The 60,948-nt window shown below is 51.7% G+C and overlaps 5 protein-coding genes across 5 annotated transcripts; 3 read left to right on the plus strand and 2 right to left on the minus strand.

Moving 5' to 3' along the window:
* Positions 1 to 12,847: 12,847 nt before the first annotated feature.
* LOC100899616 (insulin-like growth factor-binding protein complex acid labile subunit) lies at positions 12,848 to 16,170 on the plus strand. Its single transcript, XM_018640312.1, has 3 exons — positions 12,848 to 13,153; positions 13,734 to 14,072; positions 14,177 to 16,170. Exons 1-3 carry the CDS (start codon positions 13,121 to 13,123, stop codon positions 15,584 to 15,586), a joined length of 1,782 nt encoding a protein of 593 aa, XP_018495828.1. The 5' UTR covers positions 12,848 to 13,120; the 3' UTR covers positions 15,587 to 16,170.
* A 13,469-nt stretch (positions 16,171 to 29,639) lies between these two features.
* On the plus strand, positions 29,640 to 40,152 carry LOC100899760 (alpha-(1,6)-fucosyltransferase). The gene is made up of 11 exons (XM_018640313.1): positions 29,640 to 29,692; positions 30,027 to 30,145; positions 34,508 to 34,664; positions 35,454 to 35,557; positions 35,870 to 36,364; positions 36,944 to 37,124; positions 37,248 to 37,421; positions 37,569 to 37,722; positions 37,931 to 38,097; positions 39,620 to 39,838; positions 39,951 to 40,152. The coding sequence occupies exons 1-10, from the start codon at positions 29,640 to 29,642 to the stop codon at positions 39,834 to 39,836; spliced, it is 1,821 nt and encodes a 606-aa protein (XP_018495829.1). The 3' UTR covers positions 39,837 to 39,838; positions 39,951 to 40,152.
* Positions 40,153 to 41,892: 1,740 nt separating this feature from the next.
* LOC100899892 (G patch domain and ankyrin repeat-containing protein 1 homolog) lies at positions 41,893 to 43,244 on the plus strand. Its single transcript, XM_003745327.2, has 2 exons — positions 41,893 to 42,912; positions 43,013 to 43,244. Exons 1-2 carry the CDS (start codon positions 42,093 to 42,095, stop codon positions 43,177 to 43,179), a joined length of 987 nt encoding a protein of 328 aa, XP_003745375.1. The 5' UTR covers positions 41,893 to 42,092; the 3' UTR covers positions 43,180 to 43,244.
* Positions 43,245 to 44,993: 1,749 nt separating this feature from the next.
* Positions 44,994 to 47,748, minus strand: LOC100900034 (RISC-loading complex subunit tarbp2). Its single transcript, XM_029112050.1, has 6 exons — positions 47,692 to 47,748; positions 46,469 to 46,719; positions 46,203 to 46,328; positions 45,848 to 46,013; positions 45,512 to 45,725; positions 44,994 to 45,403 (listed from the first exon to the last, which is right to left on the minus strand). The coding sequence occupies exons 2-6, from the start codon at positions 46,702 to 46,704 to the stop codon at positions 44,994 to 44,996; spliced, it is 1,152 nt and encodes a 383-aa protein (XP_028967883.1). The 5' UTR covers positions 46,705 to 46,719; positions 47,692 to 47,748.
* Positions 47,749 to 50,081: 2,333 nt separating this feature from the next.
* pns (DENN domain containing pinstripe) lies at positions 50,082 to 59,094 on the minus strand. Its single transcript, XM_029112042.1, has 21 exons — positions 58,962 to 59,094; positions 57,225 to 57,334; positions 56,779 to 57,072; positions 56,454 to 56,561; positions 56,050 to 56,212; positions 55,810 to 55,935; positions 55,532 to 55,722; positions 55,309 to 55,448; positions 54,955 to 55,213; positions 54,680 to 54,864; positions 54,448 to 54,561; positions 53,539 to 54,287; positions 53,264 to 53,419; positions 52,970 to 53,005; positions 52,496 to 52,711; positions 51,879 to 52,089; positions 51,312 to 51,769; positions 51,073 to 51,188; positions 50,834 to 50,997; positions 50,446 to 50,650; positions 50,082 to 50,288 (listed from the first exon to the last, which is right to left on the minus strand). The coding sequence occupies exons 1-21, from the start codon at positions 59,092 to 59,094 to the stop codon at positions 50,082 to 50,084; spliced, it is 4,341 nt and encodes a 1,446-aa protein (XP_028967875.1).
* Between the last annotated feature and the right edge of the window lie 1,854 nt (positions 59,095 to 60,948).

Below are 60,948 nucleotides of genomic sequence, written 5' to 3' on the forward strand. Positions count from 1 at the left end.
TGTCTGAGCGGTGAACGCCACAACATGAGAATGACATAGATGTGAGCGTCTACAATCTCACCTACCGACCACTTCTCTCATCGAGCGGAGTAGTCGGCGAGATGCATTCCGTGCAGTAGGAAGATTGGGACGTCAAAAACGTGCTTTCCGTCGACAGCCTACAGGTGAAGTCGTTATGCACTCCCTTGGATCATCTCCTCACTTCTGACGGCGGTTTGTCATCGTAATTAGTCATCGTCAGCGTCAGACTCAACAATTATGCTATTTCCATCGCATGATCGTTACAGCTGTATAATGGCTCGACGCAACGTCAAAAGCGCGGTCACCTCCACTAAGAGTGTTTTGAATGAGTCATGGGAGATCATCCCCGAACCTGTCCATCAATTCAAGCCCGGGATCGTCCTAACGCCCGCCGCTCCCGAAGGTTGAGAATCGTCACGTCCGAAGTGGTTACCGACTCGGATCCCGGCGAGAACCTGCCTCTCGAATGAATGTTTTTCATGAGCTGATTGAGGGCTTTGAGGTGGTCTTGGCACCTCGTTTGAGTGTCATTCTTAACACAGCAGAGACACAGATGTCGGACGAAAATGACGTCAATCTTTTTCGGGTCGGTTTTTTTTGTTGCTGCTGGACGCCGGACGCTACTGAGCGAAGAGTGTCGCGCGTGTGGTCTGAGAAGTCTGTCTAGCCTCCGGTAGGTTTTTTGATCTCTGTGAAAATAGAGAGGAAAGTAAAAAACGATCGAAAACGAGACCCGAGTCACACCGGTAGCTTGATATCGGAACGACACATTTCTGCCGCGCTACTGTCTGAACGGAACGGGAACACACCGCCAGTGTCCAGCGCGTTCTCCATTTCCAATATCGTCGTCCTGACGGAGAGGCTACATCGAGCAGGAGCTAGATGGATCAAGGGATGAGATTGCTAAGGACGAGCCCTGATGAAACGTTATGGAGCAACCGGAGGGAACTCGGTCGATCCCAAGCCCCAACAAGCGAACGGAGAACGGGAAAATTCCGAACAACACACTGGGAGATCGTAGATCATTTGCCTCAGGATTGGATCTCTGAGGTCGGGACTCGGATCCGGGAGCCATCCGACCGTCGCACCGGAGAGAGTCCTGAGGACCAATCGTTCCCTGTCTCGGTCCACGACTCGTGGACCCTTCCTGCCCTGAGTCAGACAGTCCGGATGATACGCGAGATCAAGGACAATTCTGCTTCCGTTCGACGCGTTCGGCCACGACATGCAAAATGTACATTCGCTGCTTCACATGCAGGCATCCGAGAAAGAACATTTTTCTGAGTCGGAGTACAAGGGAATCGATTTCCCTCTTCACAGAGGAGTATAACTTTCTTCCCTCGGCCTAGATGTGGAGAATTTTTTATTGTTTCAAAGCAATGATGAGCTCACGGGGGCGCTATCGATTGTTGGCCCGGGCGAATTCATATCAGATCAAGCGTCAAGAAGTTTTTCAGCTGTCGACACTGAAGCGAAAATGAGGAGAGACTTTCGAAGATTTCGATTACGCTTACAAAAGTGCGTGGTCGAAGTCTAAATCCGCAGTTCCTCCGGTGCTCGTTAATCTTCGCGTTTATTCCTATCGTGCGCGTCGGATCGCTCAATGAAGATATTTGGTCTTGGCTTCGTTGCTCCGACGAGGAATTTCGGCTCCATGAAAACCATTCCTCTGACAGAAGCTAACGAGCATCACAATCTCTGTGGTCATAAATTGCCCGATCAGCGCAAGGTCGTAAGGTGAGACAGAAATGAAGTTCTCACTTCGACAAGAGCTTCGAGGGTTCCGTCGACATCAGCGGCGGATTTCTCGCGGAAGAGCAGCGGCGGCAGCAGCGCCCGATATCGGCTCTGGCTCAGGGAGATGACGCCGACTGAGACCGTACGATCGAAGGAGAAGCGTCCGGTAATTTTTCTCATAGTGATCGAGGTAGAAACCAGGATGAATGTCTGGTGCACAATGAGCTCACCTCGCCGTACGTCGACTGTCTCCACCAGAACGTGGCAGAAAAAAGTGTTCAGAATGACCCGCTGAGGTGTCGTTGTAACGTGGCACGACTTCAAACGTTTAAGATTAACAGATGCGTTCACCGTCGGGGGCAGTTGAAGCACTTTGTCAAGAGCTGTCACCAGAATTCGGATGCTTTCCGCTAAGCTCTGGTTTTCCTTTTCGCATTTTTCTAGATCCCACCGACAATGTCGGGCAGTTGGACTTCTGGAAAATATTCTCCGTCGCTGACGTTTATCACATTCCTCTGTTCGTTTTGCTTGGTTCCGTCGTTCTCATTTTTCCTGCTCCTTATCTGAAACAGTCGCATACGCCGCACAGATAAGTGACGGGGAGGAATTGCTGACCGGGATAGCCTAATAATGCCGTTTCGGGAAAATTATCGCCGTACATCATTCAGGGACTGATTCCGGAGGCTGTTGGCATCTACGATTCTGGTAGCGCTCCTGTGCCGGGTTTCCCTTCATCGTGCCGAAAATACTGATTTCCCGGTCGCCCGGCCGTTGTCCGGCTCCGAGGAGACTGTCGTGGGGTTGTAGGACTCCTCTGGTCACTCATCTCGGGAAGGATGTTGAAACATCCTTCCATCCAGATAACGCCACCCTCCTAAGACACGATGCATGGGAGAAGGGCCAGGAATGCAGAACGGAATTTCTGATGTCCCCAACTTCCCTGGACGAGATGATACGAATTCACTTGGAAAACTTTTCCCATTGGCATTCAGCGGACAAACTTGTGGAATTCCTCCCTTCGAGAAGCTACTGTGTCCCGAAGAGTCCCGACTCGCCGGTGGAACACGATAAGCATCGGTCGACGCACACCGGGGCCGCAAAGTTTGTTCCTCAGCTCCGAGAGGCGATTCTCTAGACGCTGCCTGAGGGAGTTTTTGGGATCTCGCGGAGAAATCCGATCACGGCGGAGCCTGAAGCACCGGAGTCCTCCTGCCCGCCTTCGAGGAAGATCTTCATACTGAAAACAAAAGGAGCAAAAAAATATTGGTACAGTATTATGCCCACGGTATCCCTATCAAGGGGGACGGGGATGTTCGCCGGAGGTTGGCAGGGGATCAACCTGTTCCGGTAGGTGTTCCCGACCATGCACCGTCGAGGTCGTCGAGTGAAAGCAGACGCTGGAAGGCGTTGTCAGTCAGAATATGCGTCCATCGCAGACGAGCTCAACTCGTCTCACGGAGGGATTGACTCGAGCCGCAACGCTGTCAAGCTTCCTGAGGGTGCGGCAAGCATCGACGTTCGAGCTTTCCAACAGAAGATGGTCTGCCAGCCAAGCCTCGCGATATTTCCTGCGTAGTTCGGTGGCGACTGACGATCTCATGAGTTCTAAGCCGCCGACCGGTCTTCCGAGCAGATCTGGCCGATTTCGGGCGGGATCGGAGCCTAAACAGAATGGTTCGATTCTACACCGACAACTTCTATGGGGACGACGGAACTGGCTCCGATCGGGAGCGGCTCCGAGAGAGTGGTCGCGAGAGCGGACGGCGGAACTGCGACGCGGAATCAACGAGGGCGGACCGACGATACGAGCGGCGATTGCGGCTCGTAGAGTATGCGGCTTCCCGACAAACGAAACCGATAACTGTTTGCTATCATTGAGGCGCAGAGTCCGTCCGAGCCAGCGAATGACACCCCATCCAAGCAAACGATCTGGCTACCTATGGAACGAGCGGCATGGTCGCGACAGAGGGAACAGAACCGGCCCGGGGAACGGTGTCGGGTATCGTCATTCTCAGAAGTTGCCGCCGTTGGAATTCCAGCTTTATGGCTTCTTTTCCCTTTTAGCCCGAGAGAGATTCCCCTCTCGAAACCGGGGACTTGCCGAGATTCGGAGCTTTCCCGACTCAGTCAGAGCTGTCAGTTGCCGATAAGGACTCTCACTAATTCCGTCATCAACTCATCTCAATTCCGCAGTGCTCGACCCTGAGCGAGGCTCTGCGTAATTCGACACGGGATTTTGTCTCAATCGGAGCAGATTTTTCAGGCCTACTCGCTCTCGACTGAAGGTGACAACCCAATCTCCCGGTCAGATGTGATACCCCCATGCATGTCTTTTTCATCGTTCTTATCTCAAGAACGATCAGTAACCGATATAGAAGGAGAGATTAGAGAACGAGACGCCAACCAGAAGCATCAGTCGCCTTTCACTTAGCCATCCGCGTCTAGCAGTCTCGATGACACCGCGGCGCCGACAACGTCGAGCAAGCGACGCTAATCCAACAGTGTTAGACGAGGAGAGTTCAAGATCACACCGCAGATGAGTCTTTGCTCGGGGAAAGAAGACACGCGGAGGGTCCCCATGCTTTCGAGAGCCCCGGGGCATCTCGAAAATCGCAGTTTGGAACCTCCGGAGGAAGCCGCGATATTCCTCCTTGTGCTCGGACGCGGATCCGAGGAGGAATGCCGCGGACCATAAAACTATTGGAGGGAGAAGAATCGATGATTGAGCTGTCACTGGGAATGCCCGTTCGTTTGCTCCTCGATGAAAGGATGAATGAACGGTCGCATGACGGCCTGGCTGGCGATCGTCAGAGAAGCCGAAAGCACCGAGGCAGACATGGCACAGAGATATTTCGTACGCGAATCGACAGTGTGTTGAATCCAATTGGACGGAGACGGGCCCGTGGAGCGAGCGACATATAGAACCGTCGTCCATGAGATAAATCTCGCAGCCCACCCTGAAAAGGCGTCGAAATCTGGCGAACATTTTTCATTCGATGTCTCTGTTCGCTTATCGATTTTTTTCCCTTCGGTTTCTTCTTCAGGCGAGCGATAGCTGGCGGACGACCGGCGCGAAATTTCTGCTCGAGTGAATTTTGCCTTTTGAGGTAGCTGCTTGTCCTGTCTTCATTATTGGTTTGTCTGTGTGTCTTCTTCGCCGCCATGTGATATCGTCTAGTGCATTCGCTCTTGCTCTGATCGGAGTATGAAATATAATGCGCTCCGTCTCGGAGGGAGGACGAGTATCGAACTCTGCCAGATCGTTGCCATTTCCTCACCCGTAGGCTCCGTCAGCTTCTTCTTCTTCCCGCTCCGATCAGATTCGGATGACGCTCCGTTGAAAGAAGGGGTGGGAGGGGGCTGCTTGTCAGGAGTCGACTTCTCGGGCTACGGAGAGCTCCTCGAAGGATCGGCCCCGAGCAGGACGAGTAGAGAGTAGAAAACCGAAACACTAGGAAACCGTCGTAGTCTCCGGAGGTGCGGGAGGCTCCTCTGCTCGACTTTGCCGTGGGGAGAATCGCTGACGTTACTGGCAGACCGATGACAGGGACACGGGACGCATTCCTTGCTCGACAAACCGTGATATTGCTTCCAGTATCATCAACTAATCGGTATCAAGCGAGCCGGTTGACCAGACGGCCTAGCCTTCGAATATTCTCGAAGCTCAGGAAGTTCTTCCTTCTGATCCTGAGACAGAAAAAGAAAATCACAAAGCAAGATTCCTCGCACTCGCCCCGTACGCTGGGAGACCACGAGACTTTAGGCTCCCGGTCGGCCTTGGAATCATTTTTGCCCCGATCAGAATCCAATCAAGGACCATCTGTGGCCGAGTCGGGTTGGGAATCTCAAATTCAGAACATCCCCCTGAATATTCGCAGGACTTCCGTCCTGCGCGGATTCGTGAGCCTTTCCGTCGATCTCGGAGCTTCGCAATCCGGAATGCGGGTCGAGGATGCGTCGGACGCTCCATGTTTTGCGGAGGACGTGTCCAGGGTTCGGAGGGCCTTGACACGCTAACGGCCTCGTCCTAGATAGGAATTATTGTGTGAGTCATCACGTCTGTCCCGGGTTCTCCAGGCTATGCTTGATCGCCTCTACCTCCCTCCAACACCCGCTCTCGATGAGGTTATCGATTCTACATCATGCTCTTCGGGCAGCGCATAGGGCGCTCGGGACGCACCTGCCGGACCAGTTACCCAACCTTTTATCGAGAGAAATCGGACAACGACTGAGGACTGAATACGACGGTCTCGAAGGATCTCCGAAGAGACGAAGTAATCAGCCGAATGGATGATGGGTCGGGCGAGCTAGCGGCCGACGAACGGACGGATGGTGTGGTTTCGTTTCGCGGCGGTGATCGAAGTTTGATGTGTCGCGTGTATCGGACTCATTACGAGAAAACTAAGCAGAACAGGTTGTCAGATGTCTATGAGGTTCCAGATCCGAACGCGGTACTACCACTCCCTATCTCCTGGTGTGGTGGTATGCGGATGAGTCCTGCTGCGATATCAAGCTCAGCCGAAACAACGAACAGAAAACAAGAACGGAGCGGACGGAGAATCACAGCGTAGATTGAGTCGTAACGAAATCTCGATCGTCTCGACTCACTCGCGTCGAATCGAACGAGGACCGTGAAAGAATTCACGCATAGCGGGCTCTTCACGAGGACAACAGACCGCTCTCCTAAATTGAGCAGTCGGTATCGACGATCGATTGGAACAACGTTGAGCACCGGGGGAGGAAATAAACGGAGAAAATACGGGAGGATCCGGCCCTTCCTTGCCATTGGGATCGATTCCGATGGCGACGTCGCGACGTAGATTCGGTATCCGCTGAGCTTCGATTCGATTTATGGAAACCTTCTGATTTCCTCTAAGAGTGCGATGCCAAGTGGTTGACTGGGAGCTGCAGCTCCCAATGACAGGGCAACTGACTGAGGCAAGAAATGAGCAGGATGAAGTCGAAGTGGCCTCCGTGCTGTGCGTGGTGATGAAAAGACGGCGAACACACAGAAGAAAAAAACAAGACCATCAGGGAAGAATATAAAGCACAGAAGTCTATGATGGAGAGCAATGCGAAGACGAGGCAGAAGAAGTGATGAAAGCTTGTGGAGTGAGTGAGGTGAGGCTCTTCAGGAAATTTTAATTCGATTCGACGTTTTCTGCCAGCGTCATTTCGTTTCTCGTTTTCTCTCTCTCTTCGGTGTGTACCTGTTTGTCTGGCACTCGTCTTCGGCTGGAGGCTCCTCCGTCCCCCATGAGCCAACGGGCGTCGACAGCGAAGATCAACTGCACTTCGCCAGCTCCCTCCGAAGGCTCCGTCACCTCAGAGTTCAATGTGAGAATTTCAGATCGATTCCTGCCCGGGCGGCCGAGTGCTTGCCCGATCCCGACTCAATCGTGGTCCAGGCACCGCCTGACAGAACGCGTGTTGTTCGGACACGTTTTTCTCTGACGTCCTTTTTTATGAGTTTCCGATGTGCTTGTAACTCATACTCAGCTTCATATGATCATTCACTCTTGCTCTTCCGCCGAGTGGTCGGCTCTGAGGAGCTCTCATTCGGTGGCGCCTAGCGAACTAGGTAGTCGCTTCATCTATCGCTCGTTTCCCGCTCGTTTCTCGTTCGTTCGTTCGCTCGTTTGGTCGGTCGGTCGGCCGGTCGGCCGGTCGTTTGTTGGCAGCGGATAGCAAGCATAATAATGGCGAGTGCTACCAGCTACCGTATGTCGTTGGCTGGAGCAGCTGGCCGAGACTCTCTCTCTGAGCAGAAGGACAGATTGACGTTCACTTCTACCAGCCTGGTAGCATAAGCAGCAACCGGAACCGAGTCGTTTGCCGAAAACTCGCATGTTCAAAGCGATCCACTGCGTGAGGAGGATAGCGCGGAGGGCGGCGCGGTCGGATTGGGTTTCGCATTGCTTATTCTGACTCGGAGAAATTCGAGGAGTATTTTTCTCTGGCCGGCCGGAGAGCTTCCTAAAAGCCCCCCGCGAAAAGTTCGTAGAGAGATGAGTGGTCTGAGTGATCGGTCACTGAAAGTTCCCCGACTTGCATCCGAGTACCCGCATTGGGATCGATTCCATATCAGACCACCACCGTTGCCTGACGCGGGAAAAATACGTTCGCGTGTGCTTCTCCCGCAAGGGGCAGTGCAGTCGCTTCCTTTCCTTCCACCAATTTTTCAGGACGCGGTTCGCCCTCATTTCAGAGATCGGTTCTGGGACTCGAGCTCACTTTGGCGAAAATTTTGATGCCTCGGGCCTACTCGTTTCCACGCCTCTCCTCCCCATCCTACCTCGGTTCGGAAGCCCGCAAAGCCGTAGGGCTCTGAGATAAGAGCGAGTTCCTCCACCGGGGAACTCGCGGACGTCTAATATTAAAATGAAACATCTGCTGGAACATGTGCCGAGGGACAGCGGACAGGTTGCTCGACCGCTTATTCCAACACTGCGCGCCTGCAATCTATTATTCAAGAAGCCTGTCTTTGTCCTGGGGCACGCTGGAAATGAGCTTCCAGACGACGACACTCCAGCCTCGAGGTGCGAGTTCTTGATCCGGCAGCGCGAGAGCGCATCGAGATGCATGACTCAAGGGCATACTCAGTTTTGGGTTTCAGCAGCGGCGCGTAAAACATGGGCTTTGAAATCCGAATCCTTCCCCGGTTCCTCGAGTCATCGAGATTTCCAATTAGTCTCATATTTCAAGGTAATGGAAGGGACAAAGCATTCCCTTCCGACAAAGACGTCACACGTCCCGGGATGCATCTAGAGAACCTCCTGAGAAAAAGAGCGTCTGCTTATCGATGAAGTCTTCTTTCGAACGAAGAATCCGCCATCAAACAGCTGACGGCCTGTCCCTGACTTTTCCTCGACAGCTCCGATTCGCAATGCTTTCTTCCAAGGAAGGAGATTCGATTTTTCCCTCGCTTGCGCTGCCGCTCCAACCGATCAAGAGATCGGTGTTCGAGTTCCAATGGGACCCATGTCAGGACATCAATTCGGAGCACATTGAATCTGTCGTTTCGCGTCTGATTTCGACCTACTATCGAAGATTCAGCACTCGAGTGGGAAAAGGGGAATATCGATCGAATGCTGGAAGAGCCTCTCCAAGACTGATGCCTCCCGTTATCGACAGGTAGGCTGAGGTTGCTCCAATTGTTGAAGCTTACATATATTGGAAGAACTTCCCAGGATCAGTCAGCTAATCCATATTGAGCAAAAAGGGCGTCGTGTGTTCACTGTCTCGTCAAGTCTCGGAAGCGTCATCGAGGCGATCTTTAAATCGGCGGTTGTCATCGAAAACTTTCGGAGTAGAGAGAGCTGGATGATGAGCCGCCTATCTCATACATAGGTTTCGGTTTCACGTCTCCGATTTTTTTTGAACTCTTGGAGGAGCAGACGAGGAAGTGTATCGCGATGTAGACGCATATCTAGCCCTCAGCCCCGAATGTTCGGACGGACTTTATAGGCGCCTCCTGAAAGTCCTGAGGTCTCAATGTCCCAATGATCGATTTCCCTCGACCGACTTCTCTGAAGAGAGAACTCAGATTCTACAAACGTTAGGTACATTCATTGCACATGTATTCAGAAAGACTTCTCGGGGATAGACTCGTCTATATCGCAACCACGTTCTGTTCTTGCATAGGGTCAAGGGGGTTGTTACGTCATCGCACCCGCCTCGAGACGAGGAACCTTATCCATGAGTTCCCTTCGGCAGCAGAGGCTTTCCGCTCTGAGGGTTGAGCCATAGCTTCGAAAGACATGGAACAAGAGTGGATTAGCTGAACTATCGGAAGCCGATCGACTGCTATTGAAACTTCCGCGGGAAGCTCGCTCGCAGCGAGAGTTCCGCGGCTACAGCATGTGTTCCGCCGAAAGTTCAGCCAGCGTCTCATGCATCAGAGATCGATAACGAGGCTGAGCGGTGGCTCGGCAGGTTTGCTCAGCACAGAGAGAGGTTTGCTCCGAAGATGAATGAAGTTTGAAGCAACTCCGAAAGCCACTCACTCCGTACGGTCAAAGGCGGGACTCTCATGAAGTTTCTGGAAAAGGAGTCCTGCCCCTAATCAATTTATCTTTTCATCTATCATCGCTCGCGCGTTCACCATGCAGCGTCGTAGAGAAAGCAGCTAACAAAATAAGAGTAGGAAGACCGACGACCGAGGGATGCAGTGACCGCGGGAGACTTTCTGCGAACCGTCTAGCAGCGGGGGCGTCGAAATGAACCTGTGTCTGAGAGTGGGGCTCATAATTTGTGTTTCGCGATCGAAGACACACCAGAGAACGGACGCATCGACCTCATGAGCGGCATGCCCGACGACGACGGCCCAGCGTCGGCCACAAGTCGAACGACAACAGACAAAATGGGGAGTCAGACAACTCATTTAGCCTCGCGAGAGGAGGGACCGAGGCAAAAACAATTGCGTCGTCGCGCCACGGGACGAGAAAAAACGGACTCCGACATGACGGGGTGGGGGGGGGGTGGGCAGAGAAGGCTTTCAGCCATTCGGATCGTTTATAACGACGACGATGACGACAACTGCGTCAAAATGAATGGAGCTGTAAAAGGGAAAAAGAGGGACGGCGACGTCACCCCAGATATGTGCAGCGCCCGAGAGGGGACCGAGTCCTCTGTTCTGTATCCTGGGACCAGCTTATGTCTGGACACGGCTCTCAACCGGTTGTGAGTTCAGACAGAGACATCGATGCGGGACGATTTCGTGACTGAATTGAAGCGCCATAAATAGTACGGCTCCTTCGAGAGGTCAGAAAATATATTTCGACCTTTTCATCGGTATGGAAGCAGCGTTTTCCGCATCGGCGGCAACTGAAAGCGATCGAGCAACCCTTCAAGTGAGTTATTGAACGATACGAACTCCTCATGCTGCGTATATCTTCCGAGCGCACGTCGACACCTGGACAAATCGATGCACCCGTTGAAGCAGATGCGAAGAAGCAGAGGAAGACAAACGCGAACATCAGGAGCCCGTCTGGGAAGTTTCCCGATATCAATTATTTAGCTTTTGGCAAAACAATAATTCTCAACTCCGTTGATTCGATTGCCGATCATTTGATCCGGAGAGATCTTGTCCGGGAGAGATCGATCACTGTCGCATCGTGACGCAGCTATCGAAATTTCAATGTCAACGATTTTCATCATGATCACGCAGACGGAACAAATATTCGAATGGATGCGCCCAAGAAATCCCGCGAGAGCCACAAAGAACTCGTACCGATGAATTTTTCGCAGAGGCTACAGCCCGCAGTTAGTGTTTCCCCGCGGTATTCCCGCGAGAGCCCGAGAATCGGAACTTTTGATCCGTGTTCGAAGCTCCGCGGTTTCGAATCTCCAACATGAAATCTCCGGTACGTCGACCACGAATAGAGCGAGATTGTGCTCCTTGCTTCAAAGTTCCGTAATGACGTTCGCCGTCGCGACGAGACCGATTCATTTGAGAAAATCGGATTCTCATGCGGATCGTATACCGGCCCAACGATGATGCTCCAATGCATACCAAACGCGGTATCGAATGATGGGTTAGGAGCAGAATTAGCGGTACCGCTTTATTTACATATATTTGCATGGTCTACCGCGTATGCCGTATCCATCGTAGTCACTCCGAGGCTCGATGGTTCAACGCATGAATCGCGAGAGTCGATCGCAGAGCCCCATACATGCATGCTCGGATACAAGCGAGCACTCCAGCACACTCTTGGAGACGCGGGAAAAACTCGGGAAAATTGAAAGAGCCCACACTCCATCACGGAGGGAACTATCGGCTGATCTATCATCGACAGGCTTCTTTGGCTCGAGCCCACACGAGCCCGCGAGCTGTGCTCGAATATGAACGAATGAACAAATAAACTGGACTGAGAACTCGATGAGTTGTAGGAGGCAGAAAGATCATTTTTCTCCTGGACTTCAAGCCGAATGAAACACGAGAACCTTGAGCCACACAGAAGCTTCTGTTATTCGAGATGGTATGGCAACCCGACGGGACTTCAGCCAGGGGGAAAAAGAAGTCGATCGCAGACGGATGAAGAAGTAGAGAATTCTCATTCGGGAATCGAAAACAACTTCCGCAGGTGGATGTTGCCAAACGGAAGAGCGGAACGTTCTCTACGTACCTCGTTGTAAGTGCAGAGGGCAAAGAGGAGAAAGACACTCTGCAGACTTGCAGCCAGACGAGGAGAGGAAGAAACGCCCAGAGACAAAGCCCGGACGTGACCTGCACCTGAATTGAGGCTTCGCCCGTTCGGTTTGTTTTTCAGATGGCCGTGATCAAGCCTCAGTTAGAGACAGAACTGTCAACTAACCAACAAATCAACTAAGAGAGATGAGGCCATCAAGGTTTAGCAGGAAACTGACCAATTCGTAAGTAATCGGATTTCCGTTCTGATGACCAGAGGCTTCCCATGTCCTCTTTTTTAAAAATCATGAGTATTTCCGTCCAAAGCTGCGGCCGAGAAATCGTATAAATAATGAACGCCTAATCTCGATCGGTCAGCGACATGTTTCTCAAACGGTTTTCCCTCTTTCCATAATTGAGTTAGCCGATGGAGCGCTCGGTCTCCGGCTCCGTCTATTAGTTTCCAAGACCAAAAGCTCAAATCTCTGAGGAGGTCTCGGAATAGATCGCTCCACGAACTCAGGATCCGATAACGCGATTCCCCGCGGAACTCGAATGACCGAAACCAGATGAAGATGTAGTCTTCTCTTGTCTCTTTTCCTCTTAATGCAGACCCGGGTCGTTCAGGGAATAATCCCATTTTCCAGGCATTGGAACTAGTCGGGAGCGATTCTCTCCCTGCGCGGCCGGGCGTTCGGGAAGGGATTCGCCGATCGGGAATCACCGATATCGCTTGACGACCGCCGGCCGAACGGAACGATGGACAGACGTCCTTCCCTCCGGACAAGTGAATGGGGAACCGCGAAAGGAGTGACTGGAACTAGGTGCTCAGAGCTCGGGGTTGTCGGGTGCAACGTCCGTCGGGGGTTCTCCGGCGAGTGGTTCGCTTCAATCGAGAGTCTCTCACCCACACGGAAAGGGTCGATCGTCCAAAAAGAGAGAACGCGCCAACGGCCTCTCAGTTCAAAGTCAACGACAGGCCGCGCGTGTGGCGTGTTCTGTGGATCATGTCGAATAGTTTATCCGAAAGTGTTTCTCAATCAACGAAAATTTTCGCCGCGTCTGCACTTTGTTCACTCCGTCCCTCGAAGTCCTCGGATTTAAGTTCTTGTGTCATGGGACTCCGCATTCCACACACTCCGGATAATTTCTGAGCAGGAGATCGTTTCAAGTCGGGCGAAAAATTCCGCTCGATGAAGTAGCCGAAACGATTTAGCATCTCAAGGAATAATCATGTTCGCTCTCAGCTTCTGTGTCCTACTTACGGTGAGTTTCCGTTGGGTTTCCGAGATGCACCGATCGGATGAATTCACTCTCATTCGAAAGAGAGAAGACTTCGACTTGCACAGCTTCGATCAAGTGATGGAACTATCTCCCATATCGTTCCCGGATGACTGGTCTGAAGTTTCGAAAAGACCGATCTATCAGACAGATTCCACCTACGACGGGTCTAGTCATCGTTCGATTCTTATCAATCGCATTGTACCGATGGAGCATCACTCCAGGTTTTCTTCTCACCTACGTTCCGCTTGGGCTCGGATTCTCTGTCGATGAAATAATTCCACATAGGACGTTAGAGGCGTTGGTACAGTCGCTTCGTTAGCGACATGCAGATAACGAACTGTCGACGACGACATTATGCGAAGCTCCACCTCGGAGTCCGCCTAGCCGTGACCATCTGCCACTTCGTCACGCGCCGTCGTCGACTGCCACTGCTTCAAAATGATATGCATGAGCTGTTGATGATGACGAGGGAAGATTTCCCGACCCGCTCAGTTAGTTAGTCAGTAAATCTCAGCCGTCCCGTGAATCTGCAAAACTGATTTTGGTATTTTCCTCTTTTCAGTCGATTTGGGCGGTACCTGCGGCTCGGTGGTCGGCATTCTGTCCCGCGAGGTGTCAATGCAACGATGCCGAGCTCACGGTGAACTGCGCTGACGCGGGTTTCGAAGTCGTGCCGCTGACGTTGAACCCCATGGTGAAACAAATTACGATACCCAGGAACATCATCGCCAACGTCGACTCTGCGTTCGGTGTTTATGCGCATCTCGAAGCCCTCGATGTCAGCTTCAATCTCGTCAGTAAACTCGGTTCTAGGGGCCTCGAGCTCAGGGAGCTCCGCCGGCTCGACTTGAGCCACAATTCGATCACGATCGTCGAACGCGACGCGTTCGAGGGACTTGAGGTGATTATTCTGCCGCGTAGCAATATTCCGAAGAAAGTCAGGGACGTCTCGGGAACATTTCCCCGGGGACATAATTCGGTACTAAGTTTCGTCTTTATTCGCAGAGCCTGACGCATCTGACGCTGAAGAGGAACAGCATTTCGGAGCTTCCGTCCAATGTGTTCACTCCGTTGCACAATCTCAAAGTGCTCGATCTCAGCCAGAACAAGATCTCAACCATCGGCGCGGGCTCGTTCCACGGATTGACCAGTCTTGAGCGATTGGTTCTCCGGTCGAACTCGTTGCGCCACGTGCCAAGTGATTCTTTCGTCTACCTACCGAACCTCAGATCGCTCGACCTCGGCTCGAATGTCCTCTCCATGGTGGACGAGGCCGCGTTCGATCATCTGAAGCATTTGGAAGAGCTGTCCATGGATCAATGTGCTTTATCGGTTGTGCATTTGGAAGCGTTCTCCGGCGTTGCCGGACTGAAGAAGCTCTACCTCCAGAACAACAATCTGCTGGTGTTCCCGAGAGCGATCGCTTCGTTGAGCGAGCTCGACGAGCTGAACATCGGTGGCAATCTGATTCCGAAAATCTCAGTCAACGACCTCAGACACCTGAAGAAGCTCAAGAAACTACACCTGACCCGATCCGAGAACCTGGAAAGGATCGAGGAAGATGTTTTCCGGCACACCCCCGAGCTCGAGGAGCTCTGGATGGAGTTTAATATGCAGCTAGAGCACTTGCCGGCGTCTCTGCTCAACCACCTGCGACAGTTACGGAAAGTTAGCCTCCGGGGCAACAAACTAAAGTACATACATCCGGCCCTGCTGCCGATCGAGCAGCTCGAGTCGTTCGACGTTTCGGGAAATCCTCTCGTTTGCAACTGTTCGCTGTCGTGGCTCTGGCAGCACATGGCGAACAGACCCCACCAATACCACAACAGCTCCGCCGTCCGATGCAATGGGCCTTCGCATCTCGAGAGTGATTTCCTCAAGAGCCTGAGCGATGGCCAGCTCGAGTGTCGAGGCGAATCGGGCCGCGGGATATTGGCTGTCATGTTGACATCGGTGTTCGTATTCTGTCTGGTCGGTATGATCCTGTTCCTAGCTTGGCGTCGACGTATCACCGACGCAAGGGTCGGAACGATCATTAAGGACCTCGACTCGTCTCCGGTCAACTATGCCTCGTACGATAACCACAAGTACCCGTATATCATTCAACCGTACACGACGTTGGGACGGCCGATATCGGGCCAGGCGTTCGCCCCCAACGCCATGCTCGATCCGTCGTCGTATACGACGCTCAGTCCCAACGCTCTGCAAAGTTACTTAATGAGCTTGAATAGTGTCGCTCGGCCCATAGTGGAACCGACGAGCAACCGAGCGTACCAGACGCTCTCCTGTAATTCTCGACCCAACTCGGGCACGTCGTCATCGACGTCGACGACGACGGACCCCGGCTACGAAACTATTGACAGACAGCACCAACAGCAGCAGCAGCAGGCGTATCAAAGTCTCATTTACGTCTGAAAGGGATCGCGCCTATACTTAGTTAGTTAGTTAGTTAGTGGGTCAGACGTCCCGGTGGACTGGAACTTTCGCCCGACGGCGCCGCCGGAAGGCGCTAACGGCTTATCGGGTCTCTCGCGGGCCTACCCGGAGAACCCTGACGTTGAACTGTAATTTTGTACATACGCATGTAAAGTTTTTCCGGATCTACGAAAGATGCGGGAAGAGAGCGTCGAGAAGCATCGAAACTAAAGTATTGAAGGAGAAGGGTGCGTAGGGCCGCGGAAAATTCCGAAAATGTCGCTGAGCCGCGGTATTATATGAAATTCAGATGTGAGAGTCGGGTTTGATGCTCGACGGGCTTGTCGGCATATTCGGAACGCCAAAGCGCCCAGAATGTTGAAAAACCGATCATCTCGTCGATGTTCAGATTCGCGTCGTGGATTTAAGTTGTCTTCGTCATGGACCCGCGCAGTCCTGATGATTGAGTTTTGGTACTCGGAAATACCCAGTGATGATCTCTGTGATTTTGGCTGACGACGAATTCTGTCGAGAGACGAGCACTTTTAGACGCGCTGATAATATAATGTTATTGCAGAGGCTACAAGATGCTAAGAATAAACTGTTACTCCAGTATGAAGCTGTGGCAGCGAGTACTTCTTGGGTATTTCATGGTTTCTCAAGGGCCCATCTTGTATGATATTACGCTGTTCCACTCGAACTTCTCATCCCTCATCTTCGGTTCCGTGGGTTTCGGCGGAAAAACGGCGAACCATTCAGAGAGCGCCTTCTCGGGGAACGGCGTCAACGGCCTTGGCCAGCGACGGCGATTCAGCTGACGAGAACGCCGCCGAGGGGGCTTACCTTCTTCTTCTCGCTCCCATTGCCGAATATTGCTAAACATAGCTTGATGAAGGTATCATCAGCATGACAACCGCGAGAGAAGGGGCCACTTTTCCCAGACTTAACATGTGCTCTCGGAGATCGGCTCGCTGAGTGAACTAGCCGGCAGAACAGACCGAGCGAGCTGGTGAACGAGAGAGAGAGAGATAGATAGATATGTATGTAGATAGAAAAGGAGCGCTATATAGATAGACAGAGGCCACGGCGATGTTGACATGGATGCCTCTCGTTTACGCTGACTGACTGACATTTCCCCTCGAAAAAGCACTAAACGCTCCTCGGTCGGGACGCTGACAGGACAGGCCATCAGTGGTTCCTGCCGGCGTCGTCGTCGCTTCTGCCTACGAGAAGGATGTTCAACACTACTACGCTTCGATACATCGCTTTTCTATTCCGTCGCAGACTAAATTAGATTTAGGCGCGAGAGGACTTGGTCGTGGGAACAAATATTAGAATAGTAGTTTTTGTTCTTTCTCGGAAGATCAACGCTTCGCCGATGTTCGGCTGGAGGAACTTCCCCGGAACTATCCTGGTATGCGGAGCTCTATATGAAAGAGGAGGGGCTCGATAAGCTCGTCTGATGAGATTCGTCGCTCTTGCCCGCAGAATTTCTCTTCAACAAAAAGGAGTGCTTCTTTGAGTGTCTCCAGGATTTTGATGGAAGTTCGGCGTGTTTAATATTCGCGCTGCCGGCCGGGTTCGTGGGATATTTTAGCCGACTCCTCAGCCCGGTCAAAGTTTTCAAATCTGAATAGATAGAACAAAGAAACCTAGTCGGTGGTTGATACTCTCTGACTCGTCGCCGTCTTCTTTCCCGAGCTTGAAATTCGATCTCGCTCTCTTCCTTTCGGAATCCCCATCGTAGAACACCTTCCCAGAGTCAACTGAACGACCCGAGTCTTTCGGATCGTTCTCGGAGATCCCAGTAGCCGTTCGACTGTTTTTTCAACGAAAAGAGCCGAAGTCAATTAGAGACACCTAGTCACAAATCCGCGCAGGTTCCGAGACTCGGGGAAGCGGAGCGTCACGGGGGACGGTGTGACCACGGATCCTATTAGCCTCCGGTGTCACCAGCGGCGAACACAATCCCACTTTCCACGGTTAGAGGCCGTCCTTCCTTTCTCCGCATTGTGTATGTCTTCTTGACGTCTACCTGATTCCGATAGAGCAAAGGCTCATTACCGAGATCACGAATCGAAGTGGAAGGATCCTGTGGTTGAGAATGTTTCATATGAAGTACGAATTTCCCACGTCAGAGGAGATCTGTGAGCCGGTCGTTCCGAGCGACGAATTTTCGAAGCGATCCTGTTCCATTGTGGAGAGGAGTCGCAAGCCGGTCCTTGGCGGTTACCGTCCTTTTGACCGAAAACCATCTGACCGAATCCGATCGACCGAAACCGATTGACCGAATCCGATTGACCGAATCCGATTGACCGAATCCGATTGGCCGAAGCCGTTTGACCGAAGCCGATTGACCGAATCAAGCTCCTCCCTCAGCTGAAACAGATCGCGGAACTGACTCGCTCACATTATTAGTTTATTCATGTGCAACCCGGAGATTATGCCTAGATTCCGGTCGTTCTCGAGGATAGAGGCGAGCTTCTTAAGTTATACCACAATAGAGAGAAGTTGACGCGAACATGTAAGTATCGGACTTGACACCTATCATTTGCGATCTTCGCACCGCAACTATACTAATTTTTGAGATTGAAACCAACGTTTTGTACGTATTCGATGAGGGGTATCTGGTTCGATTCGTACTGATTTACCAGATTCATGAGCGTTTGATTGACTCTGACGTATTTTTTTTTCGGCGTCCTTAGGCTTCCGACCCGTGCTGAGGAGTAGCATCTGTGTCTTGAAACTTTTTTCAAGCTTTTGAAGATGACTGATCATCTCGAAGACGTTCACGTGCGAACGACCGAGGCCTCGATTCAGAGCTTGGTGCCACCCTTCGAGGTGGTTTGTCGTGCGAGCTCCGAAATTGCGGTAATGGTTCCAGAGTCTACGCGGGAATACTGCTCCATTCTCAAGCCAAGTGCTGATGAAATACGTTTTGAACCTCTCAAGAGCCGAGTGAGCTGGATGGTCTGTGGAGGGCGACTCTGCCTCAATTTCCAGCCATGCATTGTCGATCTGCGACAGAGGAACATGAGCGAGGGCACCGACGCATCTGACGAACTTTTTTACAATGGGTTCATCGTAATACTGTCGAATTCCCAAGTCTTGCACTTTGCGCCAAAGGCATTGAGCGAAATGAAATGCGCACCCTTTAACTCTGCCATGGGGAAGTCCTTCGATCGATTTCAGCATGGAGACTTCGAAGTCCAGTTGAAGCGCTGCGGATTGAAAGTCACGCCGATTGATTGAGCGTAGCCCACAAGCAAGGCGAACATTCGGTTATATGTTTCCCGTCGTTTGTCCGGTAGGAGAAAATAAGCCATGGGGATCATTTCTCCCCTATAGAACGCATGCAGCGTATAGAGCTGGAGAAAGAGCTTGGGAACGACACGGAAAGTGCCGTCCATGAAAACTGTCGGCGCCGAACAGAGCTCCATCACGAGCTGGACCGTAGTGAAGCCGAGAATTCGACTTTCCTCCCCATCATTGATGACGAGAAAATCTTGTCCGTCGACCGTTTTTGTCCACGATTCTCCTAGTGTTATTTCTGCTCGAGACGCTGGCAGCGGCGGACGCACGCTCGCCCGTGCACGGTAAAGCGTGGTCGACACGCTCGAGAATGAAGGCAACGAGGCACCGACCTCCTCTTCAGGGTGGGATTCCATCAGAATAGATGCCGCAGAAGTCGTCACCTCCGTGTACACCTGCTTTCCGCTTCTCAGCGGTTCAGCGATCACGCGCTGCTTCATCTCCTCGATCGCGGTTTTCTTGATGATCTCACCGGTCTCCGGCTCATGGCAATGGAACCCGGAAGTTCGTTGGACTATTGGCTCGGGTCCCTTCGGAAGATAGTGAGCACAAACGTCAGCGATAGAAAAATCTGACTCAACACCAGTGATACCGGCGGTATAGCTCAGCGAATTCACTGTTTCGAACTGCCTACCTTGGATACTATCGCCCTCCCTGAACAACCGTGCTCCTTTTTCTGGATTCATCGACAATACAAGGAATCGACACTTTTTTTTCGACGGAATATAGGTAGTTATTGATGCTATACAAATTTTTCCCTCGCGACGACGGTACTAGTTGAACTTCCATGATAACTTCAGGAGTAGATAGCGTTCGATTGTCGTCAGGGAAAAGAGTTTTCCTTCCTCAATGTTATTGTTCGTAATTCTTGGTGTGTATGTGCCTTCGGATACTGTTCGCGTGCGCCTGTTCGCGACAAAGATGTGGGACGTGCAATATCAGAGTCCGATTGGATGACAGACACGGGGTCTCCAGGAGGAGAGGCTAGGTCAAGACAGCTCCGACATGAATTTGAGAATCCGTACGCGCCGAACTTCCATCGCGATGGGTGGAGCCCACCGGATTCGGTCAATCGGCTTCGGTCAAACGGCTTCGGCCAATCGGATTCGGTCAATCGGATTCGGTCAATCGGATTCGGTCAATCGGATTCGGTCGATCGGATTCGGTCAAATGGTTTTCGGTCAAAAGGGAAGTCACCTCCTTGGCTTGATTTGGGTTTTAGGCATACAGCGCGACTTCAGGTGTTCGTTCATGATAGAAATGTGATTTCCCCCGCGTAGCTCGAAGTAAATACCCCACACCGAGCATCATAGGCCACGGTTCATTTAGCAGCAGCAGCCGGCGGTAGGGGGTGGTGGTGGCGGTAGGAGAAGCTCTATCGGGCATGGCGATTCTTTCGGACAGGTTCATTCTCCGAGTCTGCGCCGCTTCTTTCCACCATCTCCCCCGTCTCATGGTCGCTCGTCTAACAGTTCCACCATACGACAACGGTGGTGGCGGCGCGCCACATCCTGATGAATCTCTATCTCGACCAGGCGGGCGGGCGGACGGGCGGTTCCCCGTCTCTGACTCATTTCTCTCGTTGTTTCGGCTGCTCAAGGAAACAGACAGCTAGTAGATCGTTCGGTCGGTCGGTCGGTCAGTCAGTCAGTCGAGCTTCCCCGCTGCGGAGGCGCTACAGGAGTGGCTGGATGGACTGCTTGCTGAACAGTTCAGGCACCTGTGCTGTAAGGTGCGCTCGAGGGAACTCGGTGGTTTCTATTTTGTTCGCGATCTGAGTAAGCTAGCGAATGAGCGAGCGACCGACCGACGATCGCTCAGACGGCCGCTGAGTAACTCGATGATCCGATGCCTCGAACACCAAGGGCGCAACTTCACTTAGCTACTATGGAATATGATTCGGCAGCCCTTCGAGAGCCGAGTCGAGCTCGTCTGGTCCTCGAGGGGCTATAAAACACGATATGAGTGTTGTGTACTCAGGGCTCTGCTCAGTGGAGGAGCGAGAACGAGCCAGGGGGAGATCATGGGTTTCGGCAGCAGCTGGAAAACTAAGCAGCCCTAATTGTTCAGACTCGCGGAATAAGCAGCTTGGGAATTACCATAAATATAACCCCCATCGGGTAAATACCATAATGAACCTGGGAAAAGCCAGAAGAAATGAGCTGGCGAAATCGCCTGGGAAGTTCGAGAGTCGAGAGGGAGACGGGACGGGGAACGCAGGCTTGCGAGCACGCAAACCTCTTGCCCACACGCGAGCGCTGCTATGATAAATAAATAAGAAGCCTCAATAAGATACCGTTTTTGCGGACTCTCGGCCTGAATCGGCGATCTCAACGGAAATTCGAATATCTTGAACTGAAAACCTCGGTCCGAGTATCGTCGCGGAGTTCTGAAGCTCTATCAGGATCGACCACCACAAACAACGACAATAATCGGGTGTTCCCGAGAAGCGATTCTGCCTCAGCGAAATCCCGCGAGACTTCTACAGGGAGGAACGCAGCCAGCTACGGTATCGAATGACTGACCAGCGGCGTGTTCTATCCAATGTAAACAAGGGGCTTGGAAAAAGACTCGGATGATCGTCGCGTAAACGACCCGTTCTGATGGAGCCGTATTCAAACAGTCATCGGAGTTCAGAGAAAGTCGTTCGCCGTAGTTGATCTCCTTGCCGAGCATGACGCTCTTTCGGTTTTTTTCCGTCAACGGGGACGTCATCAATTTATTTATGAACATCGAGAACTGGCGCTCTGAAACTTGAAAAGATCGCATCAATTCACAACTGGAATGATCGCATCAATTCACAGCTGAAACGTCCCAGCACTCGTAGCATAAGGCAGCGATCGTCAGAAGTCTGGAATTCGGAAAGTTTCAGATTACCATTTCTAGCGATTTCGCCTGTGCCATACCGCATTCGGTCTGATGGTAGGGCCAGCCCTGAATTCTCTGGCGAACAGGCCAATTTTGACAGGTTGGAACAGGGAAGGGCCAGGGACTTCCTGATATACGGGCATGCCGGTGATACTCGGGACTCTGGGAGCTGGTTCGGTCCATCCTAAAACGAAAACTCGACTTCGTCGTATCCATTCTCCATAAAACACCGTCTTGAGCTATGGGCTGCCAGTTTGCCGAAGGCGTTTTTCGTCGTCCGGTCGCGGTGGGGTTTGCTCAACAGAAGCATCTGCTCGCTTGCGCGAGTCTGTGCCGCGAGGAGAGAACCGTCAGTAAATGAGAAAGAACGAGCTTGTCGGAGGATCTTTACAGCTCCGAGCCACCTCACTACTGTAGTTGGATAAGTTCTCGTCAGCAGCAGCAGCTGATAGCCGAGCCTGATACAGACGGGGAAGCGCGTCACTGAGCGATGGCAACCCCAGAAGCTGCCCTCAGTCTGAGCAGCAGCGACACCGTTTTACGACGGATCCAATGGGCCATTCCGTGTGTGTCTAACGATCTCAGTGAGAAGATAAGTGATCTTACGATAGGAGAAAGTTCTCATTTAAATTTGTCGCCATCAGCCATCGGCTCCCGCGACGCTCGAGTCATGGACAGCGTCCGGTTCGGAGGTCCGATGTGCTTCCCTGAAGTGGCTGAGGGCTCCAACCCAGGTACGGCCGAAGCGTAAGGTTGAACGTTCCGCGATTCCGCTGATGCCCGGGGTGGCCGGCGGAGTCACATCGCTGCCCATATCCGGGACTTCGCTCCATTCAAAATTCGAGATCGAATTCCGCTTGTTTTGTTCCAGACCAACGGAGTTTCCGAATTCCTCCGAGCACGGTACGGGCCCTGCTCCCAAGCTATCAATTCCATGATGATGACCGTCGCTGCTTCCGCATGAGAAGCAGCAAACTGCTTGGGATAGAAACGGTGCTGACGTGCGCCAACGTGCTTTCATCCTTCCAGGACAAGCAGCACGGTTTAGACTTGCCATGGCTGGCCCTGATCACTAAGACTTAGATGATGTTTGCTGTTCCAAACCGAGCGAGAAGTCTGCGCTCAGCAACTGTATTGATGAGAGGAAAGTGAGGGACAACGATTAAGAAACGAACTTCTCCAAGAAGTTCACTTTGATTCGGTTGCTCGACGTCTTAGAGCGTCTGAGAAGCTTTTTCTGGCGGCCAAACTTTTCAGGAGAGATAGCATATTGAGGCTTGAATGAGCGCGAAAATGTCGGGGAGCCGCGGATGGTCCAGAAAGCATTCCGGGATCTGTGGAGAAAATCAATTCACCGTATATGCGGACGGACAAAGACTCGGAACATTCAAAATGATATTCTATCGTAAATCGACGCGCCCTGGAGAGAATCTCCCGCTCCCGCCCGATTCCACGGTTTAGCGACCTCAATATGGAGGTGTATATGTTTTTGCTCAAGCTTGATCATGATTTTGTCTAGTAAAGCCCTAGGAGTTTTGCGTGCGGCAAGGATAGTTGATAGCAAAGTTAGGGGGATGAGAAATAAGTATATTTCTATTTTCTGGAGCCCCGAGAGTGATTTAGACATACATATCCGGTCTTATTCCAAGAATATAATATTTCCGTAAAAACCAGCGGAACTCCGAACGAGATTGGAGTTCTTTACGAAAAAATATTAGGTCGTGGAGTACGAGCTCCTCAGGGTTTTCCAAGTCGTTGGAGAGCGCTTCCTTGCCGAAACGCTTTTCGTTCAGCTCAGATGGAAACTTGACGCTTCATGTGATAATCGGAAAACGAGCGAAATATGGAATTCCCCGTCCAAATTTACTCAGTGCGCCCGGACGGACATCCTCTGTGGATATGCCGCGGGCGGAGGATCAGGACATAGAATGGAGGAGAAAGGAATTTTCCAGCCGAGCGCGGAAACAAGACGCTCCTGATGGTCGTCTATTGTCGCTGTCGACGTGGTCATGGAGGGGAAAAGCCGGGACGCAGGCAGCGAGGATCATGATGGGAGATAGAGGTTTGCGACGAAACTTTCATTTCGTTTCGAACAAAAGTTCCCGACGGGCCGTTCCCTCCATTCGTTTTTTCCTTTCCGGAGATGGGCGAGCACGTCGGACAACGCAATCGGGGAAATCTCATTGTTGAAAATGAATTCTCGTCAGAACGCATCCTCGAACGAGTTAAGACTTAAGACCCGGCTGGTCCTAGGGCGTCTCGACAAGTTGGGTCTCATGCCCCTCGTCCCGCGCGTCGAATCTTCTCCAACAGGAAAGCTTCCATGAGATATAGGCATGTTGAATTTCACAAACTGAACCGGGGAAACCCTTCGTGAGTCGTACCCATAGGGAATGCTGGGGAATACTGCGGATGCTATTCACGGATACGGTATATATAAAACGAGCAGGAAAAGTCTACCAGCTCTGACGATATTTTGGCTGATACCGAGATCATCTCATTCCCTATTCGGGACTGCTCAGAGTCTGCGGAAGTTGAAAACTGAGTACTCATTTACTTGCATACAGCCAAAGTTCCTCCAGGAGAAGATTGGGGTATACGCGGGATTCCAGGAAAGAGCCCCTCGATGCTATCGTTGGGTACATTCAGGCGGCAAGGAACACGGGGCGCATACCTCGGGAAACCCTAGAAAACGCAAGACAACGCCAATGGAGAAGGCGAGCCGTTCTTCGGGCCTGCCAGGTAGCTGATGAACAAGCTCGGTCCTCTCTTCTGGGCTTGTCTCCAGATACTGCCCGAATTCGAGACGCAGCCTCCTCAGTGAATTGTCAGAGCCGAAGGGAACTCTACAGTTCCAAAAAATCCCCTCGAACCGAGCGAAGAGGGAATGAACTCCCCTCCTGAATGTCATTCTTCGCCGACCGATTTTCCGATTCATTCCTTTGATTCATCTCCATCAGCTCCAGTCGACGATTTGAGAGAAGATCCTTGCGCAACCAAATCGAGTCAACGAGGTCTCTCGAAGAACTGGGGCGGGGCAGATATCAAGCGTCAAGAGTGACAGAAAGGAGAGAATTAACATTTTCTCCGCTTTTCAGCGCCCGAACGTGTACGGCATCCTAATACTTTCTCCGAGACTTTGATGTGTGGCATCGCTCGAGTCAAAGGAAGCCCGAGGTGAAAAGCGCTGCTTGCCGGAATCGATTGAAGGAGGAACTGCTTGGTCGCAGAAGAGTTCATCTGGGTGAAGGAGCGCAGTCCCAGGCGTCTGAACCATTCCCTCCCATCATGCCGAAGATGTGGCTGGAATAAAGTTGGGGAGCCGACGGGAACACAGAGGGCAGGGAGCGAAAACTTGACGGAAGCTGGTGGGTGAACCGGGCCGCAGATGAAAGCGGAGAAACTGAACGAGCGAAACAGGATTGAGACCATGGAGGGTGAAATAGTTTTGGCAAGCATTCAAGAGGAACAAAGATTGGAAGGCCTGCGTCGCTGTCGTCGTGAGTGTTTTCGAGTTCGATGTGGAACCCATCCGCTTCTCTCTCATGCCGGGGAGCGAGGAAATAATGCTCCTGAAGAAGCCGTGAGCTTGAAGCACTCCGGAGACGGCTACTTAGGGAACGATGATTTGGGGAAAACAATTCGTAGCTCGTTAACAAACACTCCCGAAGATTTTGAGGCGAAGCTCTAATGGAATCGAGCGCTTCCCGGGATCGAAATTCGGGAGCTTTTCTTCCTCTCGCTGTCGTCTCGATGTTCTCCGAGCGGCGGGTGGAAAGCTCGAAATTGTGACGACGATGGCGCCGCTCCCCGCATTGCGGGATTTCGGAAGAGGTTCGGCCTCTCCGAATTACCGAAGTACCTCCGTAACTCGAGAGGTTCTCTTTTGCCCGTCCCTGTCTTTTTGAGCGAAGTGCTCCGCTGTTTATTCAGACGACTCTCCCGCATATGCTGCTCCCATCCTCTTCTCGATTCGGCTCTATTCATCTGGAGAGTCCCTCGAATAACAAGGACCTTCTGCTGAAAAAACCCGCAGCTGGACTGGGAATGAATTTCAGAGAATACTCACATAGTAAGTGACCGAAAAATGAGAGACAAGGAAGGATCGTCCCTCCGTTCCTGGAGCAAATCGGAGTGACCTCGCCGTCAGCCCTCCTCTGCAACGCCAGAAACTTCTTCCTAATATTGTCTCTCCTCGTTCCCAATCTCCTCCTCGTGGATTACAAGTCATCCGTCGTTAATCAGCGCGATGGACGCAGCGTTCATCTGAACTGATTATGATAATGTTCTCATTCAGGACTCTTCCCAAGTCACACACCGCAGAGCTTTCGCGTATTTCTCCTCGTCCCTTCAGGTGAGTAAACTCACCTCTTTCGAGGGGGTTCCCCCCAGGCCTGTGCAACTGCTACCCCATTCATCCGCCAAATTGTGCAAGTCAAAACAAATTATGCTGGAGAACACAAATGATCTCACCGCATGCAGAGACATTACGCAGTCGCAGCTGGTTCTGCGAGAACGGGCTGCTGTCTGCGAATGCAGCCCCAAATCATGGCATGCCTACCTCGTGATCCGCAATATTAGGGTGAGATAGCACGCGTATGTACTCATATGTCTTCAGGAACGCGTGTGTGCATCCCCGGGAGACACATGCGCAGCAAACTTCGGTGTCTGGTTTCTGACTCAGAGAGTGGAACCTCGATTGCAGGCAGCTGACTTCTAGACGTCCCGCAGGGCCGAGTAAGACGGGGCAAACGCGACGCCGAGTCAGACTTCACACTTGGAATACACAAGACGCAATATCCTGTAGTGGAGGTTGTTCCGCTGTCTGTCGAGTCCTCTCCTCTCGGACGTGGCCTGAATTCGATTGGTTCCGCGCCCTCAGTCCAGCTGCTTAGGACCGCACATGGAACAAACCGAAGATATTACATCTCCGATTTGGCTTCTGATTGTTGTGATCGTCCTCATTTCGTTTGCGTAGAATATACCTCGACCCAATTTATTGATTCCGTCCCGGCGAGCTCAATCAGTGACGTATGGACATAAGAATCGATAAATCCTATGGGAGGAGTATTCCGCAATCTACGCCACCGGACATCGATCCGTTCGACAATGGAATAAAATGTGTGAACATTATCTAGGACGAGAATCTCGGGGATCGAGTAAGTTCTCATCGGAACGGAGCACTAGGTCCCGGACAGTCCGGTGAGCGACTTGGCCGGAAAATTTTGAATCTATCTGGAATCGTGAAGCAATCGTCCATTCGGAGCTTCTCCGGAGCGTCACGCAGCGGAGCCGTCCTGGAAGCCGAATCGACGTAGCAGCCGCGAGTGAAGATCCATCAAAATCGCAAAACTATGTGGAGTAGGAGCTCCTTATCCTCGGTGGCGCTTCCCAATTCAATCGGTTCATTCTGCGCCGGATACACGCAGATCACTGTGAATCTCTCGACGTTCTGCTCGAATCTTAATTTGCACAAGCTATTTTTGTTTTCACCCTCGAGCGCGAAGAAAAACGACTCGCTATGAAAGGCAAAACCGAGAGCGATTTCCGTCAGACAGATTTTCATCCTTGTCGATCAGGACGTCCTGGTCTCTGAAATTCTAGAAGCGTCCAGCAGACCCGCTAATCTCCCCATAGTTTCGTGTTACCTCGGAGCTTTCAGGAAGGTGATGACTTGAGGGATGTTTGAGCATAAAAATTTAGCTCGGTCAATGAAGTTTTTATGCCTTCGGAGTCCCTCACCCGAACGGTGAGAGTGTTTTTCCCGGTTTGCGTCTGAGAGGTAGAGAGTCGCGAACTAATGACTCGCACGATCGAGCGCTTCCGGAAATTACGGCTACCCAACATTCCGCCGGCACGGACTGAGGTCTGGTCCACGCTAAGGAGCTCAGAGTCTGATGTCAGAAGTTGTCGACAGCCGAACGTCATTCGAGATCCGTCCAATCTCCGTGGAAGCTGTCAATCAAGGATTTTCAGAGCGGCCGGGATGTCCCATGATATCGAATTTAATTCGATCCAGGCGGATGGTTACCCCCCCTGTCAGGAATCTAATTGGGGGATGAATCAGCGGGTGGAGGATCAGTCTGCGTCTGGAAAGTGGAGGAGCGTCCGAGCCTTGACATAGTTTTGGTTCCGGAGCTTATGGCAACATCCACTAGATTATCGACTCTGATTTTTTCAGTGCGCCGCGATTCGACTTCATCGCGGATTATGAGATCGTAGCATACGAGAGCGGCTCCGCCGCGAAAGCGACGGCGGCGTGAAACTTGATAAGGACATGGCCCTCCATTCACATAGCATACAGTGCAGAAGCCGCGCAAATCCGGCGGAATAATTCAATTTCAGAAGAGGCTCCCGGATCGGGCTTCATCCTCCACAATCGATCCATTGAGTCCTTCCTGCTGTGAGCCGATGTCGTTGAAGTCCGATGGAGTCGAAATCTGACTCGATGCGGGAAAATTGTGCGGAACGCGAAAGTCTCGACCAAAGATCCGAAAGCTCTCATTCCATTAGAGGGAAAAATGCTTCGGAAGCATCGAGGATCATGATTCCATAGAGTTGGGAGGATCGGCTATAGCGAGGCATCGGCATGCTGCCCGCACGGGTGTCGAGACAAAGTTCCTTCCGGCCGTCTCCAGTCACAATAAACCTGAGGAAGCGCGAGTCCGGGATCCAGGGCTTCACCAGAGATCCGTCGTCCGCGTCCATCTCTCGAGCTCTCGTCGAACAGCGATGGATAGCAGAGAAGTCGGATGGGTATTCTGCTCGCATCCGGATCTCTAGTGGTCGAAACGGTATCTGACAGCCGGCTGCTCCTCCCGGAAATCAGGGCAGGCTCTCGGTCCTCCCTCTCCGCAGAGATGGGGGGGGGGGGCAACACTTGGGACTGGGCATGGGACTGCGTGCACACCCGAGCCTTCTCCGTACCGTTTTTCCCCCTGGAAAACAATCGGATTCTCTCACAGGGTTCGAGTCCCGAACCCGGAGGACAGTGTAGCATCGAGACGCGAGGAAGTTGCGACGGTCTGCTTAGACTGAATTGCTGCTCCGCCGTTCCGACAGCCTTGGTTTCAGGCGCACGTGGCGTGGCCGTTTGCGGTCGATCCACCCAGCAGAAACTCGATACAAACAACGGCTTGATCAGACTGTGCGCTGCGGCAGCACGACACTGGCTTTGAATGCGATGCTTCACCAGCATCAGAATAATTCCATTGTGTCAATTGGACTGCGATGGCTAGCTCACGTGTGAGCTGGGTGGGCGAGGTTACCGCAGACGCTCTTCCTGAGAGGCGAACAACCACGCAAGCGGCAAGTTCCTCGTGGGCCAAACGGTCCACGTGGGGATGCCAACAGCCGTGTTTGAGACCCACGGAGTTGGGCTCAGCTGATTACCTGTCGAAGCGCAATCGGATAATCGCTACCCAGCTCCGTCCTTCGCAGGAGAATGAATTTCTGATCTACCGACCTGCATATGTGCTTCCGAGGTGCGAACGCACTCCAGACGTCAACTCTCGCCCCTGCTGTAGCATCCCTCTCCCTAACGTGATGGTCACCACAGTGTCTCTCCATGGGCGAACACTCACGAACTCAGCTGCCTTCGAATACTTCTGAAAGCGACGTTTCTCGCGTCACGGGCGTCGTTGTCCGTATGCTGCTGCTCGTTGTCGTCGTGGTGATCATAGTCAACGAGCCGAGCCATCGATCCGATAGGCGACAACACATTGCCGTGTTGTAGCGCTGCCAAAAGCAAGCCTATTTCGCTATCCAGCTGAGAGCCCAGAGCTCTACTCTCGTGTGATGTCGGCCAAGTTCTACGGGCGCTCGTGCGGTCGCAGCCGCGAGAAACGCTGTTGACTGGAGAAAATTCGTGGGAATGCCACCGATTGCTGAAAACGCCCGCCGGCCCTCAACTTTCTCTGTTGTCAGGTTCGTTCCAGAGATTCCATTCTGGCGAACGAGCCATCCGACTCCGTCGCCTGAATTTAAAGCCGTACGGATTAGCTGGCACACGGTAGAATAACCGTGTAAGTCGTCTGAGCCTTTCCAACCGCGATTTCGTAGCTATCTACGATCTTACGAGGACATAACTCTCGTAATACAGAGAGATTGAGGTTCCGGCGCGAAAATCCAACAATAGATGAACAGTTCTCTCTGACTGCTGAGCTCGCGGAGGTTTCGAGCCAAAAACGTTCTCGGGGCACTTAGAAGGGCTCCCTGCAAGAGAGGAGACGTCTTAAGTCTCCATTGTGTTCGGTTACAGTGAAAATCGGTGCTTCCCGAGTAATCTCACGGTGTATCCTGTCTCGCCAGTGTTCAGCAACAGCTCTATGAGACCCACGCGGAAAATTTTGCGTCAGAGATGCATATTCTCGGCTGCAGGTGAGATTTCTACGATTCGCGATCGATTCAGTTTAGATAGAAGCTTCGCACCCATAGGAACGCCTCGATCCTTCAGATCAGAGTCGTCGGAGTGGGAGCGTGGAGATTCGGAGACTTCTTCAATCTCTGAAAAGTCACTGAGCTGGCCGGGGAGAAATTCACTCGATGCATATCGATTCTGTACCGTAATCATGTTTCGATCGTTCCGGGGAAACATCTCAGTAGCAGACTGCCGGACTGCACTCACGCCGAATCAACACCTTCCGATTGGAACAGGAAAACGCTCGATCATTCATCCATTCCAGCTCGTTCCGCTACATACGCACAATCTCCACAAATATCACGTTCACAAGTAGTTCGTCATCCAAGCAGGGCGCGGCTCGGTGTCTCTTTAGAGTGCCAGCCTGAAGAGCTGGCAAGAGGAAGCGCGAAGGAAGAGTATTCGTTCTGCTCGGTCCCCTTTCTCCCTATTGAAATTCCGAATGAGTCTCCGTACGTCGACGATGTTTTCACTCCCGTTCTACCGCCATTCTACCGTGTTCCGTCGGCTCTATTCCGTCGCCGACTCCAGCGGGCTCCGGAATGTCTGGATCTTGATGATTAGAATGAATCATTTCAAATATGCCTCGTTGACGAGCTCTGATTGTGAACTTGATCGGATTTTCGAGTGTCCAACTGGCTCACATTAGAATGGGGTCTACCGATAGTCGGATGACGCGTCGCCGCAGCGAATGTTAACTTGCTCCTCTCGACTGTCGTACGGCTGGATATGCGATGGAGGGGAGCGCAATGAAAGACAGATCCCGGAAAACCATGTCGATCTTCGGAGAACATCACGAAATCGGTCATCTCCGCGCCCTGAACACACCTTGTTGTGGTAGACTAAGTAATTCAAGACGTGTCGGTGAATCGGTAGCTCCCTTGCCTTCAAGCAATTCACGAGACTGCAGTCGGTCGGATCGCTTTCTAGCATGACCTTGAGGGAGGTTTTCCACCCTTCCCTACACGGAGCAAAGTATTTAAATGCGACACGAGAAGCCCCGAGCGATTTTGTTCTTTGTCTACCACCGGCCGACTTGCGAGCCTGTCACGCGAGCATTGGTCACGAGAAGCGCTCCGCGGATCGACCCAGAGTTTTCTTTCTCGTCAGTAATGTTCATTCTCGGACTGGGATCTCTTGGAATCTCCGTGCACTCTAGACAGTGACCATTGGCCAACGCTACGGTAATCTCTCAAGGAGCCGCGGATCCTTCCCATGGAAGCTCAATGGACTTTGGAAAACCGAACGTTGCCGGAGCTGGAAGATCTGCCTACAGCTCCCGTCTCGGCTGTTCCGTTCCAGGACAAGCTAAGGGCACGAAAGGGGAACGTTGAGTTACGTTAAGACCGACGCGCCTCTGCTTTCAATGGCGCCGGGGTCTGAGGACGATCGTGACCGAATCTTTCCCGAAAACAAATGTACCGAGGACATTCATTGCAATCAGACCGTAGATAACCCACGCGGGATCCGCGGCTCAGGGGAGAACCCGTGGAGGGAGATTAAAAGAAATGAAAACAATCAGCCTCTGACTTCGTGAAAAGGGAAAGTGAAAAGAGGGAAAAGGTCCCCAAGTCTTGAAATGGGAAGTTCGATTCGTGAGAGCTCCGGAGACCTGGGACACCTGGCCCCGATCACTCATTCATCTATGTCGCAGGCAGATTGCTTAGCTGTTCGGGACATGCGGGGGATTGAATCGCTCCAACGGCAGAAGGTCTACTCGACACGATCTGCGAGTAACGGAAGACTGTTCACCGATTTCCGGGAGATGGTTCCCATAGGCTCGGAAACGGGATGTTCGCGCGAGAGACCCTAGACCTCTCGTTTGATACTCTACATGTCTTTCACCACAATTAGAACCACAGAAGAAAAACCGATTTACGGGAGGAAGAGACCGCGACAAGCTCATCAGACTGGCAGTTGTGTCCGATCCGATTCCTACATTGACGAGTGCTGTCAGTCAGGGGCGGCCCCGTCGAGCCCGCCGGGTACTCAAGGGGCTCGAGGTTGAGGAACTTCTCATCAGATTAATATTTTATTGATTTTTCCATGCATACGGGAATATCGTCGCCAGAAGATTACCAATCTCTTGTCCGGCATCGCCCGATCGGTTTCCTGGCGCACGGTCCTCGATCTTTGCGAGTGATACTCGAGAATTCCTCGTCGGATCCGATGGAATATCATACGGAGGCCTGCATTATGATGCTAAACAACTAGCTCAGTGTCACTGATACCCCCTGTGCAGCAGCCGCAGGAGCAAGCTAGTCGCTTCTAACGAACTCGCTTTTGTGAACATCTAACCCGAGGCTTTGCTGGATCGAGAACGCCGCCTCTCGGAGTCTCGGGTATCGGAGAAAGTTTTCTGGGACTCTGCCCTCGCCCAAGCTATCACAAGCGTTTAAGGCTTCCGAAGCTCGGGGACGCGAAGAATCGGTACGTGCGACGTGTTCGCTCAGACAGAAAAATGAGCCGAAACCAGAAGTCTGGGGGTGCGTGGAATGAATGTCTTCCGGTGGCTACGATTACTTCGACCACATTATGTTCTCTCATCGCAGCGTCGGATCCCTGCGCGAGACTGAATAAATCTCGCTTCTATTCCGTGATCCGGAGCATTCTGTGAGTCTTTCTGTGGAAAAAGACTCTCCGTCCGTGGTTTTCCGAATCATGGAATTCTCATTTTCCTGAGTCCATGAATAATAGTTCTATGGTCCATCACGATTTATTGCTGTTTTCTCCGGAGAATGTCCGGACTGTTCGAACTTATGAGTCGAATGTCAACTCCGGCCCCCATCTTTCTTTTCGCGTGCGGCAGGATCCCGTTCCGCAGCCTCGAGAAGAAGCCTGCTGGAAAAGACGGATTCTGCTTCCGTCAGGTCTCTCCTGAGTCCCGAGTACGGGCATCGAGACCGCGAATAGAGAGAGATGTTCCCCCCATGTAAATCAAAGCCATCCGATCTGCTCCTCGGGTTCAAGTTTTTCCTCTATCGAAGGCTACGCGCTTCCTTGTCAGGAGCAGACGAGTTCCGCTGACGACGTCCGTCGCTCTAGAATAGACGCGACGAGTATTGATGCTGCCGTGGCGTTGTCAACCTCGCTCTGAATTTTTCCCCGTGGTCGGAGGTTGTATCCTGTGCGGAAAAATTGTGGATGCGTATATTGAGTGGATATTTTCGGGAACGGATCCGGGCGGACGACTTCTCCTCTACGTTCGGAATATGCAACCAGGACAGACGGAGCGAGACAATCGATCAACAGCAGCAGACATCGAGGGTGAGGCGGATTCAGTTCGTCTTCGGTGCGCGTTTCAGATTCTTCGGCTCGTCTCATTGAGAGTCGCGTAGCACTCTGATTACGGATGCAATGCTCTACGATGAATTTCTCGACTGTTAATGCATCGAAGAGGAGCTCCGGACAAAGGCTCCGCACCTACCCGCAGAGCCTTCGCATCCAGATCCACTTCGGAGCAAGTGATGACGATGACTGTTGTCGCAAGCATGCTGAATCGGGAATCACGCCGCTGCTCTGGGCTCCCCCGAGTTTTTCGTTCCCGAGAGAGCAAGCGATAAGATCGATGGACTATCCGAATCGACGGGCACTGAGGGATCTACGCTCCTATTTATTTCCATCTGACTCCGAATTCCATGAGAGCTAGGACGACCCGTGTCACTTTCGACGAGACCTCGAAACGGGTCTGAAATCTCGGAGGTATCTATAGAGCCGGACAAAATTCTGATGAAGAAAGGATTCCTAGGATGACACCTCTCGTGTTGGGACCGAAAACACTAGAATGCGGTTTTCCGTTTGCTTCAACCCACCACTGATTTTTCCCCGCCGCGCCATACTGGGTGAATTAATCAGCTTCCAAATGGACGTAGCGTTCGCACGGATTCTGACAAGAGCGATCCTTGCTCAGGAGAGCGTCGGAGCGTCTCGTCGCCGGAGGCAATTGCGTGACAACTTCTATTTTGCTACTGACGAGTAGCTTGTTTCGCCAATAAATCTCCAATATGTGCTCAGCTCATTGATGGACGCTCGGGGTGGGAAAAATCCCGCAAGACTATCTGCGCCACCATCGCGAGCTCACGCTGGGAAGCGAACGTCGCCCAGAATATCACCGGATCTCCATGAATCTCCAGCTCGATAATCACGCTGTCTACCTGAACTCGTGTTCGGCGCTTTTCGGCCTCCAAATTAATTCGTGAATTATCGAGTCCATGGAAAATTACGAATTTCTGGTCCTGTAAGCGTTCTGTCGTGAGCCGCCGAGGTAGAATTATCATCAGTACATAAAGTGCGTTCTCATGTATTCTCTTTTCAACTTTCAGCCATTGCCATGATAGGCCTCATTTCGGCAGTCTATGTCTTCATCACATTGCCGATGCAGAGCGTACCTCCAGTCGATGCCTTGCCTCCGGCTAGAAGGGACAGCTGGGATGAACGAACTTCCGCCGATGACCAAGGAGAGTCTGCTCTGATTACACGGTGAGGCTCAAGCTCCTTTCAAACTTCGTTCCCCGATATGAGAAGAGGAAGCTATGCGATATTGTTCTTCCGTCACTTTATTGTATTTCGGCGAGAGCGGATTCCGAAGGAAAACAAGTGTTTGATGTTCCGGAGTCCAGTTCCCCCGGTGTTCGACCAGATATCGGAGGCTCTTCTGCAAAGACCACATCTCGAGATCCGTGTCGATTTGAAAATAAGCTCCGTATATTGGAGAATACTTGTTTCTCCTTTCCCACCGAAGCATGGGACTGAGGTAGAAGAGATCGTCGACAGTTATGAAATCACCCCATCGGTTCTCGGCATCCGGCAGGCTCTATGTTTTCCTGCTTGGCGGGAAACGGCGGATACCCTCCGGTCATCGGAGCGATTTCGCCGAATGATGCGCATATCTTCTTCGGGAGGAATCTGTCCCTACGGATTTTCTAGCTCTCGGTCGGATAGCCCCGGGAATGAGAAGATGATGGAGTGCAAACCTTCGCTTCTGGGATATGAGGATGAAGCTACTTCATGTCGCGTTCACGTTATTCAACGTACCTGATCTATATTCGCCTGTGCTGCGCGGAGCTTGAATCGCACCAGGTTGGCGCAGAGAAGTGCGCGACACGCGAAGGCGTGCGCGGATCATATTCACAGTTTGTTCGGTGAAAGTAAATCAGATCCGGATCGAGGATGCGTACGCAAGCGAGGCCCATTCCCCTGAGTCAGGATCGTCAGGATCTGCGACAGACACATTGAGCACTGAGTCATTTTCCGAAGTTTGATTTTCAGAGGACTGCCATCCCTATTCGAGCAGCGCCGATCTTCTCTAAAGAGACTCCTCGATGACGACGCTGGAGATCCCGTGGAAATAGTGGACTCGACAACACTCAAAGGTATGCTTCAAACGAAATGGATCCCGTCTCCGTGAAGTTTCTGTCCGGCAAAGTCGACTCCTATCCGGAGTTCGAAGGGAGCCTTATCGAACACGGTCGCGCGGGCCTGAGTCTCATTAGGTTCCGAATCGGAGCAGGAATAGTTGTGCGCTGAGTTCCACAGTAATGAGGACATCTGAGATTTTCGGACCTGAACAGAAGGAGTACTAGGCCTCTGAAGGAGACGTTGAGCTCGTCTGATTGGGACGGGCGATTCAGACGAATTGAGCGAGTTCCGTCAACTCCGGCTAAGTTCACGCTGTCTGTTCACAGAAAACGGCTATTCCTCGTACATTCGCCTGGTACGCGGCCTGCGAGACCTCAATGATTTCTTGGCAGACGCCTCGGACACGGTTCCGCGAGAGGCGATCGTCGCTCATGCACAACGATATACGAGATCGTTGGAAAAAGTAGCCGACCAAATTGACGAGCAATATACTCGTCGCCGAGCGCGGGACGTCATGAGTCAACTCAGCCGGAACTTCCGAGAGGCTCTCGATCGGCTGCAGTTTCCGGCCAACTGTTCGGAGGCTCAGGCTGTCCTCTGCGATCTTACGAATCCCCACGGGTTCGCATCTGGGATCAGCGATGCTCTCCACTGCCTCTTACGGGGATTGCAGCGTAACCGAACCGTTGTGCTCCGAACGACGAATTGGCATTACACTCGGGACCTAGAATGGGGCCAGGTCTTCGAGCCGCTGTCAGGATGCACCGAGAAAGAAGTCATCCAACCGATCGAGAGGGGATACCCCGAGACCTGGAACCTGGGTGAGTCTCACCAGCCGTAGATTCGCTTTCCCCAGGAATAATGATCAATTCTCGAAGCCCAGGGTCATTTTCCGCAAGCTGTGCTCGAGTTCAGACGCTCGGAATTATTCCGGCGGAAAGCATGCGACGGACAACATGAGAGAAGACGAATTGGCATGGCGCATGGCGCGTCTGTTTCTGAGCCTGCTCAAAATTCATTCGCGACGAGAGAGCATATTCAGAGTCGAACAGTGCCCGAATGCCAACAAGTTCCTCTTCCCGCCTCGGCATGTCGCTCCAGCGGACGCATCTGTTTGGCGTGTTCGGTGCGATCATTCATTAGTTCTGAGCCCTCACTTCGCACATCGGGGGCGTGCGTCGTTAACGCGCCGCCGACTTCACTTCTTCGCAGTTCGAGTGGGACTCGAAAGAGTCCACCACCGTGACAGAAGCCTCTTGAGCTTTCCGGAGTCGACCTGCGAAACTTGCCTTTCTGCTTGCACAACGAGCCACGTTCGCGTAGCGGCATGACAGTTTGCGACACACGGTGCCCGCCATCCTAAGAGGAAACTCACGAAGCCGAATCCCTCGATTTTCCAGAACGAAGACACATGGCACGACTGCCAAACACCATAGCGAAGGATTTGGTTGCTTTCCACGGCGATCCGTACGCCTGGTTCCATGGAGCGTCTATGTCCTACTTGCTGAGGCCGTCGAAGGGATTCGAGAAAATCCTGAATCAACACCTTCGCTCGATGTTCCCCGACGGCAACTACATCAGGTGAGCGTTCGGGTCTTTCGTGTTTGCTCCGATTGCGGGGAATTGCGGTCTGGAAATACGGGCGTTCCCGATCCCGCGGCACAAGGACTTGGAGCGGCGCTAACGGAGAAAATCAATCGGCAGCATGCATATCCGACGCAGTGACAAAGGGACAGAGGCGAAGTTCCGCGGTCTCGCTTCGTACATGCGATATGCCGAAGAATACTTCAGGAGAGAGTTGTTGCGCGAAACTATCAAGGAGATGAATATATATGTAGCCACGGACGACACGGGCGTCCTCGAAGATCTGCGCAAAAAGTAAGATGCTTGGTCGATGTTGCACAGCGTATAGGGGTTATACATAAGAGGGAAATAGGAGATGACGATCCGGAAGAGCGGAGAGAGTCCGCATGTTCGGGAGTTAAAGGCGGTGTGAACTTAGAGAGACTTTTCCACCATCCACAGCTACCCCAAATTCAGATTCTTCTCGAACCCTCGGGCGGCTCAAGAAGCGTCGCGGAGAGAAACGCGGGACTCGAAGCAGGCTTTCGAAGACGTCCTATTGGATCTTCACACGCTTTCTCGATCTCAACACCTAATTTGCACACTTTCGTCAGGGGTAAGCCATCACTTCTTGCGAATGAGACAGTTCAAACCGAAAACGCGTCTTCCCCCGATGATCTCATGAAGCGAAGTGATAGCGACCGCGCATCCAAAGCACCAGCGGGATTGGTCTTTTCGGAGATCCAAGAAGCAGCTTCGGGCCATTTGCCCAATTCCGTCGTAATTTCGCAGTGATTGATGCGGATTCTTTTTTTTTTTCGCAGTTCGGACGAGTTGCGTACGAGCTCATGAATCAGTATCACCACGATGCTTGGCGACGAGTGTCCTCCCTCGACACTGACTACATATACGCTTTCGCATTCTTCCCGGAGCGGTTGCCTTACGAGCCGATGGACGGCGCAGTCTTCCAGAACGAGGTGGCTGCTGCCGAGTAAGTAGACATCGAACTTTTGAATAATGATCTGAACTTTCAGCCGCGGCATCAGAGTGGCAAGCCCTGGGGGAAGCTTCGTTCTGGAAGTGAAGCCGATCGATACCATGCACCGGCCTGTTCGGAGAACCGTCTCCAGCTCCCAATCGAATTGAGTGAAAAATATTCCGCGTTTCCCATGATTCGGCCCAATGCACCGCAAGAAGGAAACGGGAAAAAATCAGCGCCCAGTCTCACCTCCGAGCGGTTCGCAGTGGAGAGCCACGACCCTCGACTGCGGTGCTCTTATTACGGAGCTGACGGCAATCAAACACTCGCTCGTCCCCATTGATGGGTGGGCAACGACAGGAGGACACTCGGGCCACGACTCCGACGAGGAAAACCTCCACAGCGAGGGGACTGTACGCGTGTTTTATTCGACGTGCATATAACTAATCAGACCCGCGGGCGCTCGAGCTTTCGGTTCGGCCGTTAACAGAGGAGACGACTGCTACTGTAGGTACCTCGTGTGCAGATACTCGTAGTGTGTCTGTTCCCGAATGGCGACGTTGACGTTAATAGTGGCTACAATCAGCTATCTAGCTCCGTTAGCGACGACAACATTCTACAGCAGATACATGACTCGCGCTGCTCCTTATCAGGTAGTTGTCTCTCCGAGCTTCCCGAGCCACGACGCGTTGAACGATACTGAGAGCTCTAGCCCGGTCCTTCGGGAGGATCTCTCCTAGAACCCTCTGTCGGGATTTGAAAGGAGCGAGCCCTGGCTCTGCGGGCAAGCCTGGCTGTAATGGCGAGAGCAAGTTCAAATGAGTTGGGAGCAGGCCGTGAAGCAGCAGAGACAGGCAGACGGGACCTCCAGGGAAAGGAAGGGGAGCAACGAGCGCTAGAGAAAGCGGGGAATCGCAACCTTCAGACAGAATGAGACTTACCGTCCGTCTGAACCGAGGCTTCATACAGCTGCTCATTATGGCTGTCGGGAGTCGCGAGTATGACATAGTGGGAATTGCGTGACTTGGGACTCCCGCTATCCCGAAACCGGGACGCAGGAAAGTCGCGTAAGCTCTCGGTCGTTGTTGGGCGTTTCTTCGCTTTGGATGGGGCTACGGTTTGCCGTAAGCGGGGCACGGGATCCTCCAACGGTGCGCCCAGTCTGCCTTTCCCGGATGATAAGGCGAATTCAAGCTCGGCCTGACCTCAACATTTCCTGATTTAGACCTCAACCCCCACATGGCTTATGCGCCAAACTGGCGTTGATCCGATGAAAGCCTTGGGCCCAGTCCGCTGGAAGCTCCGAGTCTCAGATTGTATTCAATCAGAGGAACGATTACGGACGCGCCGGGCTAGAACAGCAGGAGGGCTGCTGCCGATGTTCCGAGGCGAATTACCGACTCTCGAATAGCCCGATGTGCTGCAAGCTCTTTGTCGATTCTGACGCTCTATATAGTTTCCCTGATGAGGATTTCGTGCCCGACACAAGGGAAACGCTGTACCTAAGCTCTAAGATTATCCGAATCTTTTCCAGGTCGCCGGCGGAAAAAGGTAAATCATTGACAGATTCTTACTCGTTGGCCGCTGCATACATCACTGGGTGGTCGAAACGAAGTTCGGGGCCAGATGGTTTTGTCCCGACCCATGATCGGGCGCACATGGTTCCGAAGTTCAAGACCGAACAGGCTTTCCGGTCGAGCCAGTATGCTGCTCATATAGCTCCAATCAGCAATACGGACCATGAATTGTAAAGGTACGTGGATGGTCGCCGAGCAAGTCTCATGTTCTCCTCACGCCAACTTTGAGGGAACGTTAGAGCATGCGCGCGAAATGAAACTTTCAAGCCTGGAATTTTCTGCCCACAGCTCGAGAGTCGATGATTGCAGATGCTGACTTGTAGTTCTCGATTGAATCGACTCTCCTGCGACGGAAGCGCACAAAAAACGGGGATGCGCTGCGAGGCAGCTCCTCTTCTACCGCTTGTCGCGGGAGGAACGAGGTAACCCGAATCCACTAAGCTACGATGTACATTTATTCGAACACTGATGTTCCTCGGTGGGCGGGGATTTCCCGCCGCCGCGACCACAGAAAATAAATCTAACTCGAAAAGATCCGACGAGCCTCATCGAAGTTCCAAGCATAGGGAACAATAAATATGAACATCGATTCTTCTACTATGGAAACAAACTCCAGCGAGAACCTGCTCGGATTCGGATTTATTGATGAGTGAGAATCCCTTTGGTCCAAGGTTTTGTACCATTTCACACTGCTTGCGGTTCAGCGCTGCTGAGAGAGCCTCTTGTGAACGGCTGGAAAAAAACGACATCGTGGATGACAGGCTTATGCTCACTGGATGGCTTCGCGTAAGGGAGGACCTTCCACACGCGTTCCCTGCACGCTCGGTGTATACCGGAAAAGGCAGGCAGACAGTTTCAGGGCATCGCGTCAGGACCGGATATCCAGCTTGTGAGTTTCGAACCCTCACACTCGGACCACCGCTCTCGCGAGGAGACAATTGCCCATATCGAAATTCTACCGATTCAGAGTCTGCACGCGCGTCTCTTGATAGGACAGGAAGTTTCGGTTCAAAATTCTGATCCGCTCGTGATGCTGCGCAGCGCTATCGCGTCAATCGCTTCCGACCACGAGCTCACGACTGTCAGCAAAGATCGGGAGGTTGAAGAATTTCGCGGAAAAAAAAATCGTAGGACGCGCTTCATATCTGTCCGCATAATACCGCTCCTCCGGAGATTTTATGTCTTCGAAGGCGCTCTCCCAAATAAAAGCCAGTCTTCGTGGGAAACCGCATATTTCATGAAAAATCGCGGTTATTGACTGCGGTTGTTCGCTGTCCCCCGTACCGCGTACCATGTTGAATGAAAAGCGCGGTTGCGCTCAATAACCACGGTTGCAAAGCCTAGTAGGAGCTCGAGATCAACGAAACCAACGGGGGCGTTCGCTCTAAGCTCACTTCTAGAGGCTAACAAATAATGGGACTTCCAGCAAACAAATAGTGACGAATCAATGACCCTCTCAAACGCCGGGGGACAATCGAATCGGAGTGGGCGTTAACGAAGTTTCAGCGACGGAACTGTTCCCCTCCGGGAAGAGACCTACTTCTTGTTGGAAAATTGGAACGGTTTCAGAAAGACGGATGGGAGGGAGGTTTTAACGCAGTCGGGGGGTCCGAGGGGGATTCAGGCAGTTGCTGCCTCCAGGCGCTACCGCCGTAAGAGAGATTATAGACGGAGTTGGGATTCTTCAATTTTCGTTCCAAATTATTCGAGGATGAGGAGTCGCATTCTTCTCCGATTCAGGCGCGCTGCTTGACCTACCAGGGCAGACTAGAGCTGCTACCCCCAATGAAGCTCTCATCCCAATCAGTAGTAACGTAATTAATTATAAATCATGAAGCACGAAGTGCTAATAAGCTCCTCGAGTCCTTCAGGTCATCCGATGTCATCGTCATAAGGCTATGGATTCGGCGCGAGGCTAGAGGTCAAGGTGGAACTTGACCCAGCGATTATTGAGGAGTCGATCATCTGTCTGTCCTGGATCCGCCATTGATGTGAGACCGTAGGCAATGGCACCAACGTCTATGATTCACCTTCTGCGACTACCTTTTGATATGAAACCGACTCGAAACCAATCTGGCTAATCAGGGGCCGAGGTTTACGCTTGCATACCAACGAGCGAGCGGAAGTCTACATGTGGTCCCTTCTTCCTCGTCGATTTTGAAATTCCCGCCGTCTGCAGTCTTCGTGTTTTGACACAAGTCGACAGAATTCGTGATATATTGTTGATTACAACTGGATATCTTCGTCGATAACCAGTCATGATCCGATTTCGGCTCGTGGCGAAAGCACTGAGCTCTCGATAAACCAACGTCTGCTGGTCGGAACGTCCCTCACACGTTCCGAGAGCTTCCCTTCTCAGAAAGTCCCCAAAGAAGCAGTGCCGCTCCGAAACTCACTCATCGACGAGCCACCTGAGGTGCGAAGCTCAGGATGCCGGAGCGTGTGGTTTTTGTCCGGCCACAGAGCTCAGAGCAGGAGTTGTGCAACATCAAAGAAGAACCCGAACTCGAAGCCGAGCCCACTCTGACTGGAGAAGAAGCCCAAGCCTTCTACGAGGATGTCTTGGGCTTACCATCGACATCGTATCCAAAACCTGATTTGACGGCGGCGACTCAAAGTTCAGTGAGACACCGTAGAGAACAGGACTCTTCTGATGAGGAGGATAAACCCGGTGATGAAACGAAATCAATTTTCACCAAAACTCTCTTCTCATGCGCCCAGAACGGAGAGAATCGGCAGTTGAAAAGGCTCCTGCTTACGAAGAAGCTCGACGTTAATATCCAAGACGCGTATGGCTGGACTCCCTTGCATTGTGCGGCTGTCGAGGGGCATATCAGCTGCATCCGGACCCTTCTGAAGTTTGGCGCATCGAGAGAGCTGAGGGATAACAAAGGCCGTACACCCTTGGACCTCGCTAGAAAATCAAAGAACCATTCTGCGTATCATCTGATCAAGCATCACGGAGCGAGTGAGGATCGTCAGAACCAGGAGGATATACCAGCACCGAAGATCGTGACTTGCCAAGTTTGTAACACTGAGTACGATGCAGAGAAAGAGGAAAAGCACGTGACCTCTATCGTCCATCGAGCGGCTATAAATGTCGTGAAGGAGCCCCTCTACGGAATTCCGCAGGGCAATGTCGGTTTTCGAATGTTGGAGTCGATGGGTTGGGAAAAAGAGAGGGGTTTGGGTCCCGCTGGAGAAGGACGGAAATTTCCGGTGAAGACTGTGCTCAAAAGAGATCGGAAAGGTGAGCTCACTCGCGTTGCCGCCCTGTCAATCTTGGATCTAGAATGCATCGATCGAGAGCTGGCTAGAATATTCGCTGAATCGTTCTATTTCGATTTCAGGTCTGGGATTGCCGGCGCAGAAAGCCAGAGTTTCTCACTTCGATCCTAAGGATCCTCTGGCGGTCAAGCATGACTGCGAGGATCGTGGCGAAAAACGGAAGATGCTGCGTAAGAAAGAAATGAAGGCCAAAACCCTAGAGAAAGAGTTCAGAAGAGCTTTCTATTGAATTGCGGAGGAATGTGATCTAATGTAAGCCATGTATCAATAAAGCATATGTCCTCAATAAGATAACGTTTTCTGTTTCTTCGGACCGGATCGTTACGATTGCGATATAATCCATGCATGTCACGAGTAAAGAAACTGAGCTGGTATCGTTAGAAAAAATTCATTTTTTTTCCATCATACCATAAAGTCGTGATAGAATTCGTCATCACCATAATAGTGGAATAAGGTATCAATGCTTCAATATAGTGGTAATAACACTTGAAATTACACAACCGGAACAGGCGTGTCCTCGCCACCGACTTCGTTGAGAGACCTTCCCTCCCGCCCATTGCGGCTCGTAGATTCGTACGAATGCATTGATAGGTTACGGATCGTCATAGAGTTGATTGAAAGTTGTATATCATCGGATGAGGGCTTGTTGGCTCGTTAGCCAACAAACGTATGAATAGCTACGATCGCAACAGGACTCGGGCTCGAGAATTTCTTCAACGAAGCTTGACCAATGGCGAAGGCAAGCCTGATTCGGCGGGCGCGTCGCGTCCGTATCACACTACAGAGATTTGTGAACAGTTCGCCAGCCAACAACAGCAACGATCCGTCTCGGAACTCGCGTTCACCTCACGGAGTCGAACGGAAATCCTAGAGGATCCGGAGCAATTATTGATTGGCCAACTCTCCCGTAGACGAGCAAGCAGTGCCTTCACCGAAACGCAACGCAATTTCAGGGGTTCCAACGGACTGCCGCAACTCCAAAGGAGCCTTGTGCCTCCAAGGAACTTGAGAGCACGAGGCTCGCCGTTGGGATCGAGCTCGTCTGATTGATTGATTGACTTACTTACTTAATGACTGACTTCATCATGGACCTTTCCTTAGCGACCTCTCTCCCTGCGAAGGTCCTTGGAATTGAGGCGTCCGTAAGGAACTCCGCTATCACACTGAATTATTTATCTACACGGTAAAGCTCTGAGCCGATCGAGTAGGGCACGCCCGATCACGACGCTCGACGTTATCGCGGCAAGAAACCTTTTCCGTTCAAGTGCGAAGCGAGCGTGCCCAACTCACGAATCGATCAGAGCGATGAGGAAAAATGGGTTGCGTTTCGGTACCGACAATTTCGATCCCTTCAAGCGAGGAACCAGTTCTCCGTCGTGTTGTCCCTCTGAATCGTAGGAATATAGGTAAGTTACTACGAATTGAAGATTATCATAGAGTGAGGTAAGAGTTGGCTCCTTCCTTCTCGACGAGTGTTACTGAGTGAGGCTCTTTCTTCTATCGAGAATCTGGAATTCGTATTAACTTCCTGAGCCGATACCTTGGGCGAGGCTCGGTCTGATAAACCGTTTCTTCATTCCCTAACCAAACCCACTGAATCGAATGCAAACAATCGACACTTGAAGAAATTGAATCTGGCATGAGACCAATATAAATATGAGAGAGGAACCGTGAAACGAAAGCGTGAAGTTTCGACTCGATCGCGTCGCGAATTCCTCGGTGAAATGAATCAACCATAGGGGCAGAAACCTGATCAAAGCCTTGAAAACGAACCCAGAGTCAGACCCACGACCTCACCCCCCCCCCTCCCGCCTCATTCACCCATGAGAAATCTCAAACTCTCCGCACCATCGCGGGCGAAAGCGGAATCCCATACGAGATCACTACGGGGATTTTCAATTTGAAGTAGGGCCTGAACGCCCGGAAGGTGGCTATGACTTCTGCTCCGACGAGACCAGAGACTGGAAGACGACTAGAGGGTTCCGAAAATTTAGTAGAGCGATCCGAGAAGAAAAATCGAGTATAAATTGAGGCAGGCTCCGATTACTTCCTCCTAGTCATAATTTTCAGATACTGGAGGGCGTTGTGTGATGCATTCATCTTGGCCAGCTCCTCGGTCTCTCCGATACCGAAACACACCGCCAGGGGAAGAGTAGTCAAATGGCACAAGCAGCTGTGGCAACCGTCAACCGCTTCTGCCGGAATGTAGGTCACTTCGAATCGTTGCTCTTCGGCGATCTCGCGGAGTAGACCTACGTAATTCAGTCCCGACGTGACCAGGTTCTTATACTGGAGATCTTGGAGACGAGCACCATTCGACGCTTTGAGTTGTTTCAGTATGTTGGAGACTTGCTGCGAGTGCTTCGCCGTGATCGTCGGAATCGGCTCGGTCTTGAGAATCTGGAGGTCGCGCATCTCTTCCGCAAGCTCCGAATATTTGGTTTCGATGTTATCTGATACGGGAGAGAACAAACGTTCGTTGGAACCCGGCAGGCAATGAACAGATTCATCGACGAGAGAAAATTTCCATACTTCGAGCATGGTTCCGCAGTCCAACTCACCATCGCCTTCCGTTGCAGCCTGTTGAAGACGCTCGATCATTTGTATCATGTTGTAGGCGGCTTGACGTTTAGCGAGTCTTTTGCTCTTGCCAAAACCGATTTCAGAATAGTTGTTCACGATGCACATGATACCGAAGGTCCGTTCGTGGGGAAGGCCCTCCTCCATCTGGGTGTCGTAGAAGGGAGGCCGCCAACGTTTCTTCATGCAGAGTTCCTGTATCCAGTCAACGGTGCGTCAGACAGGGGAAACATGCATAGATATAAGTGAATGGTACGAGACATCGGTTAAGAGCAACTGTAGGCCACCTCCGAGAAGCAGCGAGTCTATTCTCGAACCTGCAGTTGGCCGACTGGATTCCCAGGAATTCCATCGTCTTCTCCTGAATCAGATGCGGGTCCGGTGGATGGCGACAAGGGATCCGTTTTGGCTACGGGTGTTGTGGGTTCTTTCTCGGGTCCCAGGCCATCGCTCATGCCGACCATGCCCTCGAGGAGGAGGGGTCTGCGGAATAGCGCAGAAATTTATCATATGAATCCAGCTGTATTTCTCCTTGATCGGTTCTGCGGAATTACACTATCACCCGGACAATCGTTCAACTCCAGACGGAAACAATTTCCGAAAATTCGTATGAAGCTGAAAGACTGTCGGTCGTCAAATCGTCGTACTGATATCGGTCATCAGTGAACTCACTTGAGGAACATGAGGGGTCCGATATCTTCATCGACGATTTTATCGATGAGGGCTTTCGCGGCACAGTGTTTTGCTTTCTTCTTACTCTGCCCAGCGGCTGTCGCTGACACATCGCCAACTTCGACTCTGGAAAAAGTTCACTGAGCTGCACATTCCGGGCCGTGACTTGGGCTTCCGTAGCGCGACGAGGGGAGGAATACAATGGGTACGTTTGGGATTCCGTAGCGAAGAAGCTCTACACCGGAGCCTCGACCGAGAACACTCACCTGTAGACGAAGGTTGGCGCGTGTACGGCTCCCTCAACCGAAATGAGCTTATATTCGGGAGTGAGGCTTTTGCGACTGCACACCTCTTGTAGGACACTAATCGGCGTCTTCTGGTTATGGCTTCCCGACCCGAGGATCGCCGCTGTGCCAGCCGTCGGATTGGCTACGTCCAGCACGCTGAGGTTGTGCCATACGGAGTCAGCGGACGACATGGCACACATCGGATCAGAACTCATGAACCAGAAGTCTACCTGGAAGAATTTCGGTTCGCCGCGCGGTCAGACACACAGTCGAATCCGATCTCCGCGATCCGGGAATACCTACGCCTCTAAAGCCTCAAAGTCGATTCCAGCCTGCGGAGCGAGTCCATCCCGACTCTGGCTAGGGTTCATCCGATATGAACCATATGGTATGCATTAGGTTCTCAAGGTAACCGAGCGAATTTAACTATTTCCAGACGCCTGATATTCTATAGTTGCAGCCTGTCCCATAGGCTCGCTCAGAAGCCCGCCAAGTGCGAGTGGAAAAAACGAACAATCGTGTGATGAAGCGTAGCAGAGAGCTCATTTCTCTGACGGTCCCGCCCCGACTAACGTGGGTATACGTTTACTACGAGAAGCTCAACCTCTATTTTCGAATTATCTAGGAAACTTCATCTATCTCGAACATCTACAGTCTTCCAGGAGAAAATCATCCTCCGAATGGAAGGATTCGTGTGCGCGATTTCCGAGCGTCTGTGGCTGCTGCTCTCCAAGTCTCGTGAAACATTTGTCCTGCGCAAGCCCTTCGTGAGAGCTCCGTGACGAATCGAGAGATGGAGACAGGGAGAATTTTCGGAAGCTTCCGGTCCGTCGCCTGATTTCTATCGGGAGAGATAGCTCCGTCCCGAAAAAATTCTCCCGAACTGTGCCCGAGAACGATGACCCGTTGGCTGCGCACTGTGGGATCGGGGTTCGAAACCTGTCTAGAAGGAACTCCGATCTCACTTGGGCGTCTCGGGCACCCTGGGATTCCAGAAGGGGGACTCCTGCACCGGAGAAAGCTAACTCCGAGTAGTTCTGATCGCTTAATGATTGATCAGACGGAGAAACAGTTATTCCGGTGTGAGCATCGGTATCGAACAGCCTCCTCGGTGTTTATGATTGAGTTCCCTGTCTGACGACTTGGGGTGAGCACCGATGCCAGGAACTCACAAGTTCTACCTGGTAAAATATATCGCTCACCGAGAACCGGCACACAATTGGTCAGCACCCGCAGCCAGGTCTTCCTCTCCTAACACACTGCTGTGTCTGCTCTGTAGCTCTTCTAATGGCGCTTCTAGGGTGACGCGGCTCTTGCTCCAGCAAGCAAGGCGCCTTGATAGAGGCACGACAACTAGATTCCCCTGCTGATCAAGACTGGCTTGAAGAGAAAACTCACCGGTTCGGGAAAACGCTCTGAAAGATCCCGGGGAGGTTCCTTCTTCGCGAAGTGATCGCGCTGTGGCCAGGTGTGCGACGGTATCGAATTGGAATAAATCTGTCCCTTCCTTGGCGCGAAATGCCGCAGTGGTACTGGCACTACTCCGATGGAATGACCCCAAAACTCAGCGCGCTTGACGTCGGAAACTCACCTCGCTTGAAGAGCTTTTCGCTCGGAGTTGTCCTTCTTCTCGCGGTGATTGGGTCGAAACTGACAGCTTTCTTATACTTTCAAAGGTTCCTGCTCGGTCCTTTCCGCTCTCGATCGGATCGATGAGAGAGAATGAGGCTATATTCTCGACCCGGGGGCAGGGCGGGGGTTCTCGACGGACATTATGCCTAAGGACTCGAAAAACCAAACTCATCATATGTACATATGGATTATAGACGAAAAATCCGCATCGCTGGTGGAAAGAACATCTTCATCGAATCCTCGAGGGGATGCGCCACCGGCTTCTCTCCCCTCGGCTAGGGAATTCCGCGGGGACGTGTTTGTTGCATTCAAGCGGCAAGAATGATGCGACCCAGAATTGAGTCGCACCGTTGCGCCCCAACCGCGAAAGACTGTCTTAGATGGCCTAGGGTGTCCGGCGATCGCCGTTCGATGGATCTCTGATTCCTCGCGGAGAAGACTGAACGGCACGGTGTGACTCTCCGGGAGTGTGTTGAGCCACTCAGCAACGCTCTTTCATGAAATAATCCAGTCGCAGATGTTTCGGGTCACAAAATACATTCAGTTTAGAATTTATTGTCACAATGAACATTAACAATAAGGTGCTGCAGATCTTTGGCCAAGCATATGAGAGGACTTCTCCAGGAGTTTTTCTTCTTCGATGAGCTCAAAGATCGACCAAAGTATCCAGGCACGCAGATCAAACCGCTGCCGGGCTGAAGGTTCGGATTATTGTCGGGTGATAACAACGTCCATTCAAGGGTTTCGAGTTGGGGGTATTTACAATGTCATCGAGTCGCTTGAGCTTCCGTGGCCGATTTCTAGCACGGAAAATGCGCTCAGTCCACTACTTTCAGAGGAGGTGACGCACATTGAATCTTGAGTCAGAGGGTTTGACGTCGAGAATGAACTACAACGTCCGTAATCAACTAGAATTGAATAAATCTTTGGCACTCATCATTCTCAAACAATCATGACGATAGGCTCAGTGTCGCTCCCACTTGCAGACAATATAATGGTAATGATGATCGTGATCGTCGCAATGGGGGCGAGAATACCTCTCCATTAGCTGATATCGATCGGTATAATTATGATTACAGACACAACCACCACGTCAACGGAGACGACGGCTGATCGGAATACTGTCCTCGGAAGAGGTGAAAGAGACAGCGAGCCGACGAGAAACGTCTCATCTTCCCCTCGTCTCGGAGTTGAGTGGAATTAGCAGAAAAAATATTAACACCTATCGTGGCTCTTGACGTCTTGATATTCTACCTACCGAGGAGATGACGCCGACGTATGCACGGACGCACGCTGAGTAATACTGATTTGCTTTGCGGGAGTCTTCCCATCAACTCTCATTTAGCTGCAAAAACGCTTCGCTCCCTCATCTCTATGCATTTTGTTCTCATCATTCCCAATTGACCCCCATCGAACTTCTGGGGCGGCGCAGAAATTCGGAATTATCGCGAGCACTTCGAGATCATGCCGCTCTTTCCCGAAAATGATCCGTACAAATGAGATAAAGCTTCTCAAATCAGATGATGATGGGGTCGATGCCCAACGTATGTAGCTATACAAAAACGATTCCGTAGCAAAAACACAACGTAAACGATCCACCGTCAGGGTTCTGAGATCTCGAAGAACGTTCCGTGAATACTAGCATGACTACACAATATTTCCCTCTGGTTTCGGTTGGCGAATATGTATATGCCGGAACATCTTCCAACCACATGAAGTATACCGGAATCACGTGAGTACATTCCCTCTCTCCCGTTGAGACATCGAAGGGTTTGAGGAGTTCCATTCCCAACAGTAGACATTTCGGCAACTATTCTTTCGTTATCGCTTAGGGGGAGAGAATTCGGGATCGGCTGCACACGCAAAAAAAAATTCTAGCCTGTCTTCTATGATGACTTCCATTTGACGCCTTGCTACGAGTGAGTATTAGAAATGACTTTAAACCCCTAAAGCCTCAGTTTCATAGAATATTGAGGGTGAGACACTTTTCGAGGGACGAATAATCTATTTGGTTGAGACTTTCTAATGTTTGGACGAGAACCGATAAAAGCGAAGAATCTCTGAAGAATGAGTTCTCTTGGTAGAGTTGCGACGTTACGGGAGTTGACGCAACATGCACAAGCATCCGGTGGAGGAAATGGTCGCGGATTGTGATGCACATGAATGCCTGAAAAAATGACCCGATAATCTTAATCAATAATGACTCTCCGTGACTGGAATGCTGAAATATTGAGCGGAATGAGCATTGGATGTAGGTCGGGTCCGTGACGATTCGGAGTGACATTCACTTGCTCTCCAGATTGATATCCGGGGAAGAGGCTCACCTGGAAACGTTGATCCTTGCCGATCGTATACGAGGCGGCACCCTCGATTTTGTCGACCAATTTAATGAATCCGCTCATCACATTCAGGAGCTCATCTCTTCTCTTCGGTTCAAGGGTCGCCTCATTTTCTCCCAAGAACGTTTTGAAGAAAGCCTTGACTTTGAGCATGAAATCCCAAAGAGTGAGTTGTCCGAAGAAGCGCGAACTCGGAGTGAAGGGAACCGATAGTGGGGGCGTTCCGACAATTTTACCCTGAATCGGAAATCGAAATGTTCAATGTCTCGTTCCATCCTGCTATGATTCCAAGAGTGAGTGGATAGCGGTGATCATGAGAATCGGCAGAGTCCCAAAGAGAGATTCTGACTGTCGAGCTCAATGAGTTTATCACCGCCCGGAACATACCCGATAGCCATGGTAGAAAACTTGCTCGAGGGCGAAGAGAAGTCCATACTCGCCGCACATCAAAATAGTCAAGTTCACCCTCTCCGATTGGGGCCCATTATGATGTTTCACCATCTTGTTTATAGCGTTCGCTAGCCATTGTTGCACATCCTGCAACAAGGAAATATTCATCAGTTCGACAACTCTATGATCTGAATCCGAGCTTTGATCAGATTCCTCACGCACCTCTCCCGAAGGTCTCGGCTCGCCAACTCTCCAAGGAACCGCCGGCATCCTCGTCTTGGGCGGTGCCTTGCACACCTCGCAGAGCTCTGTGTCCGTAGTGCCGAGTGGGATGAACTCTGGAAACGCGCGCAATCACGATCAGATCACGAAATCAGGTTCCAGTGCCATTATGTCTTTATCAAAGCTCTGGTGCATAGAAGCTCTGATGAGTTTTCGGGATCCACTAGATCGCAACTCACCGGCGAATAAGAGCCGCTCACTCGAACCGTCGTCGACACCTTTCCCCAGCCATCGGCCCGACGGGAATCTATAGCACTGACCAGTGACCTCGTTTCTGACGAGGACATGCTCGACGAGGATGTTCGGTGTGTTACCCGTACCATCGTGGCCGATACGGAGCGTTGTTAGAATGCCCAGGTTACGAGCCTTAAAAACCATCTCTAAGCTTGGTTTCGGTAGGGTGAGGGGTTTATCGGTGTGTGCCAGAGTTCCATTGACAGTAACCCAAACGCTAGCCGACGTGCAGCCGCCCAGTGACCTCCGTCCGGGGAAGATGGTCACACGATACGGCATCACAGTATTTGTATAGCTATTCGAGAAACATGAGTAGTCGATGGCGTTCAGTGTGAGGAGATAGTGCAGGAAATATTCTTTTTCATCCTCCGATCGAAGGAATGCATGTCGCTTGTAGAGGTTCCTGAGGATTGGGAAATATTCAGTCAGCTGGACGGAAGCCAAGCGACAAGCCGGTCTATCAGATCCCTCGATTCCCCCCCCCCCGTTCCGATCGCGACCAGGTATCTCACCTAAGAAGTTCCTGATTCGCTAGCAGCGTCTTCAAATGCCGCGATAGACATTTCTTCTCCAGGCTGAGCCGAACCCAAGCTCTCGCGAAACCGATGTCGGTCTTGACTTCTTCCATAGCTTGAATGAATCGAATGTCATTCGAAAGAGCGGCTGCTAACGGAGCCAACGGATCGCCCAGCGATGGGGTAGCGGAGTGCCGTCTCGGTGGTGCTGAAGACGAAGACGTCCGGTTGGAGTTCCGCCGTGACCTTTCACGGCTGTCTCGGTTGCTGGCAGATGAGCCAAACAGTGAACTCGATGAAGGCTCCATTGTAGAGAATCGTCTACCTCCATCTTCAGAAGCCAAGTCCGTCGCCGATGAGAGATCTTCAAGATGGAAAATGTTCAATAGCAGCAGCGTGGATACGATATAGGAAGACAAGAGTTGCGAAAAAAGAAAAAAGACGATATCCTCGGACATTCAAATTCGAAAATTCGAAAAATCGGGTATGACGATCCGCCATTGCTCCGGGTGCGAAAATGGCAGCGATTAAGCAGTAGGCAAGAAACGAGGAAGCGAGAGTCACGGTCGTGCATTGAAAACTATCGAAGGAAGGTTCAGCATTAGCTAGCTTACCGATGGCGGGGAAAATTTTTTCGCCCAAAGCCCAGATCGTTCTCGAGAAAAGATTCTCGAACGAGTCCATGCTCTTTTGTGGGGTACTCGTATTTTTTATCACATATTTCGAACCATTGAGATCCGAGCCCTTACGAGCTGCCTTATGCTGACTGCCGTAAGCAAGCGGGGTGACAGGTGCCGAAGCGAAAGCGGATTTCTTCACGGCAGGATGAACTTCAAATGAGACAAACACAACTTTGTATGGAATATAGTTCAAGAAATTATTTAAAAGTGTGCAAAATAATTCGATTGAATCTTGCGAGGGCCGTCAAGATCAAACACAAAAATCGAGCAGCCTAATCATGAGCAAACAATCAAGATACATTCTCCAGGCGAGCACCGGAGATTTGATTGTGACGGAGCTCGTCCGGAGGGGGTATCATGCTGAATACAGACGAATTAAGTTTTTCAAGACCCGGGTCTGATACGTACAATCCATCTTGCTGTGTAGAGCACACCACGCGATGGCTGCGTCCAGAGGGAATTATATTTTTCTAATTATCTGAGCTGTATATTGATTTCTTGACATGAATCTAGCGGATGTGATATCGCTCGAGACTGCATTCAGTTTTCGTCTACGTTGGCGTCTAGCAACTTCTGTATCCATCCCGATTCTCTAACATGATTACCCCCGTCGCAATATCTACTATATCCGTGGGGATGAGCTCTCATGTATCACTCGATCCGTTCCCGATTGGATAAGACTAATTCTCCGAGTTCACTGACCTGGGCTGAGATATTTCGACTCCATCCCTCCCGTGCTCAATTTCTTGCCATCCTCTATCTCGAGGAAATTTTGTAAGTGCGCCCACAGAGCCGACTTCCCCTGCTTGGTCTGAAGCCCATGCGACCATATACGTTCCAGTAAATCACAGAGACCAGCTGGAAAAATCGAAGAGTTTCGTATGATTCCGGGGAAAACATGTCCCTCGGTCCCGAGGACCCCAGAATTTGCCTGGATGATCAACTTTTTTTGCAATGGAACGGAAATTCGAACCCACCAATGAGAGTGTTCTCCTCGATCGTGGACGTTTTGCAGGAATCGCTGGCTCTCTTGTGACCCATCTCTATCGCTTCGGCGTGGCCCATTTTCTCGACACACATTCGTTTTGTCTTCTGTTTGCACTCGGCCAGCAACTGCTCGACGAACTTCCAGTTGGACTGAGCGATCACTGCAGCGGACGCGGTTTCTTGGATAATTCTCTGTTTCGACGATCGCCGTCTCTGCTGGTGAGCCGTCAGGTGACCGTCAAAGCTATCGCGGTCGCCCCGTTCCGAGCTGCTGCGACGCCGACGGTATTCCGTCGGTCCGGTTCCGTTGAGGTAACCCCTGTTCAGGGTCCAATGTTGGAACACACCCGGCTTATGCTGTGAGTAAACCATGGCCTCCTGGGGCCGTTTCGGGGCTCCTAGTATCGTGTCGGGACATGACATTCGTAACTCGATCGGTTTGAAAGATTGCATGAAGCTCCCACAGCGAAAATAGCGGTCTATTTCGCCGCCATTCTGCTCTTTGAATGCGATGATTCTTGCGTCAAAGATTAGAACGTTGCGCTCGTTCGAGCTTCCAGGAGGATTCTTCGAATCGAGCTCTTCGTTGGCGTTATCCAGTTGACCTTGGTAGAGGATCTTAGCATCGACGAAAGAGGTGAACATTTGCGTTTCGATGAATTTCGAGAGGAACGCCAAGTGTTGTTGCGGTTGATCGGATAGAAATGACGTCTTATCAAAGTTCTGCAGCGGTGTCTCTCTGGAGGATAGATTTGAAACTCTAATTAAGCGAAGACCGAGTTCGGACGCAAAATTATTCGAGAAGCTGGCTATCGACCCGAGATCCGAGCCACGTGTTGAATATTAATCGATTTATCGTGGGTTCGCTCGCGGCACGATAAGATTCGCCCGGCACTCACCGGCTGTTGGTGAGCCAGTTCTCGATGTCGGCGAGATTCGATGAAGTTTCGCTCTTCTTCTCGTTTGCGGGGAGAACCACAAATTGCTCGTAATTGCAGAACATAGACAAGAACCTAGGAATTCGGAAAACTCCTTAATGGCCATCCGGTAAATCGCGAGGTAATGCCGGATGTCATGCTTCCGATTGAGGGAATAGCTCTCTCGAGGATGTCTCCGAAATCGGGAGCGCACCTATTCAAAAAAATCTCTCGGATGGCGTTGTTGATGGCAAGATCTTCTAGAGCCGGATTCATAGGCGTTCCGCAAATCGCTGGTGATTTCAGTAAAAGGTGCTCTTCCGTGTTACCAGTAGATTTTTTGCGTGATTTGCGCAAATTATCTTGCGTGTCCACAGCCTTCTTAGCCTTCGCGTGAACCTGGCGGGGAGAAAAAAATTCCGATGATAGCGTGATTCGTCCCAAGCACGGGAAGAGAAGACTTTCCCGAACCGGGTGAGGGCAGCGAACCTTGTGAAAGACATCACTGTGTTGTGAGAGCGTCGGCGGAGTAGGTAATATGCCGGAAAAAGATGCGCGCTCCCGTAGGTTGGGCTTCTCCATATCGACGCTAATGTCCAGGAACGGCAATGAATGCTTTTTTGAAGATCTTCTTTTCTTATCTCGATCGGGCGTCCGCGGCTCGTCGTTAGGAGCCACGACCACAGGTGCTACTGCTGTGGAGGACACCGAGAGAGCGCCATTAGTTTCGAGGTCGCTAATTTTTCTCCTCTGATGACCTTCTGATCTGCGAGATCTCCGAATCTGCATAATTCGCATCCATAGTCGCATCTATACTCACGGTCAATCCCGATAGTCGGACACTTGTCTGGTAGAGGCAGTTTGAATACGTTGATGAAAGTCTCGGTTAGTTCCCGAGCTAGTTCTTGGCGGTGAGGGAAAGCCGGCAGGTCTTCGGGGACTTTGACGCAGCCATTATCGAGATCGACCAAACAGAGGTTGGCCTGGAGGAAGAAAATTATGCAATACATGAGGACGAGAGAGAGACGAGTCGGAATGGAATTCAGGTGTATTCTACCAAATTTACCTCCCCAGGCACGATATTCGCGAGCATTTCCGTCGAGTGACCCGCCGTACAAAGACCCATGATATACGGGACCGGCGCGTCGAGGAAATCGTAGAGTTGATCCGGCAGAACCGGCACATACACATGTTGCCATTGGAACGGAAAGAGCAAAGTTGTCACGCATTCAGCCACCAACATCAATTTATAGAAATCTGAAAGGCAGAATAATCTTCAGTTTTCTTTCCCCGAGCCCTGAGTCGTGAGTTCGTGAGGGACTTGAATCTCGCGAGGGGACTGACCTGATGCACAGAGTAGAACCTGGTTCTCAAAGAGAACGCTTGTAAATAGCTGCAAGAGATTGTCGACACCCAAAAGAAGGATCAACTCTCGGAATGGATAGTCAAAATGGGGAAGCTCCATCGACCCTGCAGGAAAACGGTGATCATAGGGGAATGTCACGGGGAATGACTCTCAGCTCTGATTCCATTGAATATGCGAAACGATGTCCGGCTTTACTACTCTACTCGTCGACAACGCACCTGGCATTTGGAAGATAATCTCGTCGTACGGATAACAGAGTTGTACGCTCTTGCCGCGGTCGGGCATAGGAAGCTCATAAAGAACATTGTATAGATAGCATTCGTAGGGCAAGGGTGGAGATTCGATGGCTGTGATCATCCGATACAGTGTTTGGAGAATTACCTGCGTGGGCAGGAGAAAAAAATATGATCGTCACAAATAACAGACTTCTCGTCGACCGGACTGGTTAGCCGTCGGGGCGCCCAGAGCTCACGGATACGGTCTCCTATATACTCGTTTCGGAATTTTCTTCCAGCGCACTCTCATAGATGGACTCCCCGCGCATCTTATGCCATCAACCGACATTGGAGGTCGATTCCTACTAGATATCGACAATGAACAAATATATCGGCGATGAGCTCACCTTGGCCACGGACACTATGGGTACAGACGAGATAAGACAGATGGCTTTAGTCACGTACAGGGTGTCCTTGTTGGGATCGTAGAGCGATCCGGTTGGCTCGTTGTGCACCTGCAGGAGGTCCACCATGCATAGAAAGCATAGTCTTTAAATATAGCTCCGCACCCGGCATGTTCCCCCGAGGGGTACGATTTGAACTTCAGACCTCAAAACACGAGGTCGGCTTCAGAATAACTTGGCCCTCTGCTCGAAATAGCCCCGGATAAAGCCACTCAATCATTCTCGGGGCGACTTTTAGCACCGGAGCGGCCGACAGAGTCGTACTCACCTTTTTGGTGGCAAGTTTCGGGCTGAGCAATCGAAAAGAACGCGGCAGACTGCGCGAAATAATGCCGGAATTCTGCGCTCGGCTCTCATTGAGCTCGGCAAGATACATCTGCTGCAGAGTCTGCAGTGCGGTGCACATGTCCCGGTCGCCCACCTCTTCGTAGAACAGCAGCGCATGACCATACGACCGTGAACCGTCCTCGCGGGTCACAATGAACGTGTGGAACCACGAGTTTGAATCCATGGTCTTCATTTTTTTCTGAGTACAGAATGTCAGGCCGGAGGGAAGGCACAGCTGGCGGGGGAGAGACGAAAATTCAGGTGCACGGAATCACACTCGAGTCTCAACGATCTGATCGAGGGCGACAGCCCGTCGGCACCTATCGAGGCCGAAAACAAGGATCGGGTTCCAGGGGAACGCGAGAGCCGCGAGCAGCTAATACTCACCATATTGACAGCGCTGGGGTCTAAGGTGTGCCCTTCGACGCTTTCCGGGAAGTGGACTAGGGCCTGCGATTTGTAACATCTTTCAAGCGGTGTGACGTGCGGCTGATCTCCTGAATCGATTCACTCGAATTAGTTAGGATGCAGAAGGAGAATTTTTTTCCGAAGCGTATCCGTCTCTCAATGATAAACAGCGTCTAAAAATATCTAATGTCGGAATCGGGCTTAACATCCCCGGCTCGTCCTGATCATGCTGCTCGCTGACCACCGTCAACGTAGCGAAGGATTTCAGGGAGTCTGCTCTGCAGAGTGGTCGTCGTCCACACAGATATTCGATTTTTCGCGAATAGAACACAAAGCGGGAGAAAAGTTGTCGTCCGGACGAAATCACGGACCAAGAGATTGGGACAAGAAAACAAGAGCTCGGGGAGAAATTCCGATTGTTTAAGCTCGTCGGATCATCGGAGCACACGTGAAGTAATACCACTTGAGCGTTCGATCCTTCTCGCTCGTCCGGGAGCGACCTAGAGGTATCACAATTTCTACGAAGACCTGCTCCTCCGAGATTTATCCCGACAGACACCCGATGTCATTTCTCAGCCGGCAACGTCATGAACGCCTATTGATGTCGCGAATACGAATTCGCTAATCTGCTCTTGAGCCTCGAACGAGATTTGATGGAACGTGGAGACCATGTCCTTTTGTTGAAGACGCTCTCGACAGGTAGGAATCTAGGACACAGCAGGTCTCGTCGTACACTCTGCATCGACGTCGGGACGGGGGGGGGGGGCGCGATTCCCGAATCGCTCCGAGACGAGCAGGAACCGAAGATTGAGAGCCGGCGGATCATTCAGCTATTTCATTTGCTCAATAATTGTACGGAGCTCGTCCCATAGACACAATCCTCCTCGTCCCGGTGATGGAATTAATTGATAACTTCGGGGTAGCCGCGGTTCTTCCGAAACACAGCTGACACCGAGGTCACGGCAGTCCCGAGGAGCCGATATCAGTCGTCGTGAGCTTTGAGCTCCTAGGGGTCCATAGGCGAAGCAGGATAATCTGATAGAGCGACTTTGTTCTGCCTAAGTAAGTAGAAAACGGATGATAGAGGAGAGTCCGTCTCTGCAGCAGGGAAAATACAACACGGGCGCGTTTCTTTGTCGACTATCGAGACCATGCTCTTCATTCGATCTACCTAGTCCGTTTCCTCGCAGCGAAAAAGCGCGATAGTGGCCGTCCGTGTCCCTCTCTCTTGTCCACGAGTTTTGCCAAAGATACACGGATCGCTCCGGACTCCATCGACGCAGGGAACAGAACACCGACTCCTGGATTGGAACTCGGCCTAGGTACTAGAAACTGACAACTGGGTTTTTGAGTGTGTGGGAAACGATTATCGACGCCAGGTGAAAAACGCTGACGAGATCAGTGGTTTGATACAGAAGAGTCGTGATCAGCGCATTGACGAATCCATCGAATAGGTCGAGTGTGTCGACACAAAGAAGAAAAACTCGGGAGAAACCCTCCCGCCGTCTTATCTTTCCTGTCACTCTCATGCGATTTCGAATCCTTCAGCTGGCGGGCCAGCTCCGCCAATCTATATGTCAATCGGTCTGCAATGAACTACCGTGCGTCGCGTACTCCTTCCTCCAGTTGCACGGGTTCCTCTCTCTAGCATGCATTCGAAGAGCGCGGCGACTACGAGCATGCAGCCGTGCATAAAGTTGCAAGACCTCGTGATACCTTGATGGACGTCGGGTTCCAGTCCGCTGTTGAGATCGAGCCCGCACACTACGACATAGTCGACCAGGCGCTTGCTGTTGGTGGCAGAACTGAGCGCCCGAGTCTCTGTGTGCTGAGGCTCGTTGGCCTCCATACTCGCTATCCGAGCTTAGCCCGATATCACTGAGGAACACGAACACTCCCGCGCACTTCGCCGCCCCATCAGGACCGTACGGCAGGCCCGTACCCTCATCGAAATCAGCAGGTTACTCTCCGTCTGTCACTTCTTCGCAAACACCAAATTCGAGAGCGAGAAGAAGCAGCTGAGAGAGAAACTGGGGAGGGAACCGCCATTTTCCATTGCGCGCCAAATTCGAATCGTGTCCACTCAGGGCGGTATGCGAGGCAGTAACCCGCGATCTCGCATCTCGATGCCTATGGCCGACCGGATCTTCAGCCGGGGACCCAGCTCCTCAAGATTGACCCACCTAGGCTTATTAGGTTATCTAGATCCGTCTTCCGGAAGGAAACCGACTGTTTGGCGCTAGCCAGACCGTGGAACTTCGTCTGCGAGCCTCGACTCGGAAAAACACGTTTTCGAATGAAGAGCCCATGGCATGCAAGGCTGCCGGATGCTCATCAGCGCTACTCTTCGAGCTTCCGCGAATGGATCGGATGATCCAAGAGCCCGATGAGAAGATTACAGAAGGCGCTCGAGGTTGGAGGCGGGAGCTTCTGAGCGCGGCAAACATTCCAATTCTCATACCGCAATGCTTCAATTCTATAAAAGAAGGGTTGGGGCACAATGGAAAGCTGGATGAAGATACTCGGTCCACGAGAACGAATGGGCTCAGCGCTCCCGATTACTGCCTCCCGATTCTTTCAGCTCTATCGAGAAATCGAGGATTCCCGAAGCAGCTTTCGTTTATCTCCAAGACGCTGTCGCGCTTTCCGAAGCTCAGGGAATGGCATAATCAAGTGATTAATTGAAAAAAATACCACGAGCCTCCGAACAGATGCTTCCAATGCTCGAACGTATTTCCGGGACTCCCCAGCTCCTGTGGACCCGTGACACAATGCGATGGATCCGTGATGTCAATCGCTGACCGTCGAACATGAGGACCCGGGCCGGGAGTCGAGGACCGCACGGGTTCACTTCCGAATGCTAGCTATGCAGGTGATAATATCATAGCTTGATCCTTCATCCTAGGCGAGCACTCTGAATGGGGAATATCTTCCCCAACTCGAGTCGAATAGCGGCGCTTAGACTGCGGGCCAGGGAATGGTCAGATAGTGGAGACCTCCTTGCGAAAGGGAGCTCCACAGGGACGCATTGCCAGAGACTAATGGCAAGCGAGGTGGTACCGGTCGGATTAAGGCGGAATCACTGGGATAAGCCGGGGTTCACAGAACATGCACGCAAAGTGGCCACCAAGGCCGCCGGATGCTCGGAAACTCTTTTAGCTAGTTTATCGTGCCGCATACCGCCGTGCGTAAAAAGTTTCTTCTCAGGAGAGAGCATACGAGTGTACACAGGAATACATATATGCGTGGATACCCTCTCGCAGGGTTCTCTCGATTGCCCCGGAGATGTGCTCATATTTTCGAACAGGCTGCCGATCGGACAATAACGTTTTTAACGAATTATGTAAACCCTCACCGTGAGTAGAGCACCATATTAGCTTTATGAGGATGAGCATAGAGGTCTGCGTGATTCCCGAGCCGTGTCTCATGGGTAGAGGGCATTCGAATGCTTGTGAGGTCGTCACGATACGCATAGGTCATGTCTTGCACCAGGGGCGTCGGATACGTGGCCCGCGTGCCGGAGTCGACGCACGTGGTTTACAAAATCGTTTCCAGCATAGTCCTGTCTCGTTCAGTCCAGCCCTCCCTCTGTCGGTTTTGGAATACTCGGTATTGTAGCATGGAGAAGAAAAGCCAGGACAGGAATAGCAAAATAGTTTTAATGAGGTTCAAAATTGGTACATCGTATGGCCGAATGACATCG

This window comes from Galendromus occidentalis, unplaced genomic scaffold, assembly GCF_000255335.2.
Source record: "Galendromus occidentalis unplaced genomic scaffold, Mocc_1.1 scf7180000077481, whole genome shotgun sequence".
NCBI classification, from domain to species: Eukaryota; Metazoa; Arthropoda; class Arachnida; order Mesostigmata; family Phytoseiidae; genus Galendromus; species Galendromus occidentalis.

Excerpts from the sequence above, each read along its gene's own strand:
- LOC100900034 (XM_029112050.1), bottom strand. The coding sequence starts at position 46,704 with ATGAGTTCTGATCCGATGTGTGCCATGTCGTCCGCTGACTCCGTATGG. Across the intron at positions 46,014-46,202 it reads GGACCCCTCATGTTCCTCAA|ACCCCTCCTCCTCGAGGGCA; the intron begins GTGAGTTCACTG and ends GCTATTCCGCAG. Across the intron at positions 45,404-45,511 it reads GGCTGCAACGGAAGGCGATG|ATAACATCGAAACCAAATAT; the intron begins GTGAGTTGGACT and ends CTCCCGTATCAG.
- pns (XM_029112042.1), bottom strand. The coding sequence starts at position 59,094 with ATGGAGGCCAACGAGCCTCAGCACACAGAGACTCGGGCGCTCAGTTCT. Across the intron at positions 56,562-56,778 it reads CGAAACTTGCCACCAAAAAG|GTGCACAACGAGCCAACCGG; the intron begins GTGAGTACGACT and ends GACCTCCTGCAG. Across the intron at positions 50,651-50,833 it reads TATCGGGTATGTTCCGGGCG|TTCGCGCTTCTTCGGACAAC; the intron begins GTGATAAACTCA and ends CTTCACTCCGAG.
- LOC100899892 (XM_003745327.2), top strand. The coding sequence starts at position 42,093 with ATGCCGGAGCGTGTGGTTTTTGTCCGGCCACAGAGCTCAGAGCAGGAG. Across the intron at positions 42,913-43,012 it reads GCTCAAAAGAGATCGGAAAG|GTCTGGGATTGCCGGCGCAG; the intron begins GTGAGCTCACTC and ends TTTCGATTTCAG.
- LOC100899760 (XM_018640313.1), top strand. The coding sequence starts at position 29,640 with ATGCCACCGATTGCTGAAAACGCCCGCCGGCCCTCAACTTTCTCTGTT. Across the intron at positions 36,365-36,943 it reads CCCCGAGACCTGGAACCTGG|AACGAAGACACATGGCACGA; the intron begins GTGAGTCTCACC and ends TCGATTTTCCAG. Across the intron at positions 38,098-39,619 it reads AACGAGGTGGCTGCTGCCGA|GTCGCCGGCGGAAAAAGGTA; the intron begins GTAAGTAGACAT and ends AATCTTTTCCAG.
- LOC100899616 (XM_018640312.1), top strand. The coding sequence starts at position 13,121 with ATGTTCGCTCTCAGCTTCTGTGTCCTACTTACG. Across the intron at positions 13,154-13,733 it reads GCTTCTGTGTCCTACTTACG|TCGATTTGGGCGGTACCTGC; the intron begins GTGAGTTTCCGT and ends TCCTCTTTTCAG. Across the intron at positions 14,073-14,176 it reads ACGCGTTCGAGGGACTTGAG|AGCCTGACGCATCTGACGCT; the intron begins GTGATTATTCTG and ends CTTTATTCGCAG.